General features: G+C 35.8%; 3 protein-coding genes and 2 long non-coding RNA genes across 11 annotated transcripts; 3 read left to right on the forward strand and 2 right to left on the reverse strand.

The window, feature by feature from the left end:
- Positions 1-3,496: 3,496 nt before the first annotated feature.
- Positions 3,497-24,999, forward strand: LOC108323605 (probable helicase MAGATAMA 3). 2 transcript variants are annotated; one of them, XM_052876684.1, is made up of 10 exons: positions 3,497-3,673; positions 6,337-6,444; positions 6,524-6,616; positions 8,550-8,603; positions 8,985-9,043; positions 9,139-9,223; positions 23,407-23,775; positions 24,076-24,198; positions 24,292-24,378; positions 24,628-24,999. In XM_052876684.1, the coding sequence occupies exons 2-10, from the start codon at positions 6,337-6,339 to the stop codon at positions 24,838-24,840; spliced, it is 1,191 nt and encodes a 396-aa protein (XP_052732644.1). In that variant the 5' UTR covers positions 3,497-3,673; the 3' UTR covers positions 24,841-24,999. The 2 variants fall into 2 exon arrangements, with proteins under 2 accessions (XP_052732644.1, XP_052732645.1); XM_052876685.1 differs by lacking the exon at positions 8,550-8,603.
- Positions 25,000-26,958: 1,959 nt separating this feature from the next.
- Positions 26,959-30,849, forward strand: LOC108321656 (uncharacterized). 3 transcript variants are annotated; one of them, XR_008248504.1, is made up of 4 exons: positions 26,959-27,182; positions 27,296-28,779; positions 28,885-28,978; positions 30,604-30,849. It is a non-coding gene; the product is annotated as an uncharacterized LOC108321656 (long non-coding RNA). The 3 variants fall into 3 exon arrangements; XR_001831506.2 differs by having other exon boundaries at positions 26,966-27,182; positions 27,296-27,370; XR_008248503.1 differs by having other exon boundaries at positions 27,296-28,978.
- A 13-nt stretch (positions 30,850-30,862) lies between these two features.
- Positions 30,863-35,385, reverse strand: LOC128196318 (uncharacterized). The gene is made up of 2 exons (XR_008248505.1): positions 31,261-35,385; positions 30,863-31,074 (listed from the first exon to the last, which is right to left on the reverse strand). It is a non-coding gene; the product is annotated as an uncharacterized LOC128196318 (long non-coding RNA).
- Positions 35,386-40,286: 4,901 nt separating this feature from the next.
- Positions 40,287-63,656, reverse strand: LOC108321635 (probable helicase MAGATAMA 3). 4 transcript variants are annotated; one of them, XM_052876305.1, is made up of 22 exons: positions 63,425-63,656; positions 62,432-62,531; positions 62,284-62,361; positions 62,044-62,188; positions 61,382-61,515; positions 61,079-61,291; positions 60,695-60,886; positions 59,727-59,762; positions 58,828-58,913; positions 58,557-58,604; positions 57,305-57,416; positions 57,128-57,233; positions 56,782-56,879; positions 53,622-53,729; positions 53,450-53,542; positions 51,463-51,516; positions 51,021-51,079; positions 50,841-50,925; positions 41,511-41,879; positions 41,088-41,210; positions 40,908-40,994; positions 40,287-40,658 (listed from the first exon to the last, which is right to left on the reverse strand). In XM_052876305.1, the coding sequence occupies exons 2-22, from the start codon at positions 62,459-62,461 to the stop codon at positions 40,446-40,448; spliced, it is 2,469 nt and encodes an 822-aa protein (XP_052732265.1). In that variant the 5' UTR covers positions 62,462-62,531; positions 63,425-63,656; the 3' UTR covers positions 40,287-40,445. The 4 variants fall into 4 exon arrangements, with proteins under 4 accessions (XP_052732265.1, XP_052732267.1, XP_052732266.1 ...); XM_052876307.1 differs by having other exon boundaries at positions 61,079-61,288; positions 63,425-63,655; XM_052876306.1 differs by having other exon boundaries at positions 58,557-58,601; positions 63,425-63,655.
- Positions 63,657-67,472: 3,816 nt separating this feature from the next.
- LOC128196207 (two-component response regulator ARR6-like) lies at positions 67,473-70,776 on the forward strand (the record flags this gene model as incomplete). The annotated part of the gene is given in 6 exon segments (XM_052876442.1): positions 67,473-67,593; positions 67,596-67,613; positions 67,800-67,876; positions 70,515-70,567; positions 70,569-70,590; positions 70,702-70,776. Coding segments are annotated over 6 exon segments (366 nt in total), but the record flags the coding sequence as incomplete, so codon positions are not given.
- Between the last annotated feature and the right edge of the window lie 1,313 nt (positions 70,777-72,089).

A 72,089-nucleotide genomic window follows, 5' to 3' on the forward strand; every position in this document is an offset into this window, starting at 1 on the left:
TATTTAATAATTATTTTAGTAGGTAATTTAATTAAGCTATATAGTTATTATTTGATATATATATATATATATATCAAATATGTTTAATTGCTTGGCAAACACAATTTAAAGTTATAAGTATTATGTGCGAAGAGATACACTCACCATTATCACTATAGGACCATTTCATGAAAGATGGTAATGAAGTTGTTGTTATAAGTTGTATTTGTTACGTAAGTTTGTTACATTACATTGTATTTATCTAAGTTATAAGTTATGAGTTCCAAGAATTCTTAATTAATTTTAGACATTACATTATTATGCTTTAAACGCAACAAATGAATAGAATGTTTAAAAAGGTGATATACTATAACAAATATGCTATAGAAAATTTGTTTGTTTGATCAATTGTAACTTATAACTGATTAAAAAAAATTAATTTTTTAAATAATTTATCGTTATATTTGTTGAAATCTTAAAATGAATTATATATATATATATATATTTCAATATGAGAAGTAATACTTTTTATATCTCTAAATCTAAATTGGTTTTCCAATTAATGTGAAAAGCTGTTCTTAAAAGTTCCTGTTTTCTACCAGTACATTCGCATCACATACTGTCAAAAAAACAAATAAAACATACTTAACTGATTTGATAAAAAAATATATACTTACTTTTACCATATACAGATTATTGTGTCTAAAATTCAATTACAAAGTATCAAAATCATGATTTTTTTATAAAGATATCCATTTTAAATTTGAAAAAAACAATAATTAAGTCTTCCTACTCCTATTAAATATAATTTTTCAATCTTTCTTCCTTCACTCTTTGCCCGCGTCATTCTCAAAATAAACCGTTGATAGTTTAAAATTATTTCAATTATTGGTCATGAAGAAAGTAGGTATTCACATTTTGTGCCAAAACTAACTGTTGCAGCATTAAAAAAGATAGTTAAATATATACGTAATAAATAGTTGTTTGTCCAAAAGAATGAAAAAAGGTGGTAGAAGCTTTTTCATCACTTTATGTGCATTAAGGACTTTGCTTCTTTTATAAACTCCTATGCATGAAAGTTCCTTGTCATGTTACTATTTTGTTCCTTTCTTGCCTCTTACTTTTCCTTCTCCACCATTGATTTTTTGCTTTTATTAGCCTTGCCTTGTGCAACTCTATGAAACTAAAAACATGTGCTAATACTATAAACATTAATTTATTTTTCAACTCTACTGTAGCACAATAATTGCCTATGCAAGTACTTACTTATTATATACAATAATATTCCTATCATGAATTATATTATAATATTATGTATGGTGGATATTAATTAATGTTTTAGGGTGTTGCTCCCTCCACCACCCCAAGTGCTTCTACATCTCTCCACTATTTTCTTTTATTCCAAAAATACTCTACACCTCCCCACTATTTTCTTTTATTCCAAAAATACCCTACACTTCCCTTCTATTCTCAACAATCTTTCTTTTTCTCTCTCTGCATTAATGGAGCATTCATATGACTTAGATTTAAACTTGTGATATATTGTAAAATATAAAATTCAGAGGAAACTTCAATATCAGTGCTTCTACCACTTCCATTTTATAAACTTAAAAGTTAGATGCAAATACAAAATAATAAACATAATAATATTAATAGTAAATAATATATTATTATTATTATATACTAACTTTATAATGACGAAAGAACTAAATAATTTCAAAATCTTTAACAAATAACTTTTCTTTTATATTTTAAGCATTTAATAATATTTTTATATTATTTATCTAATAAATTAAATACTTTATTCAAGTTATTTGAGTCAAACATGTTGGTAAAGTTAAAACATAATATGATGTTAAAAATTATAGATATTAAATGTAAAAAAAAACTCATATATATAAACATTTTTCTAGAAATTTAGAACAAAATTTTACCATTTATTAAGTAATATGAAGAAAAAAAATATATTGAACAGTGAAAATAAGATTGAATCAAACTTATTTAAGGGAAAATGTAAATAAAATTTTGCAATATATCATAAGTTTAAATCTGAGTCATGAGAATGCTCCATTAATGTGGAGAGAAAGAGAAAGATGGTTGAATATAGTGAGAAGGTGTAGGGTATTTTTGGAATAAAAGAAAATAGTAGGGAGATGTAGAGTATTTTTAGAATAAAAAAAATAGTGGAGAAGTGCAGGAGCACTTGGGGTGGTGGAGGGAGCAACACCCAATGTTTTATTATTAAAGATTTGTATTTCTATTAAGACATAATCACAACTCAAATCCCTCGTATTTATAATTAACTCTTTATTAAATTTTGTTTATATTGAATATTAAAAAAAATTAAATTATTAATTGAGTTTTTATAATTTAATTATTTTTCATAAACTATGTGATGACTGTTATTTATTTTCATTATTTTATTTATTTGTTTTTGTATATTAAGAAATGAGTTTATGTTGTTAATATAAAATGATATCCTAGTTAATGTAAAATAAAAATGTCTTTTATTTCTTTCATTAAAAATATGTTAGATAATGAGATCATCATATTATCATCTATAAGGAACAAAATATTGTTTCTATCACCACAATTCATATCTCTTCATCATGTTTTCCAATCATAAATATTGATAAGATTGTTTACAATGCCTTCTAATTGCTTTCACAACATCGTTTAGGATTATCAAGAAATTGCTTCCATCACCACCATTGAGGAAATTATTCTTGTTATTTAACATATTTTCAATGAGATCAATATAAATCATTCTTCATTTTAGACTAATCACAATATTATTTTATAATAACAAAAACCTTATAGGATAGACCTAAAACTTAATCAAACCTTTTATTAATTAATAAACTATTTGTAACTATTGTAACTATTGCTAAATCTTTAAGATAAAACAATTATTTTATTACAAATAAAACCTGACCTCAGGTTATACCATTGGTTCACATTTACCTTGTAAGAATATCAACCGAATTTTTGGCTTTCCTCGAGACACTCACAGTCCTCTCAACTTTAGAAAAAGATAAAGTTATTTAAATTCCATTATTCAATGATCCGATTAAAATTGAGAAATAATCTTTACTATTAGACATGCTTCTTACCATCAATTTCAATTTTAATATTTTAACAATTGTCCTAAGCGCCCAGGTTAGTCTTAAATAGTAGTGCTTCTTTAAAAAGTACAACTTAATAAAGTAACTTTAAAATTGCCTTCATCCTCAAACTTGTCATCATGTGGAAATAAAGCATACAAAATTTCATTTAATGGTAAAACAGAGACTAAGTTCGAAAAACAGGCCTAATAAAAAACTGCATTTTACTTGCATATAATAATACCAGGTAGAAAATCAGTGACTATACAGTGTCTTTTTCTGCATAAAATGAATACTATCATTTTTCCTTCTCATGACAGGAAAACGACATAAATTACACTTGTACACTCTACAACTCAACTAACCCTAATCCTCATCAAAGCCCGCATCATTCATGTCCACGTCGCGATCGTCGTTGTCCTCAGCTTGTGCTTGATCATCAAAGGTTGCAGCAGTGTTAGGCTGCACGTCATTATCCACTGTACCAGTGGGTCCAATCAACTGAGATGGTTCGACCACCTTTTTTTGCATGGAGGCTAGACTGTCATCACTGAATTGTTGATCAGGACTCATTGTCCTGAGGGGGAGAGGTTAAGTTCTCTGTATTCTTTCTGTTGATTGAAAGTGAATAAAAGAAACATTTCTTTGTCGGAGTGTGTGTTTGAAGAGTAAGGAGTGAGTTTTTCCTAGGTTCTTGGATAAAGAACCTAACAGGTAAGTTTTTATTGATGAAGAAAACATTTGTAGTTCAAAACTATAAAATGCAATGATTTTTTTCTTTTTCAATAAAAACTTACCACCACTTAATATTCAACCCTAAGGGGATGCTGACATTCTCCTGAAATGAATGAAGAGTCTTGATATAATGAGTGATATGAAGTTAGATGAAGAGGCTCCAAAATGTGTTCCTATCAAAACAATGATTCTATAAAGTTAATTATGCTGGTGAATGTGTTACTAGAACCTGTGAAGTAGGTTATACTTGGCTTCTTTTTAGATTACTTTAGCTTCTAATCATCCTTCCTATTAAACTATAGGAAAGATTGAGATTGAAGTGAAACTGTGTGTTTCTAATACAACCTAGATATTTTATTTATATTGAGAAAAAAGAATCATTACAATAAATAAAAGATTTTACATCCTCTAATAATAAAGATATGATATCTGAATAAATAAAAAGGTTTCCAATAATATGTATATATATAATCTATATATGTTTGATTATATAGGATTTGTGCCTTATTTCTATAATGATAACATTCCCCTCCAAGTTGGAGCATATAATCATATAGGCTTAGCTTTTTGCAAATATACTTGGCCTCTAAGAAACTTGGTAAATATGTTGACTAATTGTTCACTAGAATTGACAAACCTAATGGTGATGTCTTAAGACTCTAATTCTTCTCTTATGAGACGACAATTTGTCTCAATATGTTTGTTCTATTGTGAAAGATAGTATTAGAGGCAATGTGTCTTGCTACCAAGTCTACACATATAAGGTGCATTTCAGAACTTTATTCTAATATAAGCTCACAAGGGACTAATGTCATTGACATGTAATATGCTTCTGCAGATTTATCAAAAAAATTTTGTTTCTCACTTTTCCACATGTTAAATCATTTCAATAAGAACACAATACCCTGAATTGTCACTTGGTGACCCTGCCTAATTGGTGTCAGGATACCCAACAATTTGAGTATTTCATATATCTTCAAAATGAGGGCTTGCCACGAGGCTTCTTAATATACTTTAGGATCCGAATGATCACATCTTGATAGGACCTTTACAGTTTATGTTAGGAAAAAAGAGATAAAAAACAGGACATAGGGTGAGGGAGGTTGTTAGTTGGTTAGACGGTTGGTTGTTAGGTGAGAAGGGTTGGTTATATAGGGGGGAGGTGTGTCTTAGGGGGACAGTTTTGGGTTTATTGTTGTAGTGACAGGATTATTACATCCTGGGTGAAGAGATGATTGCTCCCTTGGTTGCTTACGAACATAAGTCTTTGTTACCAGAATAATAAAACAGTTTGGTTCTTTGGTTTGTACTGCGTGTTGTGGGTTTGTTGAAGTGTGTATCTGTGTGGGTTCAGGGTTGTTGCTGCCAAGAATCCTATCACATCTCAATTGTCTTGACAAGGAGAGTTTAAAATTTGACTTACTAAGATCATTGTAAAAGCAATACCTGGAGAAGTCACAGTAGGTAATTTAGCATACCAACTGACCATTTGTACTGAGGATCAGAATATGGCTCTCCTTAGTTGGGTACAGGTTTGATACCTAAATCCTTTGTTGTGTCCACAGGCGTAACATTTCTAGATTGTCGAAAGTAAATTTTCTGACATATGACCAAACCATGCGCATAGTGATTGCTTGAAACCACATAAGGACTTGTGTAGACACATACATATTAGATGACTTTTCCTAAGCAACAAATCCAAGAGTATGCCCCATGTAGACTTCAAAATCACCATGTGACATTTTTTATGTCAAGTTGTAACAGAGTCCAAAGTGAATAACTGCAATGGAAAAGAGAAGTCTAATAGAACCTCCTCCTCTTTTTCCATATTCTGGAACCTTGTTTGCATAATGCCATTTATGATTTGATGGCCTAGATCTCTGAAAAGCAGGTAGTTTGTCTTTGTGCACAAAAGGATCGATAATATGCTAAATTTAATATTGACAAACGTGCATTATTCTTAATGCTTTTGATCAATAGATATCCATGCAATGTATGGTTGCTCGACATTGAGAACTATGCCTAACGTTTATTGGCACTTGAAGATAATGAAGCTTCATCACTCTGCACTAGGACTGAAACTTTACATCATTTGTGGGGAAGGATCTCTGATCAATGAAATGATTTACCTTCATGTTCAGGCTTCATATATCTTATAATTGGGTCATCTAGTCATATGATGTTATTAACTGAAAACACGTTTGTATCTAGATTTCAAGCCCAAAACATGTTCATCTGTCGTGGCTTTATTTATGATGTGTACCAACCACTGACGATATGGTGATCATTTTATACACCTTTTTTGGAATGATGTTCTTAAAGAAAATAAATTTTGAGCATAATAGATATTTATTGTATTTGGTTCACACCCTGGCAATTGCGACAGTATTTTAACTATTGAAGTGGTAGTCTAAGCATTACTTACAGGATTGCTGTTTCTATTACAAAAAAATCTGTATTATTAACACACTTCAAATGTAATTGGGTTGAATTTAAAGGTTGAAACTTTTATATGCAGATGAAACAAAAACGTTCTAGTGCCAATAAATCATCCACCAATAAGCAGAGTACTGCAGGATGTAATGATGACAGTATCCGAGCTGCAATTTTAGACGAGGCCACTATTGTATGTATTCCCACACTTTATGTTGAATGCATAAGCAAAAGCAATCTGATTTTCATAGTATTTTCTGTCTTCTTGGCAGGTCTTCTCAACTCTCAGCTTTAGTGGTTCCCATGTTTTCAGTAAACTAAATCGTGGATTTGATGTTGTGATTATAGATGAAGCAGCACAGGCTGTAAGTGTCAAATCCTCTTAGTTGCTGAGTCACTTTTAATATTGCTTATAATATAAACTAACTTGACAAAGTTTGATCTTAAGTTGCTGGGGTACCTCAAAATATTCCAGCAACTAATTTTTATTTATTTTTAATTGTAGTATGAAGATGGAATAACCTTCATGAACCAATAATCCCTGAAACTTAAGCTATCATGTGAAGACATAAAAATGATTTTATGTTTTAAATCTTAGTATCTCTTACTTACCCACACCGGAGTCCTTTTGGCTTGAGCTGTGAATAACGCAAAGACCCAGCTGTTTTGTGCTAGAGTATAACTTTTCATTAGAAAATAATAGGGGAGGAAAGGATTGAACTCTAGACCTTATGGTCATAGAGACTGATAATATCCCATGAACCAACTATCAGGAAAGCTTAAGCTGAGGTAAAAAATAGAAATAATTTTAGATTATATAGATAGAAATACCTTTAGATTATAATGAGTTTTCAAATATTTTTTGGCTGGAGTACAAATTTTTTTTTCCTCTTGGAGTAAATAAGCTACTGAGGACTAAGTCTAAAGTATATCTGAAATCCCTAAAAGTCTTTGTCACTTGAGCGGGCCTCTTTTTCTTTAGCGAAGCTTTTCAGTGGGACAGTGTTCTGAAGAATTTTCCTTGTTCTTGGGGTTCTACTTGTATCATAACTCATCCTCCAGCAAGCTAAAACATGCTCATTTTGGTGTAACACTTGGCTTATTTATTTTTATAAAAGAGCAAAACTAAAATGTATTTCGAGTACAAGGGATCCACCGTATCACAAAAGTAAATTTCAAAAAAATGGTAGTTTGACGAAGTTATCTAATAATTATAAAAGGGGTGGAGATTAAAGGTAGAATTAATACAATTACAAACCACAGTAGTTAAGCTAGTGGAAGATTACGATGGGACTAGAATAGTTGAAGACCTCTAAGGCAGGGGATTAATCACTATATAGGGATGACACTGAGTGTCAAAGGAGAGAGCTGCTGTGGTTGGGAATAGGTTGTTGATATTTGAGAATTCAAAAGTTGAGGATAAAAGATAGGATTCCTAGATAAGGCAGTGGTAGCATTTTGAATTTGGTTTCTGTTGGGTAGTGAAGAAAGGGATTTCCTTGAAAAATGCAACATTAAAGGAACTGAAGAATCAATTTGTAGGCGAGCAATAGGAACTTGGGTGTTATGGGCGCCTAAGTCCCACATCAAGCTGCAATATGGGATGCATGGGGAAGTATTCAAGTGTTTGCTTTTGCCCCTTTGATGGCTGACTTTTGAGAGTTGAGTTACTCAAATTCTTAGGTACTTGTCAATTGGCATCAGACCTAGTTCTTGGTGTCTCAAAAAGGGTTACCTACACAAAATTCTGACTACTAGGAACCCTGACCGATACAGGAGTTGAATGAAGTGTCACTGAGTTAAGTGTCATACAGATAAAGTCATCAAGATGTCAACTCTCAGGAATGGCGCTTTATAGGAACTTGGGTAGTATATGGTGCCTATGTCTCACATTGAGCACTACGACTTGGTGGAGTATTTAACTGTTTGGTTCTTTTGAAAGTAGGTTTCCCAAGTACTTGGATACTTGTCATGGAGTAAATGTGGTCTCCCAAGTCAAGAACACCCAAGAAGAGAATTCGATGAGCAAGATAAATTTATCTTGGAGAAATATCATACATGAAACAAGTAGAACCAAATGCACAAGGAGGAACTTCGTAACAAGATTCTTTAGGAACCGTATTTATTTACTAAACTAGACTAATAACTTTAATCTTTTTTCCTAAGTTGCAATGAAAATGGTCAATCTTGGAAAGTTGAAAAGGTTTATTATTATGTAGTTTCAGGCTGTATAACTTATTTTTGTAATGAGCAGATCTAAAACGTTGTTGCTTATTTTATTTCAACTCTTTATGACAGGTGGAGCCTGCAACTCTTGTTCCTTTAGCCAATCAATGCAAAAAAGTTTTTCTGGTACTTTACATCGCTTATCCTTGCATTACAGGAACGTACATGATTTTACTTTTTACTTATCGTAATATATGTGTGAACAATATTCTATATCATGTATAAAATATAAATTGAGAAAAAAAATGCATTTTGACAGCATGTGCGAAGAAAGAAAATCCATTATTCATATTAACTCTTAATCAAAACAATGTGAAATGGTATACAGCAATGGGATTGATAATTCTTGTCTATTAATTATTAATGGTTAGACAAAGGCCTGGACAGTGGAAATATTTTATACAATTGTTGAACCCTTTTAAAAGCTTGTTGGGTTACAGACTTTTTAAGTAATTTTGACTAGTGTTGTCCTTATTGAGGCTACATTTTGTTGCAACATTTTTAAAGGTTGGTGATCCAGCTCAACTTCCAGCAACTGTAATTTCGGACATTGCTAAGAATCACGGGTAAACAATTAGTTTTGTGGTGATTATGATTTTAATACATTAAACCATTTTTTTCTAACACATGAGTTTTTGGCTTTATTGTTTCATGAATTAAGATATGGCACAAGCTTATTTGAAAGATTGATGGAGGCTGGTTACCCGGTTAAAATGTTGAAGACCCAATATCGAATGCATCCTGAGGTTGGTGCATACTGTTAACATGTTCTGTATTAGCTAAGAATATGACTAAAATACTGCTCGTAAGGTGTGGGCAATCTTTCCCCCTTTGAATTAGATTTTGGAGTTTACTTAGGCCATAATTCATTTCTAATACATGTTAAGCAGAATCTTGCAAAATTAATTTCTCTAACGTGGTCTTCGTGTGGCCAAATGAGTTCAATTGGTTCAGACCTAAGAATTGCCTCATATGCTGGGGAAATACCGGGGCCATGTTGGCTCTGTTGCTTAAGTGGTATTATAGTGGTGGGTTTTTTTATCAAAATTTAAGTGCAGTAGAATTATGGTTTTGAAGGAATGACATTTAATGATGCGTAATCAAAAAACTGAGCGAGGCAATATTTTAGATTGAAGAATATAAATGAGAAACAGTACAGGTTATTTTAAATTGAAGACTTACAATGGAATATCTTGAGAATATTCCAGGCTACACTTCTACTGTTCCTAAACTATTTTTCGTAGCATTTGATCTTGATATATTCCACGTTACTAATAGGCCCACAACGAAGGTATATATGGAAAATGAGGGGCTCGGGGGAATAGAAGAAGGGACAAATATGCCTCATAAATTAGGCCTGCTTGTGTATGAGTGTAAAAGGAATCAAGTGGCACCAGCTGAAAGAGAAAAGTAGGGCAGCTGGCAGAAAGTGGAGATGCAAGAATTGTGCTGGAGGGAGAAGCACATTTTTAATAGACGATTATCCTTTATTTTTTGCCTCATTTCAATATAAATACAGTTGAATATAGTGAAAACTCCCTTGTGTTCAATATACACATAGGGTCATCTATTTATAATAGAATAAATATGGGCTAAACTCAAAATACAAATAAGAAATAATAACAAACTAGCTAATAAAGATAAAAGATAAAGATAATATATTTAACACTCTCCCTCAAGCTCGAGCACATATGTACCAATCTTGGAACAAATAAACTCAATCCAAGGACCCCTTAATGACTTGGTCAACACATCTGCAAGTTTCCCTCAAGCTCGAGCACACAAATTGTATGTACCAAGCTTGGAACAAATAAACTCAATCCAAGACCCCTTAATGACTTGGTCAACACATCTGCAAGTTGATCGTTTGACACAACAAACTCAGTACTTATTTCTTTAGTCAACAACTTTTCACAAACGAAAGGACAATCAATTTCTATATGTTTAGTCCTCTCGTGCAACACTGGATTTGATGCAATTTGGAGAGCAGATTGATTCACCCATATAAGTTCGCAATGCATCTTCATAGTATGGATGTCATAGAAGTTAAGCTCTTAAAGGAATTATTTCACCCATATAAGTTCACATGTGAGTGACGCCATCGCCCTATACTCGGCTTCAGCTATTGATCGTGCCATTACATTCTCTTACTTTTCCATGAAATAATGTTTTCTCCCAGAAAAACACAATATCCTATAGTACACTGTCTATCAATAGGCGAACCTTCCCAATCTGCATCACAATACCCAAAGACTTGAATGCTTCCTTTATCTTCATATAACAATCCTTGCCCAAGAGCCTTTTTGATATACCTTAGAATGCGAATGAGAGCATTCCAATGGTCTAAACAAGGAATCTGCATGAACTGACTAACCATTCCAACTGCAAAGGATAGATCTAACCTTGTAATAGTGAGGTAAATCAGTTTTCCAACCAGCCTCCTACACCTCTCTGGATCGAAGAATAATTCACCTTTCGTCCTTAATTTCTGGTTTGGGTCCATGGGGCTGTCTACCAATTTGCAATCAATCATGTCTTTTTCTTGTAATATATCAAGAGCATACTTCCTTTGGGAAATTACAATTCCATCTTTTGATTGTGTTACTTCAATGCCTAAGAAGTATTTGAGACTTCCAAGATCCTTGGTTTGAAAATGTCTACACAAGTACTCATTCAGTTGAGATATTCCAACAACATCATTTCCTATAATGACAATATCATCAACATATACTATTAAGTAAACACATTTCCCAAGAGAAGAATGACAGTAAAAAACCGAATAGTCTATTTCACTACGTTTTAACCCAAATTTTTGAACAATGGAGGTAAACTTTCCAAAACCAAGCACTAGGTGATTGTTTGAGTCCATATAGAGATCGATGCAATTTGCATACCATACTAGACTCCCCTGATCAACAAATCCAGGAGGTTGCTTCATATAAACCTTTTCCTCAATATCACCATGTAGGACAACATTCTTGATATCTAATTGATGAAGTGGCCAATGACGAATGATTGCCATGGCAAAGAAGAGGCAAATAGTAGTCATCTTGACAACAGGAGAAAAAGTGTCACAATAATCAAGACCATAAACCTGAGTGTAACCCTTTGCAATAAGTAGGGCTTGAGCCGATCAATTTTACCATTAGGGCCGACTTTAACTGGATACACCCATCGGCAACCAACCACCTTTTTGTCCGGGGTAAGTGGCACCAGCTCCCAAGTATTATTGTGGTCAAGAGCTGCATTTCTACAATCATAGCTTGTCGCCATCCAGGATGATCAAGTGCTTCTTTCACATTCTTGGGTATAACAACAGAAGACACTGAGGATAAAAGAGAAAAATAGGAGGGCGACAATCAATGATAGCTAAGAAAATTATAAATAGGATGATGGTTTCGAGTAGAACGAGTATCTTTTCTGAGGGCAATAGGCCATGCTTAATCATTTTCACCAAGAGGTGTGGGAGAAGGTGACCAGGGAGAAGAATCTGAAGTAGGAGATTCACCATTGTCTTGGGGAGGTGGACTATTCATTGGGGCCCTGTGTGGGATGATCTCAGTATTGGAGAAACGGGTGTAGGAGGATTGGGATCAAGACTTGGAATGACAGAGACGGGTGAGCTATTTGACTCGGCCATTGGAATAGGAAGGACCTGCCGGAGGATAGAAACATCCTGAATAGATGGAGAGAAGTAAGGAGTCTGTTCAAAGAATGTATGAGAAATAGAGAAGATTGGGAGAAAATATCTCTTGTGTGTTTAGCATACACATAGGGTAGTTTATTTATATTGTAAGATATGGGCCAATGCCCTTAATACAGAATAGACTAAGCCCAAATAACAGAAACACACATCTTAACATCTAACACTCCCCCTCAAGCTGGAACATATAAATCATGTGTTCTAAGCTTGTTACAAAGATAATCAATTCTAGGTCCTCGTAAGGACTTAGTGAATATGTCTGCCAACTGGTTGCTTGAATTAACAAACTCAGTCTTGATATCTCCGGATATGATTTTTTCTCGAATGAAATGGCAATCAACTTCAATGTGTTTGGTTCTCTCATGGAAGACAGGGTTAGAGCTAATATGGAGAGCAGCTTGATTATCACATATAAGTATCATGTGAGTGACATCTCCAAATTTCAATTCACTTAACAATTGTTTAAGCCACACAAGCTCGCAAGTAGCTGATGCCATAGCTCTATTTTCTGCTTCTGCACTGGACCTTGCCACAACACTTTGCTTCTTACTTTTCCAAGATATCAGGTTGCTACCAATAGAGACACAATATCCAGAAGTAGACCTCCTATCAGAAGGGGAACCAGCCCAATCAGCATCTGAATAACAAACGATTTTTGTATCGTTGTTAGGGCCATATAGCAAACCTTTTCCAGGTGATCTTTTAATATCCTTCAGTATGCGAACAACTGCATCTCAATGGTCTTCACATGGGGAGTTTAGAAATTGACTCACCACACTAACTGCGAAGGAAATGTCAGGACGCGTAACAGTAAGATAGTTTAATTTACCAACTAGTCTTCTATACCGTTCAGGATCTGAGAAAGGCTCCCCCTGATTTGGTAGGAGTTTGATGTTAGGGTCCATAGGTGTCTCAACAGATTTACAGTTTATTAACCCTGTTTCCTCCAAGATGTCTAACGCATACTTCCTCTGAGATATGACAATACCATCACTGGATTGTGCTACTTCAATACCCAAAAAGTACCGAAGTTTGCCAAGATCTTTGGTTTGAAAATGATGACAAAGGTGTTGTTTCATCTGAGAGATGCCAAGATAGTCGCTTCTTGTGAGAACAATATCATCGACATACACTATTAAGTAGATACATCCAGCACTCGAGTGGCGATAGAACACTGAATGATCCGCTTCACTGCGAGACATACCAAATTGTTGAACAACACAACTGAATTTACCAAACCAGACCCGAGGAGACTGTTTTAGGCCATATAAGGATTTGCGAAGACGACATACCAATCCAGATGACTCCCCCTGAGCAACAAAGTCAGGCGGTTGCTCCATATAAATTTCTTCATGCAAATCACCATTGAGAAAAGCATTTTTGACATCAAGTTGGTAAAGAGGCCATTGTCGAAGAGCGGTCATGGCAATGAATAGGCGAATAGAGGTCATTTTTGCCACTGGAGAAAAAGTATCACCATAATCCAAACCAAAAATCTGTGTGTAGCCTTTGGCAACCAGTCGAGCTTTCAGACGATCAATTGTACCATCAGGACCAACCTTGATAGCATACACCCACCTGCAACCAACAACAGACTTTCCAGATGGTAATTGGACAAGCTCCCAAGTTCCACTTTCCTGTAAGGCACTTAATTCATCCATCATAGCTTGACGCCAACCAGGATGAGTTAAGGCATCACCCACAGATTTGGGAATTGACACAGAAGAAATGGATGAGAGACAAGTATAAAAAGATGGAGATAATCTGTGGTAATTAAGAACAGTATAATGGGGGGAAGGGTTACGGGTAGAGCGTATACCTTTACGGAGGGCAATAGGCAAGTCAGACTCAGTTACTGGAGCCGAAGGAGACACATGAGGCGGCACCGGAAGTGAGTCATGAGGGAGACAATTACGGCGACTATAAACCTGAAGTGGTGGAGGTGAAGGATGAGCCTGTGATGAATGAGAGTCTAAAGAAGAAGACAAAAGGGGTGGAGTATCACCAGGAGGATCACAGATAAGAGGAATATCAACAGTAACAGGGAGAGGTACAGAACTAGAAGATAGATGTGAAAAGTAAAAAGAAGACTCATCAAAAGTGACATCAGCAGAGATAAAATGACGATTGAGAGAAGGGGAAAAACACTTATAGCCCTTTTGTGACCGTGGAAATCCTAAGAAGACACATTTGTGAGACCTAGGAGATAACTTATCAAGACCAGGACTAAAATCATGAACAAAACATGTAGACCCAAAAACTCGAAGAGGTAATGGATGCAGAGGGTCATGAGGAAATAAGATAGAATGCGGGATTTTGTTATCTAGGACGGAAGATGGCATGCAGTTGATAAGATATAACATGCTGTGAGAACTGCATCACCCCAAAAACGTGAGGGTACTTGACCATGTATCAGAAGTGTACGAGTTGTTTCAATAAGGTGTCTATTCTTGCGCTCAGCCACCCCATTTTGTTGAGGGGTATAAGCACATGAGGTTTGGTGAAGAATGCCATGAGAAGCCATAAACTGTTTAAACTGTTGAGAAAGGTATTCACGGTCATTATTACTACGTAAATTTCGAATAGAAACCCCAAACTGTGTTTTTATTTCATTGAAAAAAGATTGGAAAATAGAAAACAACTCAGAACGATTCTTCATTAAAAACAACCAAGTACATCTGGAATAGTCATCAATAAAAGTAACAAAATACTGAAAACCTAAAATGGACTTAACACGACTAGGTCCCCAAATGTCAAAATGAACCAATGAAAAGGGAGACGACGCCCGTTGTGAGACACTACGAGGAAAGGAACTACGAGTATGCTTCCCTAACTGACAAGACTCACACGACAAACTTGATAATGTGGACAACCTCGGGACAAGTTGTTGTAGTTTGGCAAGATTAGGATGACCGAACTGAGCATGAAGAAGGGATGGTGACTCCATGACTACGCCAACATGTGGAGAAGGACGGAGATGATAAAGGCCATGAGACTCACATCCTGTGCCAATCATGTGTTTCGAACTCCGGTCCTGCAACCAAACAGAATCTTTAGTAAATGAAATAACACAATTAAGAGTACGAGTTAAACGACTAATGGACAATAAGTTGAAGGGAGACCCAGGGACATAAAGTACATGATCAATGGATATGGATGGAAAAATATTAACAATACCAATACCATGAGATGAGACTCTAGACCCATCAGCCATTGTTACCGAGGGTAAATTATCAGGACATGACAAGGAAGAAAACAAAGACTTGTTACCGGTGATGTCATCGGTGGCGCCTGAGTCAAGGACCCAAGGTCCGAGGGAGTGAGTTAGACCAACAAAAGGTGTACCTGTACGTGCAACAGATGCAGATGTAGTGGAACCAGAGTGCTGATGATCCTCATACCATCTGAGAAATTCGTTGAAGAGTGCAGGTTTGTCTATGGTATTAGATGAAGTAGGATGGTCTGCAGACGGTGATCGGGGAGGTGGATCAGAATTTGGCATTGCTACAGGTCGAGGAGGACGTCCATGGAGAGCATAACATTTATCAATCTTGTGGCCTAACTTGCCACAATGGTCACATTTTGGACGTCCTTTACTTGGCTTGCGAGACCGACTTCGATCATCACGTTGAGCAGCCATAACAGAGGAATCATTAGTATGAGGGGATGTTTCAGTGACGGGTTTGCCACGAGGTTATACGCAAAAGAGCAGAACACGTAGAAGTAAAGTTGGGTATGACAGGAGAACCCAAAATCTGATCACGGACATGAGAAACATCATCAGAGAGTCCGTATAATGCCAACAACATGAAGAACTTTGATCGTTGTTCCAATTCTTCAGCAGGAGTGGAAGCAGGAGGTAATATATCATTAAAGTCATGAAGAAGGGCATGAATTTTACCCAAATAATCTGCCATGGGACCAGGATTGCGCGGACCAATAACAGTTAATAGGTCCTGACAAACACCATAAAGACGCTGAGTGTCATTGGTGTATAACAACTTCGCTTGTGCCCATACTTCTGAACATGTTTCATAGGATCGAAACATTTGTTTCAGTGAGGAGTGAATGGTGGACTTTATAACAATGCATAACTGAGCATCAATTTTCATCCAGCGGGAAGTGTCATCTATGGGAGCAGTAGTCACATTTTGAGTAGAATGATCTAAATACCCCTGACTCTTCAACCAAAGTTTGATGTCGGACACCCATGTTGCATAATTTGTGCCATCTAACTTGTCAATGGACAAGTGTACATTCACATAATTGGTATATATTGAGGGATCAGAAGATGAGCCACCAACAGAGGTGTTTGTAGACGAGGAAGACGCCATAGAGAGGGAGAAACCCTAAAAATTCAAAGTGCTCCGATTGACGCAACGACCACAGATCCAGAAAGAGGGCGAGGAGGCGATCACGGCGGTGCTGATCGGCGGCGGAAAGCTCCGGCGACGCGGCGGCAGCGGCGACTCTTGCGGCGGCGGCCCGTGGAGGCGCGTGGGTGGTCCGATCGCCGCGATCTTCGTACGACGGTGGTCGCCCGGCCGAGACGATCCCGATGGTGTGGTCGCCGATCGATTCTGGAACTCCGGCGACGGCGACGGCGGCGGCGGCGATGGCAGCGGCGGCGGCGACTGCGACAACGGCGGTAGTGATAGGTGCCGGAGACCGTGGAGTTGACTGGAACTATTCCTGTGCTCTAGATACCATATGAGAAATAGAGAAGATTGGGAGAAAATATCCCTTGTGTGTTTAGCATACACATAGGGTAGTTTATTTATATTGTAAGATATGGGCCAATGCCCTTAATACAGAATAGACTAAGCCCAAATAACAGAAACACACATCTTAACATCTAACAGAATGTAATATTGACATACATGTAATACTTCTTAGTTTCAGGAGGGTAACACCGATATCCCGAACCACGCTCCTGTAAATGTTCATTGAACAATTTAACATTTTGGTCAACTGGCTTAGGGAAATTAAATTAAAAGGACAATTAGGGACAAAAGGACAGCATTGAGATTGAGGGAGGGAGACAAGGAAACATGTCTGACTCCTTTTGAGGAAGTTTTAGATCCATTTGCAAGGGTTATGAAATGAGGTTTTTCTAGAGGTATTACCAGAAATGTGATTTGAATTGCCTGAGATTGAATTTTTACCTTCTATGGATTGAGAAACGTAGGCTGTTGATGTACTTGGAGATTGAGATGACTGTGCCAAGCTATTAGACTTTAACCTTAGATATTCTTGATATTTGTCCTCGGTGAACTTATAAGTGGAAGTTTCAGTCTTCGAATTGGAAGTTTCAATCTTTGAAAAGGGAAATCATATAAGGAGTAGCAATTCTCTTGAGTGTGACTGTTAGGTATCCAAAAGAAAATCCCTAACGAGCTCTCTAACTCTCACTCACTTACACCAACACAGTACCAAATAGAATGAGAAAGAATGGAATTGCATTCACACCAACAAATCAAGAATACAATGTACTCAGGAGCTTAACCTCCTTCTCTCGGTTCTAAGACCGGTTAACTAGATACAAGTCACTCACTGCCCTCCTGGGACAAATACAGGGTCCTTATATATACCCTGTTCCCGCCCTCTTAACTGTTATTCAGTTAGATAACAGTTAGGTATTATTCCTCACCCTTTTCCTCTCATAAACCCTCCAAGGCCTAACATTACTCCCCCCTTGAAAATCAACCTTGTCCCCAAGGTTGAATTTTGGGAACTGTTCTTGCATCATCACACGATCTTCCCAAGTGGCGCTTTCCTCCCCACTGTTTTGCCATTCAATGAGTAATTGCTCTCTTTGGTCCCCTCCTTGCTGCCGGACCCGTCTATCTAACACTCTGCTAGGCAAACAGGTTGGGCCACTTTCTTGCAGATCTTTTGGCAGCTCCTTCTCTACCTGCTTCGTTCCAATAGCTAACTTCAACTGGGACGCATGGAAGACTGGATGAATCCTTGCGTTCTCCGGTAACTGCAACTTGAATGCTACTTCCCCTATCTGCTGAATCACCTTAAACGGTCCATAATACCTAGCTGCTAATTTCGGGTGCAACCTCACTGGCATCGTAACTTGTCGGTGCGGTCTGATTTTGAGAAATACCCAGTCATCCACCTTAATCGTAACTGGCTTCCTCCCTCGGTTAGCTTGTTTGACCATCGCATCCTGAGCCCTTGCCAAATGGAAACGGAGTTGCTGCAGTGCCTCATCACGCGTCTGCAATTCCTGGGCTACAGCTTCTACCATCGTTTCTCCCGGTACAAACCTGGTCAAAGTAGGGGGTGATCTTCCATAGACAACTTCAAAAGGGGTACTCTTTGCTGCTCCCTGATAGCTGGTATTATACCAGTATTCGGCCCAAGGGAGAATCATGTTCCAGCCTTTAGGCTGTTCAGAGCAAAAACATCTGAGATAACCTTCTAAAATTCTGTTGAGCACTTCCGTTTGTCCATCAGTCTCTGGATGGTAGGAGGTGCTCATCTGAAGCTGAGTACCCTGTAACTTGAATAATTCCCTCCAAAACAAACTGAGGAAGAGTGGGTCTCGGTCACTAACTATAGTTTTGGGTATCCCGTGCAACTTCACAATCTCCTTTACAAACGCTTCAGCCACTGTCTTTGCGGTATAAGGATGTTTGAGAGGAATGAAATGTGCGTACTTGCTCAGACGATCCACAACTACAAGTATCGCGTCGTACCCCTTGGATTTCGGCAACCTTACTATTAAATCCATGCTGATATCTTCCCACACAACCTGGGGTATTGGTAGGGGTTGCAACAATCCTTGGGGAGAGGCTGCTAAATATTTATGTTGCTGACATACCAGGCACTGAGTTACGAATTCTGTTACCGCCTTCTTCATTCCGATCCAGTACAAGGACTGTGCGATCCGGCGGTAGGTTCGGTATACTCCCGAATGACCTCCCGTCGGTGTAGTATGATGCTCAACCAGCAGCTTTGGAATCCAACTTGACTTGGCCGAGAGAACCAGTCTCCCCTTGTAATGCAGCCTCCCATTCTCCATCGTGAATGCTGGATGTTTGTCAGGATCTTGGTTTATGGCGGTTATGATTTTTCTAAGCTCTTCATCCTCATCAACTTCCTTTACCACTTCCTGGAAGTCTTTCCAGTATGGTCTTACTACAATATTCAGCTCCTTCTCCCTTCCTGGGATAACCTCCTCGGTTTCCTCCTCCGATTCATCTCTTTCCTTTCTAGATAAAGCGTCAGCCACCTTATTAGTTTGCCCCGTCTTGTAAACGATTTCGAAATCGTAGCCCAGTAGCTTGGCTATCCAGTGTTGTTGAGCTGGGGTGGTTATTCTCTGTTCCAGCAAAAACCGCAAGCTTTTCTGATCCGTGTGCACAACGAATTTCTGACCCATCAGATAGGGCCGCCAGTGCTGAACCGCCAACGCCACCGCCATGAGCTCCTTCTCGTAGATCGACTTCCCCAACGTCCCCTCCGACAATGCCTTACTAAAGTAAGCTATGGGTCTTTTTCTCTGTGTCAATACAGCCCCGATACCCACCCCCGAGGCGTCACACTCCACTTGAAACTGTCATGTGAAATCTGGTAGCGCAAGCACTGGGGCCGTCGTCACCGCCTCCTTTAATCGACCCATTGCTCCTCTAGCAGCTTCAGTCCAGACAAAGTTCCCCTTTTTTAGCATCTCCGTTAATGGTCGCGCTATCTTGCCGTAATCTCGGACGAATCTCCGGTAATACCCGGTGAGTCCCAAAAATCCCCTCAGCGCTTTTATCGTTCTCGGTTCTTCCCAGGCTAGAACCGCCTCCACTTTCTCCTTGTCCATTTCGACACCTCTCCCTGTTATTACATGGCCCAAATACCTTATTGATGTTCTTCCAAACTCACTCTTCTTTCGGTTGACAACCCATTGTTGTTCCTGTAGTCGCCCCATCACGAGATTCACCTGCTGCATATGCTCCATCCAAGTCGGACTGTACACGAGTATATCGTCAAAAAAGACGAGAACGAACTTCCGCAGGTAGGGTCGGAACAGCTCGTTCATGGCACTTTGGAAGGTGGCCGGAGCATTGGTGAGGCCGAAGGGCATCACCAGAAATTCGTAGTGGCCCAAGTGCGTTCTGAACGCCGTTTTTGGAACATCCTCTTCTTCCATCCTTATTTGATGGTACCCGGATTTGAGGTCCACTTTCGAAAAGTACGTCGCTCCCCCTAGTTCATCCAGAAGCTCTTCAATCACCGGGATGGGAAACTTGTTTGGAACAGTCACCCTGTTGAGAGCCCGGTAGTCGATGCAAAATCTCCAACTTTCGTCCTTCTTCTTAACGAGGATCACCAGACTAGAGAATGGACTTATACTGGGTTGGATAATCCCTGCATGTAACATCTCCGCCACCTGTCGCTCGATCTCCGATTTCATGACATGTGGGTAACGATAAGGATGCACATTTACAGGATCGGCCCCTTCTTTTAAAACAATTTGATGTTTCGCCATTTTATTAGGTGGCAGTCCTGGAAATTCCTGGAATACCCCCACGTACTGTTCCAAAAGTTTCTTCATATCCTCCTTTTGTTCTCTCGTCAACTCACTTTCTTCCTCAGTCTCCCAACTTGCCTCTTTGCCCTCCAGACTCCAAACCAACGCACACGACTCTACCTCGCTGAGTTTCAGCAGTTGTTCGGGTTCTATCACCCTCCTCTCCAACCTCGGGTCTCCGGTTATGGTGCGTTTCTGCTCCCCTTGCCAGAACGACATGGTGGATTTTCCCCAGTCTACCGTGATCTCACCCAACTTAGCCAACCACTCCACTCCGAGAATCATGTCTACGCCCCCCAGTTCGAACAAATAAAATCTCTCCGTGATCTCGACGTCCCCCATGCAGACCACCACTCTCGGACAACACCCCCGCGTCTTCTTCCGTTGACCATCCCCCAAACTGACGTGATATGGGGATGTGTCCTCCTGCTCGAGTTTCAGCTCCCTCACCAATTCTTGACTAACGAAGTTGTGGCTTGCGCCGCTGTCCACCAATATTAACACGTCTCTTCCTCCCACTTTTCCCTGCAACTTCAATGTCTTAGGCTGCGTCAACCCACCGGCCGAGAACGCCGATAACTCCATGCAGGGTGGCTCCAGCTCTACCTCTTCTCCCTCAACCTCCTCTTCTTCGTCTTCGGCCAATATCACCACCCGTAAACTCTTCTCCGGGCAATGGTGCCCTGGGCTAAATGGCCCCCCACATCGAAAACACCTTCCTTCTTCTCTGCGTTTCAGAAACTCCGGGTAAGGCAGGTTTCTTGAACTTCTTCCACGGCTATCACTTCCTCCGTGTATTCCGCCTCTCACCACACCCCCTCCCGTAGCACTGTCACGTCTGACGGACCCGACGCTCTCGGTCGGAGTCGTTCGTATCGACTGGCTCCTAGGCGGATCGGTTCTTATCACCCCCGTTCCTCCTCCTGTCGTTCGTCCCCATAATGGCGGATTCTTGGATGGCGTCCACCCTATCAGACCTAGCCCGCGTAGAGCTTCTTCGACGTCCCGCGCTAGTTTCATAGCCGTCATCAAGTTTCGTGGGTCGTGGGGCCTCACCTGGCATCGCAATTCCTCCTGTAAACTCGCCAGGAAATATCCCAACAACTGGTCGTCCGAAAACGCTTTCGTTTGTCCGGCCAGAGCTTCAAATTCCTTCACATATTCCTCCACCGTGGATGTTTGCTTGATCGCCGCCATTCTCTCAAAAATGCCGCCCCGGTATCGACTCTCGAATCTGATCAACAACGCTTCTTTGAACCCCTCCCATGTTCGGTCGCTCGCCTTTTCCTTCCAAAATTTAAACCAATAACCGGCGCTTCCCTCCATACTGATGTGAGCCAGTTCGATCTTCTCCGCCTCCGCCACCTTCTGTATCTCAAAGAATTTTTCGGCTCTATTAATCCAATTCAAAGGATCGGCTCCTTCAAACGCTGGTAACTCCACCCGTCGTCTCCAATTTGGTTGATTCTCTGATCGGTCCCCTTCTCTTTCTCCTTCTGCTCCATCGCGCCGGCCACCCCCATTATCATTGACTGACCCATTGCTTCCGTCAGAGCTCTCCCCGTTTGGCTTACTTTGCACACCCATCACCCGTAACAGTTCTTGGATGTCTTTACGCATCGCTATCGAGTCTTGCCGGTTTGCCGCTGACTCCGCCTTCAACCCTTCTACTGCCATCTCCAGGTGTTCCATTCGTCCTTCAACCACGTTCATTTTTCCTTCAATTCTGTTCTCCAGAGCATGTAACTTCCCTTCCATCGCGTTCTCTCCTCGAAATGGATCCGGCAGGTCGGACCACTTTGTTAGGTATCCAAAAGAAAATCCCTAACGAGCTCTCTAACTCTCACTCACTTACACCAACACAGTACCAAATAGAATGAGAAAGAATGGAATTGCATTCACACCAACAAATCAAGAATACAATGTACTCAGGAGCTTAACCTCCTTCTCTCGGTTCTAAGACCGGTTAACTAGATACAAGTCACTCACTGCCCTCCTGGGACAAATACAGGGTCCTTATATATACCCTGTTCCCGCCCTCTTAACTGTTATTCAGTTAGATAACAGTTAGGTATTATTCCTCACCCTTTTCCTCTCATAAACCCTCCAAGGCCTAACATTGACCCATCCTTTTGCAGGATGTGCATTGAGAACTTCTTCGACCTCCTCATCCTCAGCGGTGGACGGCCTGTGGCGGGTGGCAGCGGGCGGTGGTGGACAGCAACACCAGACTGATGCGAGACAGAAAACTCTCTTGTGTTTAATACACACATAGGGTCATCTATTTATAATAGAATAAATATGGGTTAAACCCAAAATACAAATAAGAAATAATAACAAACTAACTAATAAAAATAAAAAATAAAGATAATATATTTAACAAATACTACTCTGGTCCGATTCTAATTCTGTCATGTACCACACTTCTAAAATCCTGAAGTTTTTCCCCTAGGATTTGATTGCATTGCATCACATAACAGGGAATATAACCTGTTCCTGTTAATCAGTTTTATCGTGTTCCATCAAGGGATTGTGTTAATATCATTAGTATTTGGTCCTTGAGTTGTTTTTCTTTTTTATTACTTTTCTGTGGAGAAAACTCATCATTATATTCTGTTTTATTACTTTGTTCTTTTTGAAATTTCCTGTGAATTTTTCTGAATGAGTTTTATTATGTAATGATCGAACAGATAAGAAGCTTTCCCTCCGGGGAGTTTTATGGAGACTTATTGCAAGATGGGGATGAGGTGAAATCACGGACAATACGGGCATGGCATGATTACCGCTGCTTTGGCCCCTTCTGCTTCTTTGATATACACGAGGGAAAAGAGGCTCGACCATCTGGGAGTGGTTCATGGATAAATATTGAGGAAGTTGACTTTGTTCTATTCTTGTATCAAAAACTGATTTCACTCTATCCGGCACTCAAATCTGGTAACCAAGTTGCAATTATAACACCCTATAGTCAACAAGTCAAGCTCTTCCAAAAACGTTTTGAGGAGATTTTTGGAATGTCAGCTGAGAAAGTAGTGGATATATGTACTGTTGATGGTTGCCAGGTAAACTAGCTTAGTGTTTATTGTATGATATCCTTCATGTTCATTTTGAGTTTTATTGCTAATTATTTAACAGTAAATTATGCAAATACTTGAATAAGGTTTACATTGTTTACCATCTGGAATACAATAAACCTGTCATTTGCAAGATAGATTACGAATGCATAGATAGCTGGTTATGAACTGTTGCACTGCACCATAGACGAGCCTTCATTGTGTAATTTGGTTTGATTAAATTATAAATTTAAAGTTTTAAAAAATGTTAGGAATTGAAGAAATAAATCATAATTTACTTTCTTTCAGGGACGGGAAAAGGACATTGCGATATTTTCATGTGTCAGGGCAAGCAAAGATAAAGCCATAGGTTTTGTAGGAGACATCCGACGGATGAATGTTGGGATCACTAGAGCAAAGTCAGCAGTATTGGTACTATGTCTTTTTTTGTTAATGTGATGAGTTCATGGATTTCATTTGGTCCATACACCTGAATACCGATCCATTTTTGTGTTGTTGATATAGGTGGTTGGATCTGCCTCAACATTAAGGAGGAGTGAACAATGGAACAAGCTAGTGGAAAGTGCAGAGAAAAGGGACTGTTTATTCAAAGTAAGGTCATTTATAAGTAGCAACACATGAATTTGATCCGTTAAAATAAGAATTTTAATTGAGCCTAATTGATCATGTTCCTTTTAGTACACTCTCCATTAGTACATGTTCCTTTTATCTATAATGTCTCCATAAATATTCGTTTGTTGGTTCACCTGAATCTATGCTAATACATTCCTGGTTAGATTATGGATCCAAGAAATTTTTTCACCAAAAAAAAATGACGAACTAAACAATTTTCATCTGCAGGTTTCTCAACCATATTCATCATTCTTCAGTGATGACAGTCTAGCCTCCATGCAAAAAAAGGTGGTCGAACCATCTCAGTTGATTGGACCCACTGGTACAGTGGATAATGACGTGCAGCCTAACACTGCTGCAACCTTTGATGATCAAGCACAAGCCGAGGACAACGACGATCGCGACGTGGACATGAATGATGCGGGCTTTGATGAGGATTAGGGTTAGTTGAGTTGTAGAGTGTACAAGTGTAATTTATGTCGTTTTCCTGTCATGAGAAGGAAAAATGATAGTATTCATTTTATGCAGAAAAAGACACTGCATAGTCACTGATTTTCTACCTGGTATTATTATATGCAAGTAAAATGCAGTTTTTTATTAGGCCTGTTTTTCGAACTTAGTCTCTGTTTTACCATTAAATGAAATTTTGTATGCTTTATTTCCACATGATGACAAGTTTGAGGATGAAGGCAATTTTAAAGTTACTTTATTAAGTTGTACTTTTTAAAGAAGCACTACTATTTAAGACTAACCTGGGCGCTTAGGACAATTGTTAAAATATTAAAATTGAAATTGATGGTAAGAAGCATGTCTAATAGTAAAGATTATTTCTCAATTTTAATCGGATCATTGAATAATGGAATTTAAATAACTTTATCTTTTTCTAAAGTTGAGAGGACTGTGAGTGTCTCGAGGAAAGCCAAAAATTCGGTTGATATTCTTACAAGGTAAATGTGAACCAATGGTATAACCTGAGGTCAGGTTTTATTTGTAATAAAATAATTGTTTTATCTTAAAGATTTAGCAATAGTTACAATAGTTACAAATAGTTTATTAATTAATAAAAGGTTTGATTAAGTTTTAGGTCTATCCTATAAGGTTTTTGTTATTATAAAATAATATTGTGATTAGTCTAAAATGAAGAATGATTTATATTGATCTCATTGAAAATATGTTAAATAACAAGAATAATTTCCTCAATGGTGGTGATGGAAGCAATTTCTTGATAATCCTAAACGATGTTGTGAAAGCAATTAGAAGGCATTGTAAACAATCTTATCAATATTTATGATTGGAAAACATGATGAAGAGATATGAATTGTGGTGATAGAAACAATATTTTGTTCCTTATAGATGATAATATGATGATCTCATTATCTAACATATTTTTAATGAAAGAAATAAAAGACATTTTTATTTTACATTAACTAGGATATCATTTTATATTAACAACATAAACTCATTTCTTAATATACAAAAACAAATAAATAAAATAATGAAAATAAATAACAGTCATCACATAGTTTATGAAAAATAATTAAATTATAAAAACTCAATTAATAATTTAATTTTTTTTAATATTCAATATAAACAAAATTTAATAAAGAGTTAATTATAAATACGAGGGATTTGAGTTGTGATTATGTCTTAATAGAAATACAAATCTTTAATAATAAAACATTGGGTGTTGCTCCCTCCACCACCCCAAGTGCTCCTGCACCTCCCCACTATTTTTTTTATTCTAAAAATACTCTACATCTCTCTACTATTTTCTTTTATTCCAAAAATACCCTACACCTTCCCACTATATTCAACCATCTTTCTCTTTCTCTCCACATTAATGGAGCATTCTCATGACTCAGATTTAAACTTATGATATATTGCAAAATTTTATTTACATTTTCCCTTAAATAAGTTTGATTCAATCTTATTTTCACTGTTCAATATATTTTTTTTCTTCATATTACTTAATAAATGGTAAAATTTTGTTCTAAATTTCTAGAAAAATGTTTATATATATGAGTTTTTTATTACATTTAATATCTATAATTTTTAACATCATATTATGTTTTAACTTACCAACATGTTTGACTCAAATAACTTGAATAAAGTATTTAATTTATTAGATAAATAATATAAAAATATTATGTTTAATAATAATGAAACTCATTTATAATAAAACTATTTATACTCACTATTTTTAATCTATTATTAATTTTATAATATCATTTTCTATATCTTTATATTATTAAATAATTAAAAAAATGTCATAACAATAAATAAATTCTTTCTCATTAAAATATACTGAAAAAATCATATCGATCTTATATGAATTTTGTTCAGATAAAAATATACTTGTTCCTACGTAGTTTCAGTTTAAATAAAAAAAAATTAAAATTAATGAGAGTTGTATTTGATTAGTATAATTTTTTCATTCATCATATTCACCTATTATAACTTTATTTAAAAAACACGAGTTCTGTACAAATAAATTATAAATCATACAAACATAACTTACCTATATTTGTAAATTTTAAAATTTTATTATTTGAAGCAACTTTATGTAACAAATATCTTTCAAAGGATCACACTTGTGGGGGCACAAGGATAAGAAAGATATTTCAGGAAGGTGAACGAAGGAAATCCATTTAGGTTTTCTTTGACTAAAGTCATTCTTCTCCATCAGTAGTGCCTCTATTCTGATTTCTGCTTCTTCGGTGCTTCAATCAGTGCTTCCATCGTTGGTGTCGCTCCCAATCTCGTCTCTCGTTTGTGAGTTTGAGGTAGGGGTTTTGTTTTTTGATCTCTCCTAAGTGAGGGTTTTTCTATTTTGATTTCGCTTTTCCTTTTTGAAGTACATTGTGATGTAAACTCATTTCTGCAAGATTATTTTCAGTGGTTGTGGAGTTGAGGGTTGTGGTCTCTGGTTTACGTTTCGACTTGTGTCGCTTCAGTGGTGTATGACTTTGAGGTAGGTTTTTTTCAAATTTTTTGTGTGGTAGTTTTACCCTTTTGAGCACTACCAGTGATGATGTTGTTTTTTTTGTTTATAGTTGTTGTTTGGATGAAAAAGGTTGTATAAACTACTTGTTATTTTTGCTGTTACTGCAGTAGAAAATCTTGTTGTATTGGGCTGTTTTGATTGTTGTTACTGCACCAGAAACTTTACTGTTTTAACATTAAATTGGTGCAGAAAATTGTTTGTTGTTTTGATTAGAATGCTACAAAAAATTGTTTGCTGTTTTGATGCTGTTACTGCAGAAAAATTATTTGTTGTTTGGGTTAAAATTGTTGCAGGAATTCTCTGCTGTTACTACAAAAAATTGTTTTTTTTGTTTATAGTTGTTGTTTGGATGAAAAAGGTTGTATAAACTGCTTGTTATTTTTGCTGTTACTGCAGTAGAAAATCTTGTTGTATTGGGCTGTTTTGATTGTTGTTACTGCACCAGAAACTCTTATATTACAAAGTATTTATTCAAAAAGAGCTTATGATGTGAGAGCTATGTCATAAGTTAAGTTTCACTGTAAAGCTAATTCAATTCAGATAAAGCTAAATAGAATTTATAAGATGATCCTAACCTCACATTTTTCACTTTTTAACTATTTTTTATGATTAATGATAAGATAAATCCAAACAAGTTTCATAGAAGTTTTTTCAAATGGTCCCATAGTCATGTTTTAAAGATATATTTTTTGAGTAGTAAACTCGTTTACTTTTCTCCAGCTATGTGGTTCCATTCTTGATTTATTGATTGACATACTACTTCTCTGCCTCTATTCCCATTCCTTTTCTTGCTCTTTATATGTTTATATTGTAGATCCCATCCTCATTCTACAAATTTATTCTGAATAAATGTTTTTTATTTTTATATATATATATATATATGTATGTGTGTGTATGTGTATGTGTATGTGTATGTGTATGTGTATGTGTATGTGTATGTGTATGTGTATGTGTATGTGTATGTGTGTGTGTGTGTGTGTGTGTATGTGTATGTGTATGTGTGTGTGTGTGTGTGTGGAACACAGAAGACAGGTAAAAAATAATTTATTCACTTATGAGGGTGCTATGTAGGTCTTTATAAAGATTAAGGTAACTATTTTTAACTGCTTTTCCTAACTGAGTTTCTGACACAGCACATTCAGTTGTAACTACACGATATATGTTACTTGTATACTAGCCATGCTACACTCTTATATTACAAAGTATTTATTCAAAAAGAGCTTATGATGTGAGAGCTATGTCATAAGTTAAGTTTCAATTCGGATAAAGCTAAATAGAATTTATAAGATGATCCTAACCTCACATTTTTCATTTTTTAACTATTTTTTATGATTAATGATAAGATAAATCCAAACAAGTTTCAAGTTCTGAAACCGGTAAGTCTCTTAACTCTAGACGCTCGTTTCTGAGTTACATGCAAACCAAGATTCGGCTACATGCAAGGGTATAAGCTAAATTCTTCTGCGTTTTCTTTTGGTTAGATTTAGTTGGAGAACTTAAGAAAAACGTTGAGGGTAGAAAGCCATAGTTGGACGAGTCAAAATCACACTCTTAGGACGTTCACTACTGATCCAGGTAAGGGAAGCTTATTTAATTTAATTGATACTTGTATGCTGTATGAACGTCCGATCTTGACTGAGTGTATGAGATATATGCTGATTGAGTATACATGAACGATCACTATTGTACTGAATGAATAGGGTCTATGTTGGTTGAAATGTATGTTTATGGTTGATACGTATGAATATGAGATGAGTTATCACTTTGAAGTATGAATGATTAATGTTAATCATATAAAGTTTGTAAATTGATATGAAGTTATAAAGTATGAACTGATATGTTGAAACTTGATATTTGAAATAGACGAAAATCTGAAAGATGAAATCCTCACTATGATAAAATACGTTCGTCATCGTACGGTCTTATACCGTTTGGTTTTCTAGTAAAATGCTTAAAAAGGAATTCTTTCATTTGGAAAGAGTTCTGATTGAAAACGAACGTCCTCCTGTGGAATACTATGTTTGAGCGTTCGGCTCAGCCTAGTGGTACCCGTATATCTTAAATTAAGTGAAGTTATATATATTATACCCTTATACTTTAAAATTAGTAACACTCGGTCTTATACCAAGCGTTCGTCATAAGTAGCGCTTAGTCTTATACTAAGCGTTCGTCCTAATTGATGCTCGATCGTATACCTAGCGTTCGTCCTAATGAGCTCTCGGTCTTATACTAAGCGTTCGTCCTAATTGGTGCCCGTTCATCTACCTAGCGTTCGTCCTAAGTAGTGCTCGGCCTTATACCAAGCGCTCGTATTATTGTATACCCCACTTGATAAAATAGCGTTCGTTCAATTATAATAATATTTTCCTTTCCTCACGTTCGTTCATTTACTGGCAACGGATTTTCGTATGTGTATTACTCCAAAGATAGTTCTAAATATTTTTGGTTCTTCTCTTTACATTGGATCCATTCTAAGGTCTCCATAATGAAATTTCTTTATGTACCAGTGTAAACTCAACGAGTCAGTTCATTTAACTGACCGCATAGAAATTAACGTCCGTTACAGATTTCTTATTTCATTCAGTATATTTTCTTACTGTTCGTCCTCGTTCTTCAGAGAGATGAACGTTCGTTATTTTATGCCTTTAAAACTAAAGATGAAAATGATGATAAATTATAAGATCTTGAAGTGTGAACACTATATTGAGTGATTATACGATTATGGATTTTGGACGAGCGTTCCAGGGAGGAATGACTCATATTGAATATTGGATTTGGTAAAGTATGACTGTGGTTATGCTAATGTTGGCAGTCCATCCTGATGTTCCGTGAGTACTCATCCTCACGTAGAGGGGGTAGGTCATGTGTGGGAACTGCAGGAGATTCTATTCCTTAGGGGTACTTTGGATAAGACTAACCTCGAGTGGCAGCTGTTGAGTGTATCCCAGTTACTACACCACTCGGGTGCAAGGACGCCTGTAGCTACACAGATTCATACAGTCCGGACGGTCTGTCTAGTTATATATTTCTTATGATGTTATATGTTAAGTTACATGTTGTGTGTGAATTGAAATGTTAAATGTATATGTTGATGTATGAATTAAATTACATAAGCTTACCCTTTCGTTTTCCTTGTGTTGTCTATTGTCTATGTACGTTCGTCCTGTCGTTGCAATGATCATCCATATGAATGTGAGCAGAAGGCGAGGCCACTCTAGAGGATATTATTGAAAAAAAAAATCTGGTTGAAGTGGAAATTAAAACCGAGCCTTAAAACGCTCGTTCATATTAGAAGTTTAGATGTTAGCTTTTATTTTGACGTTCGGTTAAATGTTTTTGTAAAGTCGTTCCTTCTAAACCTTCATTGTTTCCGCATTTTAATTCTGTACTTTAAGCCGTTCGATTTTTGAACCTCGTTATTTTAATGTAAAGACTGCATTGTTTTATTGTTAAATGTAATTAATTCTGATTTATGGTTATTTATGTATTATGGGATGTTACACACTCTCACAACATTCATCAAACAACATAAGTACCACTCCTAAACACTACCAAAAAGAAGTCCTTTAAGAATTCAAAAAGCCAAATATGCACATCAAAACCAATGGAGCTCTTCTCTCCATCCAACCCCAGATACTGCAGAGCCCTGCTTCCACTTTCCACCACCGTCACTGCCAACACCCAGTTCAAATAACCATCAGAATACAAACGAATGCAAGAAAAAAAAACAACAAAAACTGATCCCAACACCGAAAAAGTCCAGTTAAAACACACTCTCTTCGAGATACTACTTATTTTTCACCGATCAGAGCAAAAAGCACACAAAGCCACCAAAATTCTCCGTCTTTAGTCCTTACCTTTGCAAGAAGAGATTTGAGCAACCTCTCAATAACCTTGCGGTCGACGTGGCTGTCATCAACGGCAAGGACGGACGTGGAGCTTCCCGGAACCCACTTCCGGCCTGAAAACAACGCTGGCGGCAGCAATCTTGGATTGAATTAAGAAGAAAAAAGGAGGAAGAGATGATTTAAGAAAAAGAATGGGCAGAAGAAAGGTATAGTATAAAATAAAGGTAAGAAGAAAGAGAGAGAGGGTAATGGTTTATATTGAATGGTGGAGAGGTAGGAGAAAAGAAAGGGTTGTGAAGAAAAATAATAATAATAATAATAATAATAATAATAATAATAATAATAATAATAATAATAATAATAATAAAAATGAGAAAATGAAAAGGAGGGAGATTCGGAGGATCCAAATCTGAGAGATCTTGTTTGTTGTTTTTTGAGAATGAAGCAGAGAGGATTATCCCATTGCAGTTGTCGCTTCTCTTGTCAGAATCATACTTTTATAATTAATAGTAACGTTTGTTGATGGTCAGACACGACCCGAACTTCTCTGTTTCTCAAACCTATCTTCCTTGACTTTCACACAGTTCACATATTCAACCAAATCAAATCTTCCTTCAATGAAGTTGTCTTGCATTGCATCATCACGCTTATCTGATCCACAACCTTTTTACTTCTCAACTTCACCATTTCCTGCAATTTTTTTATTCTTAATTTTTACACATCATTGCCACACATTTTTTAATCATTTTTAGATTATGTGTTTTTTATTCACAAATGATTTCTTAGCTTTCGGATAAATTCAAAATATCATTCCTTTCTTTTATATATGTTAAATTAAATTAATGGATTAATGGATCTGGATTTTCTTTTCCTACAAACCGCACCGTCTGCAGTTTCAAATCTATAATAATTAAAGTCAATAAATTCTCATTATCAAAATAATATGTTATGTAATAACATCCAGCATTCGGTTCAGATTATATAAGCCGCGTAATGTCGTAAAGAATAATTATAGGCAAAATTATACACAAATACATAAAAGTTCATTTTAAAAAGAATATATATAATATTTATATGTATATATATTATTTTCTATGTGAATTTACAATTGACTGTTAAACCAACAACATTGTTTATTTATAATTAAAACAAAAAATCACGTGAAAAATATAAGCAAGAGTAAATTATTAAGAATTAATTATCAATATACAAGAATATATATTATTAAACAAAAATAGTCAGTTTGAATTAAAATTTATCTAATAGTAAAATTATATTATCGAGAAGATATATATTCCAATGGATATAAAATAGCAAATATATATTTGTTGTGAGAGTTGAATAACACCTAACTTATTTTCAAAACTTTTGTCTTACACAAACATCAGATTCACAGATCAAATCTATGAACAAATCAAAGTATCTGAAACATTTGACAGAAAATACAAAACAAAGTTTCTGAAACACACTATGTATATGTATACTCAAGATAATTGCCAAAAAGAAACCTAAGCCTTGCACTCCATTCTTAATACGGAGGTTGCAAATATCCACCAAGTTTAAATTTTGTATAAAAATTCAACCTTTGAAAATAAATTGTAGGTATAATATTGCACCAAAACCTAGACACACATTCAAATCTAGAAATATCACTTAAGATGGGTAATTGACTCAATATCAGGATCATAATATCTTCAGGGAGATGTTGAAATATCGTTGCGCCATCCTCTAGCAATGGTTGCAATATAGCTTCGGCATCCTCCTTCTCTTGCAATATAGCTTCGGCATCCTCCTTCTCTTGCAATATAGCTTCGGCATCCTCCTTCTCTTGCAATATAGCTTCGGCATCATTCTTCCCCACAATTCCTTCAGCATCATTGTAAGACCCCGGAAAATAACGTACTCTGGAGTGCGCGTGGCAGCTGGAGAACGAGACACCTCAACAGCGTACGTGGCAGCAACAGGAAGAAGTATTCCAAAAGCGGACGCTAGGTGTCACGCTGCATGGAGTCTGGAGTGGGGAACGCAGTGCAGTTTGCGTGTCACTCGGAGAACGCGACAGTTCACTAACGAACGCCAGGTGTCACGACGAGAGGAGTCTGGAAAGCGTTAGTGGAATGCACGTGGCTGACGAGAAGCGGACGTTCGTTCGACATTGGAAACAAAGCCTGCATTCTCAGAAAAATTCATCTCTCGCTCTACACGCACACTCCTCTCATAATTCTGGAGAATTCTTTTCTCTCCTCCTTCTCTCTACGACTCCCCCACCTTTTCTCTAAGATCACCACCGTCTCATCTCCTCCGATCACGATTCCGACACCATAGAAGGACTCCTGGTGACAAGGGCTTCAAGAAGAACCGTTCGATTTCAGAAGCTGAAGCTGGTAAGTGTCTTCCTTAGTTATTCGTTCTTAGATTTCCTGAAAAGTTAAGTTTTAGCTGCATGCAAGTGTGTAGTCTAGGTATTTCGTTTTTCCTGTGGCTAGAATTGTTTTGGAAGAGTCAAGTGACATTGAGGGTAGAAAAACGTTAGTTGGACGAAACCAAAAATCTTGAGTTTAGGATAAGTTGCTTACCAATCCAGGTAAGGGAAGTTTATATATTTAATTTATACTTGCATGTTGTATGATTTGACTTGGATGTATGAAAAGTATGCCGATTTAGCTGTTATGAACGATCACTAATATTGAATATGTTTTCTGTTGTTTGAAATGCATGTTGATTTGGATACGTATGAAAGGTGTATGATTATAGTATAGTTTGATTTATTAATATAATGAAATCTGTATAGTATGAGAATTGATAATGGATATGAATTTTCAAAGTAGGAATCACATGAGAAAGGTTGAGTTAACTTAGTTGAAAATCTGGATATGATAATTTCCCTATGATAAATTACGCTCATCATCGTACGGTCTTATACCGTTCGGTTTTCCTGAAAATTACTTAGAGTAAAATTCTTTCATTTGGGAAGAATTCGATTTGAGAACGAGCGTCCTTATTTCGAATTACTATGTTTGAGCGTTTGGCTCAGCATAGAGATGTCGTACACCTTAAATTGAATAAAACTGAAATGAGTAACGTTCGGTCTTACACCGAACGTTCGTCCTAAATAGCGTTCGGTCTTATACCAAGCGTTCGTCCTTAATAGCGCTCGGTCTTATACCAAGCGTTCGTCATAATTGATGCTCGGTCATCTACCTAGCGTTCGTCATAAGTGGTGCTCGTTCGTATTATTGGATACCCACATTGATAAATAGCGTTCGTTCAAAGGACTATAATATTCATCTTCTCTCACGTTCATTCAATTATTGGCATCGGTCTTCTGTATGCGAATTACTACAAAGATAGTTCTAAATATTCTTGACTCTTCTTTTTACATTGGATCTGGTCTAAGGTCTTCATAACGAAATTTTCTTTAAGTACCACGGTACGTCCAAACGAGTCAGTTCATTTAACTGGCCGAATCCGATAGTAACGTTCGTTGTATACTTCCCTGTTTATTCCGTACCTTCATCTAGACGTTCGTCCTAATTCTTCAAGAGGACTGAACGTTCGTCATTTTATGCTCTTAAATCTAAAGATGTAAATGATGATGAATTATGATAACTTAAAGTGTGAACACTATATGGAGTGATATTATGATATTGGATTTTGGACGAGCGTTCCAGGGAGGAACGTCTCATATATGTTGAATATTGGATTGGTAAAGTATGACTGTGGGCATGCTAATGCTGGCTTGGTCCATCCTGATATTCCGTGATACTCATCTTCACGTAGAGGAGAGTAGTTCATGTGTGGGAATGGCAGGAGGTCCTTAGTCCATAAGTTAACATGGGCGACGTAAGAACGGACTAACCTCGGGTGGCAGCTGATGTGATTATTACAGTTACTACATCACCCGGGTGCAAGGACGCCTGTAGCTACACAGATTCATACAGTCCGGACGGTCTGTCTAGTATATCTATATATATAAATTTCTATGTTAAGTTACATGTTGTGTGTGAATTGAAATGTTAAATGTATATGTTGATGTATGAATTAAATTATGTAAGCTTACCCTTTCGTTTTTCCTTGTGTTGTCCATTTGCCTATGTACGTTCGTCCTGTCTTGCAATGATCATCCATGTGGATGTGAGCAGAAGGCGAGGCCACCTTAGAGAATGTGATCGAAGAAGATAACTTAGTGGAAGTTGAAGTGAAAGCGGAGCAGTAGGACGTCCGTCTTTCTTTTTAGTTTTAGACGTTTGCTTTTGAATTGAACGTTCGGTTATAAGTTTTGTAAAACCGTTCGTTCTAGACTTCCTCTGTATACGCTTTATGTGCGTTACTTTTATACTGAAGCCGTTCGGCTCTTGAACTTCAATTGTGAATATAAAGACGGGTTATTATACTGTTAATTGTAATTAATTATAATTTATGATAATTACTGTATTTTGAAATGTTACAATCATTCTTTTCTTGCCCAATTCCTTCACACTCCATAATTGTGTTTCAACTACAAAAATTACTAGTTATTCTATTATTTATATAGATAAATTAAAGAAATAAAACCTACAGTAATGAAAATATTGAGTCTAACTAAGCATACAAATCAAATCAGTAGCTACTCTAACATATAAATACTATGAATTAATGATACAAGAAAAATGAACATTTAAAGCTCATCACAGGTTTTGAAGTTCATTTCAGTTCATCCAAACCACAGTGAATCCAAAACTAATTAATGTTTTAATCAATATCAGATATGATAAACGCAATTAAAACCTACAATCTACTCTAAAACATACAAAATCCTAATTAAAATAAACTGACATAACAAAAATATGATTTACAATTTCAAACTAAAACAATTGACGGAAGCAAAGAATATAGAACTCAAAATCATAAAGCACACAAAACAGTAACACATCAATGTAAAGAAACTTTATTAAGAAAAAAACGAAAATTACAAAAGAATTTACCGAACGACACGCGCAATCGGAATCGGAGCTACACCGTGAGTGTTTACTCCAAAAGCAAGGAAACTAGAAACCTAACTATATCTAAAACTGTAAAAATGTAAAGTGTAAAAGTCCCATTTACATGGTAGCAAACCCCTTTATATATAGGGTCACAGAAATAGAGAAAAGGAAAAACTATGGAAACTTGCTCGAGAAGCTTCTCCACGTGGCATCGCCGGTCAGATCCGGTCAGGTCTTCTTCTCCGGGCAGGATCGCTCCTCTCTTCATCTCTTGTCGCCCTTTGCCCTAGCTCGAGGGTTCTCTTTCTGCCTCAACGCCAGCACATGGGTTCTTTCTTCAAATGAAAACGAGGAGACCCTAAGGCAGCTGCTGCTTGTGCGCCCCGTTTTAGTAAAGGGTAATCAGCCCAGCTTTTCTTTATTCAATGGCCGAATTGTTCATTGAGTGTTTCATTCTACACCTTCAAGATTTAATTCTGACCTCTAAAAATTACACTTTTAACCTTCTAACATATTATTATTGTTCTACACTTTTAACTTTATAAAAAATTTTATTTTTAATTTTAATAAATATATTTTTATTTTCTTCTTTTTCTTGTTAAAAAGACTCTATATTACCTAATAATAACTAAACTTAAAATTCAAATATTATTTAATATAATTTTATATTTTAATAATTATTAAAATATGATTTATGTTATAATAATAATTATATTAAAAATAAAGAATAAAATAATTGAAAATAAAAATAATAACAAAAAAATAAATTATATTAAATAAAATATTTAATATATTCAAATACATTAAATTATATTAAAATATTAAATTAAATTAAATAGTTATTAAAATTTAAATAATAAACAAAATTTTAAAACAGTTATTTATCAAATAACAAATAAAATTATATTAAATAAAATATTTAAATATACTAAATTATATTAAAATATTAAATTAAATTAAGTAATTATTAAAATTTATATATAAAATAAAATTTTAAAAATTATTCTTTATCGGATATGAATATTCGAATTATAACTTATCGGATATCGATATCCGATTAACAAATTTTTCAAAATTTCTAAATTTTAATAATTATTAAATTTAATTTAATATTTTAATATAATTTAATATATTAAATATGATTTTAATATAATTTTAATAATATATTAAATATGATTTTAAGTATTATTTTTATTTTATTTTTATTCTTATTTTAGTTATTATTTTTCAATTTTCTTAATAAAACTATTTTAAAAATATAAATTATATTTTATTAATTATTAAAATATATAAATATAATAAGTACATATTATAATTTTTATTTAAGTTTAATATTTATTAAATTTTAAATAAAAAGCAAAGTATTAACATATTTTATAGATTTTAATATATAAATAAGCTTTTTAAAATTTTCATTTTTATTTAAAATTTAATAATTATTTAATTTATTTTAATATTTAATTATAATTTAATATATTTGAATATATCAAATCAAATTTATTTTTATTATTATTTATTATTATTATTATTATTTTATTTTTATGTTTTTAATATAACTATTATTATAATATAAATTATATTTTAATAATTTTTAAAATACAAAATTATTTAAAATAATATTTAAATTTTAAAATAAATTAAATTAAATTATTATTAAGGTAGTGAAGATTGTTTTTAATAAAAAAGAAAAAAAAACGTACCTCAAAGTCATACACCACTAAAGCGACACAAGTCGAAACGTAAACCAGAGACCACAACCCTCAACTCCACAACCACTGAAAATAATCTTGCAGAAATGAGTTTACATCACAATGTACTTCAAAAAGGAAAAGCGAAATCAAAATAGAAAAACCCTCACTTAGGAGAGATCAAAAAACAAAACCCCTACCTCAAACTCACAAACGAGAGACGAGATTGGGAGCGACATCAACGATGGAAGCACTGATTGAAGCACCGAAGAAGCAGAAATCAGAATAGAGGCACTACTGATGGAGAAGAATGACTTTAGTCAAAGAAAACCTAAATGGATTTCCTTCGTTCACCTTCCTGAAATATCTTTCTTATCCTTGTGCCCCCACAAGTGTGATCCTTTGAAAGATATTTGTTACATAAAGTTGCTTCAAATAATAAAATTTTAAAATTTACAAATATAGGTAAGTTATGTTTGTATGATTTATAATTTATTTGTACAGAACTCGTGTTTTTTAAATAAAGTTATGATAGGTGAATATGATGAATGAAAAAATTATACTAATCAAATACAACTCTCATTAATTTTAATTTTTTTTTATTTAAACTGAAACTACGTAGGAACAAGTATATTTTTATCTGAACAAAATTCATATAAGATCGATATGATTTTTTCAGTATATTTTAATGAGAAAGAATTTATTTATTGTTATGACATTTTTTTAATTATTTAATAATATAAAGATATAGAAAATGATATTATAAAATTAATAATAGATTAAAAATAGTGAGTATAAATAGTTTTATTATAAATGAGTTTCATTATTATTAAACATAATATTTTTATATTATTTATCTAATAAATTAAATACTTTATTCAAGTTATTTGAGTCAAACATGTTGGTAAGTTAAAACATAATATGATGTTAAAAATTATAGATATTAAATGTAATAAAAAACTCATATATATAAACATTTTTCTAGAAATTTAGAACAAAATTTTACCATTTATTAAGTAATATGAAGAAAAAAAATATATTGAACAGTGAAAATAAGATTGAATCAAACTTATTTAAGGGAAAATGTAAATAAAATTTTGCAATATATCATAAGTTTAAATCTGAGTCATGAGAATGCTCCATTAATGTGGAGAGAAAGAGAAAGATGGTTGAATATAGTGGGAAGGTGTAGGGTATTTTTGGAATAAAAGAAAATAGTAGTGAGATGTAGAGTATTTTTAGAATAAAAAAAATAGTGGGGAGGTGCAGGAGCACTTGGGGTGGTGGAGGGAGCAACACCCAATGTTTTATTATTAAAGATTTGTATTTCTATTAAGACATAATCACAACTCAAATCCCTCGTATTTATAATTAACTCTTTATTAAATTTTGTTTATATTGAATATTAAAAAAAATTAAATTATTAATTGAGTTTTTATAATTTAATTATTTTTCATAAACTATGTGATGACTGTTATTTATTTTCATTATTTTATTTATTTGTTTTTGTATATTAAGAAATGAGTTTATGTTGTTAATATAAAATGATATCCTAGTTAATGTAAAATAAAAATGTCTTTTATTTCTTTCATTAAAAATATGTTAGATAATGAGATCATCATATTATCATCTATAAGGAACAAAATATTGTTTCTATCACCACAATTCATATCTCTTCATCATGTTTTCCAATCATAAATATTGATAAGATTGTTTACAATGCCTTCTAATTGCTTTCACAACATCGTTTAGGATTATCAAGAAATTGCTTCCATCACCACCATTGAGGAAATTATTCTTGTTATTTAACATATTTTCAATGAGATCAATATAAATCATTCTTCATTTTAGACTAATCACAATATTATTTTATAATAACAAAAACCTTATAGGATAGACCTAAAACTTAATCAAACCTTTTATTAATTAATAAACTATTTGTAACTATTGTAACTATTGCTAAATCTTTAAGATAAAACAATTATTTTATTACAAATAAAACCTGACCTCAGGTTATACCATTGGTTCACATTTACCTTGTAAGAATATCAACCGAATTTTTGGCTTTCCTCGAGACACTCACAGTCCTCTCAACTTTAGAAAAAGATAAAGTTATTTAAATTCCATTATTCAATGATCCGATTAAAATTGAGAAATAATCTTTACTATTAGACATGCTTCTTACCATCAATTTCAATTTTAATATTTTAACAATTGTCCTAAGCGCCCAGGTTAGTCTTAAATAGTAGTGCTTCTTTAAAAAGTACAACTTAATAAAGTAACTTTAAAATTGCCTTCATCCTCAAACTTGTCATCATGTGGAAATAAAGCATACAAAATTTCATTTAATGGTAAAACAGAGACTAAGTTCGAAAAACAGGCCTAATAAAAAACTGCATTTTACTTGCATATAATAATACCAGGTAGAAAATCAGTGACTATGCAGTGTCTTTTTCTGCATAAAATGAATACTATCATTTTTCCTTCTCATGACAGGAAAACGACATAAATTACACTTGTACACTCTACAACTCAACTAACCCTAATCCTCATCAAAGCCCGCATCATTCATGTCCACGTCGCGATCGTCGTTGTCCTCGGCTTGTGCTTGATCATCAAAGGTTGCAGCAGTGTTAGGCTGCACGTCATTATCCACTGTACCAGTGGGTCCAATCAACTGAGATGGTTCGACCACCTTTTTTTGCATGGAGGCTAGACTGTCATCACTGAAGAATGATGAATATGGTTGAGAAACCTGCAGATGAAAATTGTTTAGTTCGTCATTTTTTTTTGGTGAAAAAATTTCTTGGATCCATAATCTAACCAGGAATGTATTAGCATAGATTCAGGTGAACCAACAAACGAATATTTATGGAGACATTATAGATAAAAGGAACATGTACTAATGGAGAGTGTACTAAAAGGAACATGATCAATTAGGCTCAATTAAAATTCTTATTTTAACGGATCAAATTCATGTGTTGCTACTTATAAATGACCTTACTTTGAATAAACAGTCCCTTTTCTCTGCACTTTCCACTAGCTTGTTCCATTGTTCACTCCTCCTTAATGTTGAGGCAGATCCAACCACCTATATCAACAACACAAAAATGGATCGGTATTCAGGTGTATGGACCAAATGAAATCCATGAACTCATCACATTAACAAAAAAAGACATAGTACCAATACTGCTGACTTTGCTCTAGTGATCCCAACATTCATCCGTCGGATGTCTCCTACAAAACCTATGGCTTTATCTTTGCTTGCCCTGACACATGAAAATATCGCAATGTCCTTTTCCCGTCCCTGAAAGAAAGTAAATTATGATTTATTTCTTCAATTCCTAACATTTTTTAAAACTTTAAATTTATAATTTAATCAAACCAAATTACACAATGAAGGCTCGTCTATGGTGCAGTGCAACAGTTCATAACCAGCTATCTATGCATTCGTAATCTATCTTGCAAATGACAGGTTTATTGTATTCCAGATGGTAAACAATGTAAACCTTATTCAAGTATTTGCATAATTTACTGTTAAATAATTAGCAATAAAACTCAAAATGAACATGAAGGATATCATACAATAAACACTAAGCTAGTTTACCTGGCAACCATCAACAGTACATATATCCACTACTTTCTCAGCTGACATTCCAAAAATCTCCTCAAAACGTTTTTGGAAGAGCTTGACTTGTTGACTATAGGGTGTTATAATTGCAACTTGGTTACCAGATTTGAGTGCCGGATAGAGTGAAATCAGTTTTTGATACAAGAATAGAACAAAGTCAACTTCCTCAATATTTATCCATGAACCACTCCCAGATGGTCGAGCCTCTTTTCCCTCGTGTATATCAAAGAAGCAGAAGGGGCCAAAGCAGCGGTAATCATGCCATGCCCGTATTGTCCGTGATTTCACCTCATCCCCATCTTGCAATAAGTCTCCATAAAACTCCCCGGAGGGAAAGCTTCTTATCTGTTCGATCATTACATAATAAAACTCATTCAGAAAAATTCACAGGAAATTTCAAAAAGAACAAAGTAATAAAACAGAATATAATGATGAGTTTTCTCCACAGAAAAGTAATAAAAAAGAAAAACAACTCAAGGACCAAATACTAATGATATTAACACAATCCCTTGATGGAACACGATAAAACTGATTAACAGGAACAGGTTATATTCCCTGTTATGTGATGCAATGCAATCAAATCCTAGGGGAAAAACTTCAGGATTTTAGAAGTGTGGTACATGACAGAATTAGAATCGGACCAGAGTAGTATTTGTTAAATATATTATCTTTATTTTTTATTTTTATTAGTTAGTTTGTTATTATTTCTTATTTGTATTTTGGGTTTAACCCATATTTATTCTATTATAAATAGATGACCCTATGTGTGTATTAAACACAAGAGAGTTTTCTGTCTCGCATCAGTCTGGTGTTGCTGTCCACCACCGCCCGCTGCCACCCGCCATAGGCCGTCCACCGCTGAGGATGAGGAGGTCGAAGAAGTTCTCAATGCACATCCTGCAAAAGGATGGGTCACACTCAAGAGAATTGCTACTCCTTATATGATTTCCCTTTTCAAAGATTGAAACTTCCAATTCGAAGACTGAAACTTCCACTTATAAGTTCACCGAGGACAAATATCAAGAATATCTAAGGTTAAAGTCTAATAGCTTGGCACAGTCATCTCAATCTCCAAGTACATCAACAGCCTGCGTTTCTCAATCCATAGAAGGTAAAAATTCAATCTCAGGCAATTCATATCACATTTCTGGTAATACCTCTAGAAAAACCTCATTTCATAACCCTTGCAAATGGATCTAAAACTTCCTCAAAAGGAGTCAGACATGTTTCCTTGTCTCCCTCCCTCAATCTCAATGCTGTCCTTTTGTCCCTAATTGTCCTTTTAATTTAATTTCCCTAAGCCAGTTGACCAAAATGTTAAATTGTTCAATGAACATTTACAGGAGCATGGTTCGGGATATCGGTGTTACCCTCCTGAAACTAAGAAGTATTACATGTATGTCAATATTACATTCTGTTAGATGTTAAGATGTGTGTTTCTGTTATTTGGGCTTAGTCTATTCTGTATTAAGGGCATTGGCCCATATCTTACAATATAAATAAACTACCCTATGTGTATGCTAAACACACAAGGGATATTTTCTCCCAATCTTCTCTATTTCTCATATGGTATCTAGAGCACAGGAATAGTTCCAGTCAACTCCACGGTCTCCGGCACCTATCACTGCCGCCGTCCGTCGAGGAGAATATGCGGCGGCGACCACCGGGGATGGGTCGTGCTCTTCGAGGCACACCGAACCCCTAACTTCGCCGGAGAAAAGGCTGCGACGGCGGCGGCGGACGGTGGCGGCGACGACGGACGGAGCGGCGACGACGGACGGAGCGGCGACGAAAGGCGGAAGCAACGGCAGTGGGTGGCTGCAAACCCTAACCTGCTCTGGATACCATGTTAAATTTAGAGAGAGAAAATATAGAGATAGAAGTATTATTCCATTGTGTTGTGTTTCTATTACACCAAATGTCCTATATAAGGAGCAAGTAGACCAGCACACAACAGCCCAAGACTTACAGTACAATTATACAATACAATACAATATATTTCAACACCTCTCTATGGCGTCTTCCTCGTCTACAAACACCACTATTGGTGGCTCATCTTCTGATCCCTCAATATATACCAATTATGTGAATGTACACTTGTCCATTGACAAGTTAGATGGCACAAATTATGCAACATGGGCGTCCGACATCAAACTTTGGTTGAAGAGTCAGGGGTATTTAGATCATCTTACTCAAAATGTGACTACTGCTCCCATAGATGACACTTCCCGCTGGATGAAAATTGATGCTCAGTTATGCATTGTTATAAAGTCCACCATTCACTCCTCACTGAAACAAATGTTTCGATCCTATGAAACATGTTCAGAAGTATGGGCACAAGCGAAGTTGTTATACACCAATGACACTCATCGTCTTTATGGTGTTTGGCAGGACCTATTAACTGTTATTGGTCCGCGCAATCCTGGTCCCATGGCAGATTATTTGGGTAAAATTCATGCCCTTCTTCATGACTTTAATGATATATTACCTCCTGCTTCCACTCCTGCTGAAGAATTGGAACAACGATCAAAGTTCTTCATGTTGTTGGCATTATACGGACTCTCTGATGATGTTTCTCATGTCCGTGATCAGATTTTGGGTTCTCCTGTCATACCCAACTTTACTTCTACGTGTTCTGCTCTTTTGCGTATAACCTCGTGGCAAACCCGTCACTGAAACATCCCCTCATACTAATGATTCCTCTGTTATGGCTGCTCAACGTGATGATCGAAGTCGGTCTCGCAAGCCAAGTAAAGGACGTCCAAAATGTGACCATTGTGGCAAGTTAGGCCACAAGATTGATAAATGTTATGCTCTCCATGGACGTCCTCCTCGACCTGTAGCAATGCCAAATTCTGATCCACCTCCCCGATCACCGTCTGCAGACCATCCTACTTCATCTAATACCATAGACAAACCTGCACTCTTCAACGAATTTCTCAGATGGTATGAGGATCATCAGCACTCTGGTTCCACTACATCTGCATCTGTTGCACGTACAGGTACACCTTTTGTTGGTCTAACTCACTCCCTCGGACCTTGGGTCCTTGACTCAGGCGCCACCGATGACATCACCGGTAACAAGTCTTTGTTTTCTTCCTTGTCATGTCCTGATAATTTACCCTCGGTAACAATGGCTGATGGGTCTAGAGTCTCATCTCATGGTATTGGTATTGTTAATATTTTTCCATCCATATCCATTGATCATGTACTTTATGTCCCTGGGTCTCCCTTCAACTTATTGTCCATTAGTCGTTTAACTCGTACTCTTAATTGTGTTATTTCATTTACTAAAGATTCTGTTTGGTTGCAGGACCGGAGTTCGAAACACATGATTGGCACAGGATGTGAGTCTCATGGCCTTTATCATCTCCGTCCTTCTCCACATGTTGGCGTAGTCATGGAGTCACCATCCCTTCTTCATGCTCAGTTCGGTCATCCTAATCTTGCCAAACTACAACAACTTGTCCCGAGGTTGTCCACATTATCAAGTTTGTCGTGTGAGTCTTGTCAGTTAGGGAAGCATACTCGTAGTTCCTTTCCTCGTAGTGTCTCACAACGGGCGTCGTCTCCCTTTTCATTGGTTCATTTTGACATTTGGGGACCTAGTCGTGTTAAGTCCATTTTAGGTTTTCAGTATTTTGTTACTTTTATTGATGACTATTCCAGATGTACTTGGTTGTTTTTAATGAAGAATCGTTCTGAGTTGTTTTCTATTTTCCAATCTTTTTTCAATGAAATAAAAACACAGTTTGGGGTTTCTATTCGAAATTTACGTAGTAATAATGACCGTGAATACCTTTCTCAACAGTTTAAACAGTTTATGGCTTCTCATGGCATTCTTCACCAAACCTCATGTGCTTATACCCCTCAACAAAATGGGGTGGCTGAGCGCAAGAATAGACACCTTATTGAAACAACTCGTACACTTCTGATACATGGTCAAGTACCCTCACGTTTTTGGGGTGATGCAGTTCTCACAGCATGTTATATCTTATCAACCGCATGCCATCTTCCGTCCTAGATAACAAAATCCCGCATTCTATCTTATTTCCTCATGACCCTCCGCATCCATTACCTCTTCGAGTTTTTGGGTCTACATGTTTTGTTCATGATTTTAGTTCTGGTCTTGATAAGTTATCTCCTAGGTCTCACAAATGTGTCTTCTTAGGATTTCCACGGTCACAAAAGGGCTATAAGTGTTTTTCCCCTTCTCTTAATCGTCATTTTATCTCTGCTGATGTCACTTTTGATGAGTCTTCTTTTTACTTTTCACATCTATCTTCTAGTTCTGTACCTCTCCCTGTTACTGTTGATATTCCTCTTATCTGTGATCCTCCTGGTGATACTCCACCCCTCTTGTCTTCTCCTTCTTTAGACTCTCATTCACCACAGGCTCATCCTTCACCTCCACCACTTTAGGTTTATAGTCGCCGTAATTGTCTCCCTCATGACTCACTTCCGGTGCTGCCTCATGTGTCTCCTTCGGCTCCAGCAACTGAGTCTGACTTGCCTATTGCCCTCCGTAAAGGTATACGCTCTACCCGTAACCCTTCCCCCCATTATACTGTTCTTAATTACCACAGATTATCTCCATCTTTTTATACTTGTCTCTCATCCATTTCTTCTGTGTCAATTCCCAAATCTGTGGGTGATGCCTTAACTCATCCTGGTTGGCGTCAAGCTATGATGGATGAATTAAGTGCCTTACAGGAAAGTGGAACTTGGGAGCTTGTCCAATTACCATCTGGAAAGTCTGTTGTTGGTTGCAGGTAGGTGTATGCTATCAAGGTTGGTCCTGATGGTACAATTGATCGTCTGAAAGCTCGACTGGTTGCCAAAGGCTACACACAGATTTTTGGTTTGGATTATGGTGATACTTTTTCTCTAGTGGCAAAAATGACCTCTATTCGCCTATTCATTGCCATGGCCGCTCTTCGACAATGGCCTCTTTACCAACTTGATGTCAAAAATGCTTTCCTCAATGGTGATTTGCATGAAGAAATTTATATGGAGCAACCGCCTGACTTTGTTGCTCAGGGGAGTCATCTGGATTGGTATGTCGTCTTCGCAAATCCTTATATGGCCTAAAACAGTCTCCTCGGGCCTGGTTTGGTAAATTCAGTTGTGTTGTTCAACAATTTGGTATGTCTCGCAGTGAAGCGGATCATTCAGTGTTCTATCGCCACTCGAGTGCTGGATGTATCTACTTAATAGTGTATGTCGATGATATTGTTCTCACAGGAAGCGACTATCTTGGCATCTCTCAGATGAAACAACACCTTTGTCATCATTTTCAAACCAAAGATCTTGGCAAACTTCGGTACTTTTTGGGTATTGAAGTAGCACAATCCAGTGATGGTATTGTCATATCTCAGAGGAAGTATGCCTTAGACATCTTGGAGGAAACAGGGTTAATAAACTGTAAATCTGTTGAGACACCTATGGACCCTAACATCAAACTCCTACCAAATCAGGGGGAGCCTTTCTCAGATCCTGAACGGTACAGAAGACTAGTTGGTAAATTAAACTATCTTACTGTTACGCGTCCTGACATTTCCTTCGCAGTTAGTGTGGTGAGTCAATTTCTAAACTCCCCATGTGAAGACCATTGGGATGCAGTTGTTCGCATACTGAAGGATATTAAAAGATCACCTGGAAAAGGTTTGCTATATGGCCCTAACAACGATACAAAAATCGTTTGTTATTCAGATGCTGATTGGGCTGGTTCCCCTTCTGATAGGAGGTCTACTTCTGGATATTGTGTCTCTATTGGTAGCAACCTGATATCTTGGAAAAGTAAGAAGCAAAGTGTTGTGGCAAGGTCCAGTGCAGAAGCAGAATATAGAGCTATGGCATCAGCTACTTGCGAGCTTGTGTGGCTTAAACAATTGTTGAGTGAATTGAAATTTGGAGATGTCACTCACATGATACTTATATGTGATAATCAAGCTGCTCTCCATATTAGCTCTAACCCTGTCTTCCATGAGAGAACCAAACACATTGAAGTTGATTGCCATTTCATTCGAGAAAAAATCATATCCGGAGATATCAAGACTGAGTTTGTTAATTCAAGCAACCAGTTGGCAGACATATTCACTAAGTCCTTACGAGGACCTAGAATTGATTATCTTTGTAACAAGCTTGGAACACATGATTTATATGTTCCAGCTTGAGGGGGAGTGTTAGATGTTAAGATGTGTGTTTCTGTTATTTGGGCTTAGTCTATTCTGTATTAAGGGCATTGGCCCATATCTTACAATATAAATAAACTACCCTATGTGTATGCTAAACACACAAGAGATATTTTCTCCCAATCTTCTCTATTTCTCATACATTCTTTGAACAGACTCCTTACTTCTCTCCATCTGTTCAGGATGTTTCTATCCTCCAGCAGGTCCTTCCTATTCCAATGGCCGAGTCAAATAGCTCACCCGTCTCTGTCATTCCAAGTCTTGATCCCAATCCTCCTACACCCGTTTCTCCAATACTGAGATCATCCCACACAGGGCCCCAATGAATAGTCCACCTCCCCAAGACAATGGTGAATCTCCTACTTCAGATTCTTCTCCCTGGTCACCTTCTCCCACACCTCTTGGTGAAAATGATTAAGCATGGCCTATTGCCCTCAGAAAAGATACTCGTTCTACTCGAAACCCTCATCCTATTTATAATTTTCTTAGCTATCATTGATTGTCGCCCTCCTATTTTTCTCTTTTATCCTCAGTGTCTTCTGTTGTTATACCCAAGAATGTGAAAGAAGCACTTGATCATCCTAGATGGCGACAAGCTATGATTGTAGAAATGCAGCTCTTGACCACAATAATACTTGGGAGTTGGTGCCACTTACCCCGGACAAAAAGGTGGTTGGTTGCCGATGGGTGTATCCAGTTAAAGTCGGCCCTAATGGTAAAATTGATCGGCTCAAGCCCGACTTATTGCAAAGGGTTACACTCAGGTTTATGGTCTTGATTATTGTGACACTTTTTCTCCTGTTGTCAAGATGACTACTATTTGCCTCTTCTTTGCCATGGCAATCATTCGTCATTGGCCACTTCATCAATTAGATATCAAGAATGTTGTCCTACATGGTGATCTTGAGGAAAAGGTTTATATGAAGCAACCTCCTGGATTTGTTGATCAGGGGAGTCTAGTATGGTATGCAAATTGCATCGATCTCTATATGGACTCAAACAATCACCTAGTGCTTGGTTTTGGAAAGTTTACCTCCATTGTTCAAAAATTTGGGCTAAAACGTAGTGAAATAGACTATTCGGTTTTTTACTGTCATTCTTCTCTTGGGAAATGTGTTTACTTAATAGTATATGTTGATGATATTGTCATTATAGGAAATGATGCTGTTGGAATATCTCAACTGAATGAGTACTTGTGTAGACATTTTCAAACCAAGGATCTTGGAAGTCTCAAATACTTCTTAGGCATTGAAGTAACACAATCAAAAGATGGAATTGTAATTTCCCAAAGGAAGTATGCTCTTGATATATTACAAGAAAAAGACATGATTGATTGCAAATTGGTAGACAGCCCCATGGACCCAAACCAGAAATTAAGGACGAAAGGTGAATTATTCTTCGATCCAGAGAGGTGTAGGAGGCTGGTTGGAAAACTGATTTACCTCACTATTACAAGGTTAGATCTATCCTTTGCAGTTGGAATGGTTAGTCAGTTCATGCAGGTTCCTTGTTTAGACCATTGGAATGCTCTCATTCGCATTCTAAGGTATATCAAAAAGGCTCTTGGGCAAGGATTGTTATATGAAGATAAAGGAAGCATTCAAGTCTTTGGGTATTGTGATGCAGATTGGGAAGGTTCGCCTATTGATAGACAGTGTACTATAGGATATTGTGTTTTTCTGGGAGAAAACATTATTTCATGGAAAAGTAAGAGAATGTAATGGCACGATCAATAGCTGAAGCCGAGTATAGGGCGATGGCGTCACTCACATGTGAACTTATATGGGTGAAATAATTCCTTTAAGAGCTTAACTTCTATGACATCCATACTATGAAGATGCATTGTGAACTTATATGGGTGAATCAATCTGCTCTCCAAATTGCATCAAATCCAGTGTTGCACGAGAGGACTAAACATATAGAAATTGATTGTCCTTTCGTTTGTGAAAAGTTGTTGACTAAAGAAATAAGTACTGAGTTTGTTGTGTCAAACGATCAACTTGCAGATGTGTTGACCAAGTCATTAAGGGGTCTTGGATTGAGTTTATTTGTTCCAAGCTTGGTACATACAATTTGTGTGCTCGAGCTTGAGGGAAACTTGCAGATGTGTTGACCAAGTCATTAAGGGGTCCTTGGATTGAGTTTATTTGTTCCAAGATTGGTACATATGTGCTCGAGCTTGAGGGAGAGTGTTAAATATATTATCTTTATCTTTTATCTTTATTAGCTAGTTTGTTATTATTTCTTATTTGTATTTTGAGTTTAGCCCATATTTATTCTATTATAAATAGATGACCCTATGTGTATATTGAACACAAGGGAGTTTTCACTATATTCAACTGTATTTATATTGAAATGAGGCAAAAAATAAAGGATAATCGTCTATTAAAAATGTGCTTCTCCCTCCAGCACAATTCTTGCATCTCCACTTTCTGCCAGCTGCCCTACTTTTCTCTTTCAGCTGGTGCCACTTGATTCCTTTTACACTCATACACAAGCAGGCCTAATTTATGAGGCATATTTGTCCCTTCTTCTATTCCCCCGAGCCCCTCATTTTCCATATATACCTTCGTTGTGGGCCTATTAGTAACGTGGAATATATCAAGATCAAATGCTACGAAAAATAGTTTAGGAACAGTAGAAGTGTAGCCTGGAATATTCTCAAGATATTCCATTGTAAGTCTTCAATTTAAAATAACCTGTACTGTTTCTCATTTATATTCTTCAATCTAAAATATTGCCTCGCTCAGTTTTTTGATTACGCATCATTAAATGTCATTCCTTCAAAACCATAATTCTACTGCACTTAAATTTTGATAAAAAAACCCACCACTATAATACCACTTAAGCAACAGAGCCAACATGGCCCCGGTATTTCCCCAGCATATGAGGCAATTCTTAGGTCTGAACCAATTGAACTCATTTGGCCACACGAAGACCACGTTAGAGAAATTAATTTTGCAAGATTCTGCTTAACATGTATTAGAAATGAATTATGGCCTAAGTAAACTCCAAAATCTAATTCAAAGGGGGAAAGATTGCCCACACCTTACGAGCAGTATTTTAGTCATATTCTTAGCTAATACAGAACATGTTAACAGTATGCACCAACCTCAGGATGCATTCGATATTGGGTCTTCAACATTTTAACCGGGTAACCAGCCTCCATCAATCTTTCAAATAAGCTTGTGCCATATCTTAATTCATGAAACAATAAAGCCAAAAACTCATGTGTTAGAAAAAAATGGTTTAATGTATTAAAATCATAATCACCACAAAACTAATTGTTTACCCGTGATTCTTAGCAATGTCCGAAATTACAGTTGCTGGAAGTTGAGCTGGATCACCAACCTTTAAAAATGTTGCAACAAAATGTAGCCTCAATAAGGACAACACTAGTCAAAATTACTTAAAAAGTCTGTAACCCAACAAGCTTTTAAAAGGGTTCAACAATTGTATAAAATATTTCCACTGTCCAGGCCTTTGTCTAACCATTAATAATTAATAGACAAGAATTATCAATCCCATTGCTGTATACCATTTCACATTGTTTTGATTAAGAGTTAATATGAATAATGGATTTTCTTTCTTCGCACATGCTGTCAAAATGCATTTTTTTCCTCAATTTATATTTTATACATGATATAGAATATTGTTCACACATATATTACGATAAGTAAAAAGTAAAATCATGTACGTTCCTGTAATGCAAGGATATAAGCGATGTAAAGTACCAGAAAAACTTTTTTGCATTGATTGGCTAAAGGAACAAGAGTTGCAGGCTCCACCTGTCATAAAGAGTTGAAATAAAATAAGCAACAACGTTTTAGATCTGCTCATTACAAAAATAAGTTATACAGCCTGAAACTACATAATAATAAACCTTTTCAACTTTCCAAGATTGACCATTTTCATTGCAACTTAGGAAAAAAGATTAAAGTTATTAGTCTAGTTTAGTAAATAAATACGGTTCCTAAAGAATCTTGTTACGAAGTTCCTCCTTGTGCATTTGGTTCTACTTGTTTCATGTATGATATTTCTCCAAGATAAATTTATCTTGCTCATCGAATTCTCTTCTTGGGTGTTCTTGACTTGGGAGACCACATTTACTCCATGACAAGTATCCAAGTACTTGGGAAACCTACTTTCAAAAGAACCAAACAGTTAAATACTCCACCAAGTCGTAGTGCTCAATGTGAGACATAGGCACCATATACTACCCAAGTTCCTATAAAGCGCCATTCCTGAGAGTTGACATCTTGATGACTTTATCTGTATGACACTTAACTCAGTGACACTTCATTCAACTCCTGTATCGGTCAGGGTTCCTAGTAGTCAGAATTTTGTGTAGGTAACCCTTTTTGAGACACCAAGAACTAGGTCTGATGCCAATTGACAAGTACCTAAGAATTTGAGTAACTCAACTCTCAAAAGTCAGCCATCAAAGGGGCAAAAGCAAACACTTGAATACTTCCCCATGCATCCCATATTGCAGCTTGATGTGGGACTTAGGCGCCCATAACACCCAAGTTCCTATTGCTCGCCTACAAATTGATTCTTCAGTTCCTTTAATGTTGCATTTTTCAAGGAAATCCCTTTCTTCACTACCCAACAGAAACCAAATTCAAAATGCTACCACTGCCTTATCTAGGAATCCTATCTTTTATCCTCAACTTTTGAATTCTCAAATATCAACAACCTATTCCCAACCACAGCAGCTCTCTCCTTTGACACTCAGTGTCATCCCTATATAGTGATTAATCCCCTGCCTTAGAGGTCTTCAACTATTCTAGTCCCATCGTAATCTTCCACTAGCTTAACTACTGTGGTTTGTAATTGTATTAATTCTACCTTTAATCTCCACCCCTTTTATAATTATTAGATAACTTCGTCAAACTACCATTTTTTTGAAATTTACTTTTGTGATACGGTGGATCCCTTGTACTCGAAATACATTTTAGTTTTGCTCTTTTATAAAAATAAATAAGCCAAGTGTTACACCAAAATGAGCATGTTTTAGCTTGCTGGAGGATGAGTTATGATACAAGTAGAACCCCAAGAACAAGGAAAATTCTTCAGAACACTGTCCCACTGAAAAGCTTCGCTAAAGAAAAAGAGGCCCGCTCAAGTGACAAAGACTTTTAGGGATTTCAGATATACTTTAGACTTAGTCCTCAGTAGCTTATTTACTCCAAGAGGAAAAAAAAATTTGTACTCCAGCCAAAAAATATTTGAAAACTCATTATAATCTAAAGGTATTTCTATCTATATAATCTAAAATTATTTCTATTTTTTACCTCAGCTTAAGCTTTCCTGATAGTTGGTTCATGGGATATTATCAGTCTCTATGACCATAAGGTCTAGAGTTCAATCCTTTCCTCCCCTATTATTTTCTAATGAAAAGTTATACTCTAGCACAAAACAGCTGGGTCTTTGCGTTATTCACAGCTCAAGCCAAAAGGACTCCGGTGTGGGTAAGTAAGAGATACTAAGATTTAAAACATAAAATCATTTTTATGTCTTCACATGATAGCTTAAGTTTCAGGGATTATTGGTTCATGAAGGTTATTCCATCTTCATACTACAATTAAAAATAAATAAAAATTAGTTGCTGGAATATTTTGAGGTACCCCAGCAACTTAAGATCAAACTTTGTCAAGTTAGTTTATATTATAAGCAATATTAAAAGTGACTCAGCAACTAAGAGGATTTGACACTTACAGCCTGTGCTGCTTCATCTATAATCACAACATCAAATCCACGATTTAGTTTACTGAAAACATGGGAACCACTAAAGCTGAGAGTTGAGAAGACCTGCCAAGAAGACAGAAAATACTATGAAAATCAGATTGCTTTTGCTTATGCATTCAACATAAAGTGTGGGAATACATACAATAGTGGCCTCGTCTAAAATTGCAGCTCGGATACTGTCATCATTACATCCTGCAGTACTCTGCTTATTGGTGGATGATTTATTGGCACTAGAACGTTTTTGTTTCATCTGCATATAAAAGTTTCAACCTTTAAATTCAACCCAATTACATTTGAAGTGTGTTAATAATACAGATTTTTTTGTAATAGAAACAGCAATCCTGTAAGTAATGCTTAGACTACCACTTCAATAGTTAAAATACTGTCGCAATTGCCAGGGTGTGAACCAAATACAATAAATATCTATTATGCTCAAAATTTATTTTCTTTAAGAACATCATTCCAAAAAAGGTGTATAAAATGATCACCATATCGTCAGTGGTTGGTACACATCATAAATAAAGCCACGACAGATGAACATGTTTTGGGCTTGAAATCTAGATACAAACGTGTTTTCAGTTAATAACATCATATGACTAGATGACCCAATTATAAGATATATGAAGCCTGAACATGAAGGTAAATCATTTCATTGATCAGAGATCCTTCCCCACAAATGATGTAAAGTTTCAGTCCTAGTGCAGAGTGATGAAGCTTCATTATCTTCAAGTGCCAATAAACGTTAGGCATAGTTCTCAATGTCGAGCAACCATACATTGCATGGATATCTATTGATCAAAAGCATTAAGAATAATGCACGTTTGTCAATATTAAATTTAGCATATTATCGATCCTTTTGTGCACAAAGACAAACTACCTGCTTTTCAGAGATCTAGGCCATCAAATCATAAATGGCATTATGCAAACAAGGTTCCAGAATATGGAAAAAGAGGAGGAGGTTCTATTAGACTTCTCTTTTCCATTGCAGTTATTCACTTTGGACTCTGTTACAACTTGACATAAAAAATGTCACATGGTGATTTTGAAGTCTACATGGGGCATACTCTTGGATTTGTTGCTTAGGAAAAGTCATCTAATATGTATGTGTCTACACAAGTCCTTATGTGGTTTCAAGCAATCACTATGCGCATGGTTTGGTCATATGTCAGAAAATTTACTTTCGACAATCTAGAAATGTTACGCCTGTGGACACAACAAAGGATTTAGGTATCAAACCTGTACCCAACTAAGGAGAGCCATATTCTGATCCTCAGTACAAATGGTCAGTTGGTATGCTAAATTACCTACTGTGACTTCTCCAGGTATTGCTTTTACAATGATCTTAGTAAGTCAAATTTTAAACTCTCCTTGTCAAGACAATTGAGATGTGATAGGATTCTTGGCAGCAACAACCCTGAACCCACACAGATACACACTTCAACAAACCCACAACACGCAGTACAAACCAAAGAACCAAACTGTTTTATTATTCTGGTAACAAAGACTTATGTTCGTAAGCAACCAAGGGAGCAATCATCTCTTCACCCAGGATGTAATAATCCTGTCACTACAACAATAAACCCAAAACTGTCCCTCTAAGACACACCTCCCCCCTATATAACCAACCCTTCTCACCTAACAACCAACCGTCTAACCAACTAACAACCTCCCTCACCCTATGTCCTGTTTTTTATCTCTTTTTTCCTAACATAAACTGTAAAGGTCCTATCAAGATGTGATCATTCGGATCCTAAAGTATATTAAGAAGCCTCGTGGCAAGCCCTCATTTTGAAGATATATGAAATACTCAAATTGTTGGGTATCCTGACACCAATTAGGCAGGGTCACCAAGTGACAATTCAGGGTATTGTGTTCTTATTGAAATGATTTAACATGTGGAAAAGTGAGAAACAAAATTTTTTTGATAAATCTGCAGAAGCATATTACATGTCAATGACATTAGTCCCTTGTGAGCTTATATTAGAATAAAGTTCTGAAATGCACCTTATATGTGTAGACTTGGTAGCAAGACACATTGCCTCTAATACTATCTTTCACAATAGAACAAACATATTGAGACAAATTGTCGTCTCATAAGAGAAGAATTAGAGTCTTAAGACATCACCATTAGGTTTGTCAATTCTAGTGAACAATTAGTCAACATATTTACCAAGTTTCTTAGAGGCCAAGTATATTTGCAAAAAGCTAAGCATATATGATTATATGCTCCAACTTGGAGGGGAATGTTATCATTATAGAAATAAGGCACAAATCCTATATAATCAAACATATATAGATTATATATATACATATTATTGGAAACCTTTTTATTTATTCAGATATCATATCTTTATTATTAGAGGATGTAAAATCTTTTATTTATTGTAATGATTCTTTTTTCTCAATATAAATAAAATATCTAGGTTGTATTAGAAACACACAGTTTCACTTCAATCTCAATCTTTCCTATAGTTTAATAGGAAGGATGATTAGAAGCTAAAGTAATCTAAAAAGAAGCCAAGTATAACCTACTTCACAGGTTCTAGTAACACATTCACCAGCATAATTAACTTTATAGAATCATTGTTTTGATAGGAACACATTTTGGAGCCTCTTCATCTAACTTCATATCACTCATTATATCAAGACTCTTCATTCATTTCAGGAGAATGTCAGCATCCCCTTAGGGTTGAATATTAAGTGGTGGTAAGTTTTTATTGAAAAAGAAAAAAATCATTGCATTTTATAGTTTTGAACTACAAATGTTTTCTTCATCAATAAAAACTTACCTGTTAGGTTCTTTATCCAAGAACCTAGGAAAAACTCACTCCTTACTCTTCAAACACACACTCCGACAAAGAAATGCTTCTTTTATTCACTTTCAATCAACAGAAAGAATACAGAGAGCTTAACCTCTCCCCCTCAGGACAATGAGTCCTGATCAACAATTCAATAAGGCCAAAAAAGATCCCTCCCCCAACTAATCACAACTATTTATACAAGTTCAAAAGCTTTTCCCCGCTCCCCCTAACTGCCCAAACAGTTAGACCTTCTAACTATGTTTCTTTCTTCTCTCATAGACTAATAACGGTCTAACATTACCACTTTTAGATGCACAAATCAGTCAGTCCCAAGCAATGATGTTAATAAAACCGTTAAATTAATAACTAAGTTCCCCTCCAGACCTGCTGAGGCATAATCATGGCATTATAACAAAAGTTTACAATAGTGATATGAAAGATTATATAATGATGGTGGCAGCATAGCTAATTGAAACACATTTGGTCTAATATTCCACGTACAAGTTCATCCAGGGAAACAGCCTTGACAGAATGATGTGCTTTGAGACCAATCCGAACAATTTTAGGGCAATAAACACGGTCATTTTCATCATGTACACCTAAGAACATCCATGAATAAAAATAAATATGCAATCATGATAATATAGAATACAGAATTCTTAAAATAAAAGACTGGCCACACAACCAAGATAGCAATGACACCTCGCTAGTCAATGTGTCCTAGTTGAAATCTTAACCCCCCCACCCCATTAAAAACACAACCAAGAGGGTCAAAATCATGGCGAGGGAATGAATGCAAAAAGAAAAATTCTTTTTCCCAAACAAATGCATTGAAGAAACTTAATACCTCCATTGAGAACCCTCAACACAATCTCATCAAGGGCAGAGTTTGATGGGGCGCAAACTAACACTCTTCCATGGTACTTACGACTTGAAATTACAGCTTCAGGTTTCTGATAAAACCCATCATTAGAGATGTTATTTTGCAAGATCAACAATTTTAACCAATGAAAGGAGTACTTACTAGTTCATTTCCAGTAGTTGGGTAAAAGCCATCATCACCGTCTTTTGGCATCAGACTATCCCTAGGATTAATACCAGTAAGCCATGGAGAAGCTAGTCGCCAATGTCTTAGTCTGTCATGGGAAAAGGGAAAAGAAAATAAAATCTTCTAGCATGATGGAATATGAAAAGTGCATTCTGCTAACAATTGAATAAATAAGATGGAGAAATATCAGTGTATTCAACATAAACTGTTGTGCTTTTGATTGATGTATATATAAAGGTTACAAAAAGAGGCAACACAAGCTTGGTATGTATATATAAAAGAAATAATAAAATAACATTACATTTCAACACTAACAATGCTAGTATAAAACCCATTTGCGGTTTATTTTAATTGACCTTGGGACAGAAGTGGTCACCATCCCAAGGTAATTTTGCAAGATATGTACTTTGAAACCAAATATTACGAGGCTCTTGTTGAACATCATCTAACCCAACTAAATTATTCTTGAATTCTACAAAAAAGGGTAAAAGAGCGAGCCAACATGCAAGAGATACTATAGAGGTTAAAATCAACTTTATCAGTTTGGAAGGGTACTCTGCTATGGACCTGCATTCATAAAATCAGCTAAATAAACTGACTTATGTGACTAATACTCCAATCATCTAGAATTGTACTTTAATTAAAATAACTTCTTGAAAACATCCTCAAGAATATTCTAATCAAAATACTTTATTTGGACCTTGGAGAATTCTAAAGTACAGTTAAGCCAATAGGTTCTTTCTCTCTTATCATACTCCAACAACACAAATATCAAATAAGTAATCATCCAGATCACTTACTTCTATAAGCCAAAGTCAAAAAACTGTCATAAGCTTTAAACAATTTTCCCAGCTTCTTACGATGTTGGTATAAAATTAAACCATCTAAAGTGAAAGAGAAACCAAGGAAAAGTGCATTAACTTGAATTACAGCTATTTTCTTTATGATATAATACAAAAATCAAATTTTACCCTTATTGTTGCACTTCTACTTGATTCACAACATTTGTTTATGAACTACTTGAAGGTAGGCATGGCAAGAGAGCAAACATGCATAACACAAAGCAAGAAGAGACTAATAATGAACATAACAGATAAGGATTTCAAAAGATGGCAGATATAGGGAATTAAAAGAAATATTATGTCAGAATCACTGGAAATAACCAACATCGGTGGCAAGAAGTTTTCTTAACCAAGTAAAGCCTAAATATTTTCAAAGCAAATCTTACTTCTCCTCAATAGGTAATTGTGGTCTTTGCCTTAGCTCATAGGTCCTGCTTTCAAAAGAAAATATCAATAAGCATATGTATGAATAAAGAGCAAGAAAGATTAAGCATAAATATGACCATAAGTTGCTTGGTAGAAGCAAAATTTGCTTCAAAATCTCACTTCTACCAGGCACACTCCTAACACAATGCTTTGCTGAAGACAACAATTGAAACAAAAAACTGAATTTTTAGAAATAGAAGACTGCAGACATATACTAAATATTATGCTTACTTAGAATGCACTCTTGTAGGAGTTGCATGCAAAATGGTACTTAGAATCCCAAGTATGGTCTGAGTCTTCCCAGTCCCTGGGGGCCCCTGAAAGGAGTTGGTTAGGCTCGATTACAATTTTTTTTATTATAAAAAAGTACTACATTACATTGATAAAAACCCAAATGTCTCAGGTATTTTGCAAGAGGATAGTTGAACAAATAAGATTGATAGAAAAACTGTTAGGTTTCTGGATTAAAAGGAACCTAAAACGTTTAGTTCTACACCCAAAGACACCAGTGTTATCAACACCCAGCACTGGAAACGTATCTATTATTCCAACGTAAGCAGAGTACAAGAAAACAACCAAGGGAAAATGCTTCCCTTCACACAGGTTGCAACTAGTCCTGTCCAGCCTCTCAAACTAATAAAAAACGTCCCTTCTAAAAGACACAACCACACCTATATATATAGTCTTCCCATTAAGGAGACTATAGCAGCCCAAACCACCTGGACAGCCCAGACCACCTGGACAGCCCAGACCACCTGTAGCAAACTATGTTTTATTTTTAACAACTTTCCTCCTAACATAAACATTCATAATCCTATCATTACATGCTACGGCCTGAACAACCTTGTCCTCAAGGTTCAAATCTGGAAAGTGAACCCATATGGTCGCCACATCCTCCCATGTTGCTGCCTCTGGTCCCCCTTCTTGCTATTCAATGAGAACTTACTATTTCAAATTGGCAGTTCTTTGAAATAAATTTCTCCAATTCCCGAATATAACAAACAAGTCTTTTCAGAAAAATAATTCAGCATAACTGATAAACATAACACCAAGCATAGCCTAACAGAAAAGGGAAATATGAAAAACCATTAAAAGAATATTAGAAGAGAAAAAACCAAATAGAGACCTACCTGTATCAGGACAAAGGCTTTTGATGATAGACCAGCCTGGAACAGAAATAAAATGTTAAAATGGAATGAATAAAGGTTACAAGAGGTTTACATCTTATTAAGGAATGAAAACTTCTAATCAATCTTCACTTTCTTTTTTCTCCTCTTTGTTGTTTGACTTGTAACTTATTATGATGGCATATGTTGCAGTGTAGATTTTTCTAACAATTGTGCATGCTTGAATATGCTTTAAACTAAAGGGATAAAATGGTTTTCTTTCCTAGCTAAACTATTATGCTTCACCTTACAAAAGCTAGCTTTGAGAAAGGAGAATTTTTCAGCCAGTATAAATGTAACATAGCTTTTAAGTTTTTTAAAAGATCTTTCAAAAGGGTTCATCAACAAAAGCACATTATCTTCCAAAAGAGTGATAAGAATTTTATTGGACCAAAGAAAATAATAAAGGAGAAAGAATTTATAAAGATGGGGAGATAAATGCGTGATTTAAGTTTATTGTTTCAGTTCATTTGAAATTAGATATTAGGTAGTTTGTTTTGAATGCCTTTTGCTCCCACATTTCTTTTTCTGACTCCTATATCAAAACCAAAAGAAATTAAGATGAGATTGAAATTGGAAAAACCCAAGCCTTTAACAAGTATAGAAGAAAAGAAACGTGGAAAACAAGGAGCATTTTCAAATTGAAAAAACTTGGTGACAAAAAAGTAAAATATAACTCTGAATGATATGCTATGCATCATAATACGTTTGAGTATTATATCCTTTAACTAAATGTGAAATCCAAACTTGCAAATATGCCCCCCTCTTGTCATAATCAAGCATTTATTCTTTCCAAACTATATATCAGTAACAAAAAAAGAGAAAAAGCAAATTGGATTGCTTAAAAGAAGAAAGACAAAAAAAAAACCTGAGTTGATGAACAAGTTCTAGTTTTATTTACTTTATTGAACTTCTAAAATAAAAAAACTTACTGTAATGGCCTCACGCTGGTACTGATTAAAACTATTTTCAACATATTCCCTCAACGGTGTTGGGATTTTCCATCCATCGACTTTTGTGCCAAAATCTTCTCCAACTGCACTTAATATTAAATCCTTGTGCGGGAGACAGCCTAAAGTTCGAATAGCTAAATATTCCCGAGCAATAGTAGATAAGCTGCATTGCTGCATGATTTTCACATTGGATCAACGGCAAAGCTAATTTAAAAGAAAATGCCTTTTGTTAAGAAAAAAAATTCTGAAAACCTTTATATTTCTATTATAAATTAATAATACAATTAATCAAGGAAGGCAGCCTCCACATAAGAAACACACACAATATTGATATCACTAGAAGTACATGATAGAATAGGTTACCTTCCTAAAATATAACTGTCTTTCTGTCTCGCATATATAAGATCGCATGTTAAACAGCCTAGGGCAAGATTTTACATCATCTGTATTATATTTTAAGAACTCCCCAGCAAGATAGAGTCTAACTTGAACAAGTGGGGTAGCAAAATATTTCCAGACATGTTCCACCAAAGCAAATGCATAAAAAGTAGGTAATATTTTTCCATCTGCAAACTGCTGAGACAAATACAGATAGGAATCAATTCAAATTCGAATAGGCAAAAAATTCAAAGCCCAAAACACATAACTTCTCATCACTGGTAGTACCTTATCTCTGGAAAGTAGCAAAAGATCATTCTGTGATATTGATTCTCCCTCATTAATTTCACATGGAAATTCTATAAAATGAAAATCATCTGCTTCATTCCAACTTTTTACCACCCCCAATTTCCAATCAGTCACTGGTCAGGCAAACAAAAAAAAAAATCTTAAGCAAAAAGACCCTTCAAACTTTTATTTTGGTCCCTAGGGTATCTCAGTAGAGTGCTAGAGACTAATTCAAAGATTTATGAAGTCTCTCGTAGCCGGCAGCTAAAAAGACTAATCCAAAACTCTATTTAAAGGGCAAGTCTCTCTTAATAGATATTCTCTATTAACACAGACTCAGAATCGGACCTTTGATTATGTGCTTACTAAGTAGATTTATTTGTCAACCATACCTCGCTACATTGACCCTTCTAACTTTAAAACATGAAAAGCAAACCAATTATTATTTAAATTGAAGTAAGAAAGGAAGAACCGCATCTTAGACAGGGCTTTAACAGTCCTCTGACAAGTGCTACAAAGTCAGTCACTCCCACCCAATTAATAAGAATAGTATAGAACGGGCTAAAGACCTTAGACAAAGGCTGTTAACAACTGTGCTACATAGCTACTGCAAGAATAATAATCTTTTCAAAAAATAAAAAAATAGTTGAAATTAAAGATACCCTCTTCTTCCTCTTTCTCCTTAGTGATCTGGGATTTGGCTTCTTCAAAGATGAGCGGTTCGTAGGTTGCAATATAGTCATCGACATCTGTATACCGGTTCTTCACCTTCATGAGTGACAACTCCGCAGTCCCTTTTTTCTGCTCCTGAAAATACCAACTTCCAAAAGACATTACGAAAGCAAATTAAAAAGAAAAAAACACAGAAACAAAGAAAAATAGTAAGGAATAAAGTGTATTGCCTTAGATTCCTTGAGAGCAACGTAGTCCCAACTAAGAATAATCTTGTAGAAGCGGCAGATTACGGATTCTTCCTGAGTCTATGCAAAATAGTCCCAACCTCAGTAAGAATTAAAAAGGTACACAATAAACTATGCAAAATATCAATACCTGCAGCTCCTTCTTCATTGCCATATCCATGTAGATTTTCTCTAATTGGCTGAGTCTATCTTTTCTTGCTTCCAACTCTTTATAAGACCGATCTGTTTTCCTGTATAACCAAAGTAACTTATTATCAAGCTGATATGGTAGTAGAAGTAAAACAAAGAGAAAAAGGGGAAGTAACTGTAGTAGTACTGCAGACAAGTAGCAATATCTTAAGAAATTGGAAATTGAGCTTAATCCAACATCACAAATCCAGTTTGATAAAATGGAAATTACACCCACATATATATATATATATATATATATATATATATATATATATATATATATATATATATATATATATATATATATATATATATATGATAATTTTGTCATATCTCGATCTTTAATACATTTAAAAGAACTCGTGACCTGATTTACAACCTATTTGACTCAACACAAACAATTTAATATAGCCAAAATAAGAGAGAACTAATAGCAATCAATCTAACCATAATTATTATTCATCTCTCTATTTTGGGTTAAATTATGTCAATCATTCCTACCGAAAGACCAATTCTCAATAAATAACATATATATATATATATATATATATATATATATATATATATATATATATATATATATATAAATAACATTTACACACTTACAAATAGAAATTGCTTACCAAATTTTGTTATCATAGCCATAATGTCATATTGAATATACTTTACCATATCAGAAGCAAGTAAAAATGTGTGATCAGGGGTTTAATACAGGATAAAAACATCACCCTTTAAATTTTGCATACCAAAGTTTTTTATCATAGCCACAATGTTATGTTGAACATACTTTATCATCTCAGAAACAAGAAGGAAGTTGCAAATCAGGGGCTTTATTCAAGATGAAACATCATCCTTTAAATTTTGCATAACTAAATAAGAACTTTCACAACAACTAAGAAGTGATTTAAACGGTGATTGAATGAATAGTCATTGGTAGAAAGAAGAAACTCACGGTTGAGAACGCTCTTTGTGAGCACGACTGGGAATTCTCTTCGTCGACTAACTCCTTTGCAACGCTGGCTTCTGCGTTTGCTTTTCTTTTCGGGTAAGAGAACTTCTCCTGCACCACCACATTCCCAACTTACCAATGAGTGGCTTTATCTGCAGCACCTGCACATTTGGGCCGCCTACAATGGGCTTAAGTGAAGTGTGCGTTTTCAGTGAGCTGGCAGAAGACGCCTGCTTTGGGGGTTCTCGTTCAGAGTTTCATTTGAAGAAGAAAATACATAGGGCTGATGCAAGGACTTATTTCTGTTGGGCCACTACTGCAGATTAAAAATGTTACATCCTACACTTTCAACTTTCATCCTGCACTTCCAAAAATTTCACTTTTAACCTTTTGACATTTCATCATCATCTGTATCTCCAACTTTTTCAAAACTTTATTTCTAACTTTAATAAATCTTTTTCCATTTTTTTTTCATTAAAAACAATCTTCACTACCTTAATAATAATTTAATTTAATTTATTTTAAAATTTAAATATTATTTTAAATAATTTTGTATTTTAAAAATTATTAAAATATAATTTATATTATAATAATAGTTATATTAAAAACATAAAAATAAAATAATAATAATAATAATAAATAATAATAAAAATAAATTTGATTTAATATATTCAAATATATTAAATTATAATAAAATATTAAAATAAATTAAATAATTATTAAATTTTAAATAAAAATGAAAATTTTAAAAAGCTTATTTATATATTAAAATCTATAAAATATGTTAATACTTTGCTTTTTATTTAAAATTTAATAAATATTAAACTTAAATAAAAATTATAATATGTACTTATTATATTTATATATTTTAATAATTAATAAAATATAATTTATATTTTTAAAATAGTTTTATTAAGAAAATTGAAAAATAATAACTAAAATAAGAATAAAAATAATACTTAAAATCATATTTAATATATTAAATTATATTAAAATATTAAATTAAATTTAATAATTATTAAAATTTAGAAATTTTGAAAAATTTCTTAATCGGATATCGATATCCGATAAGTTATAAATCGGATATTCATATCCGATAAAGAATTATTTTTAAAATTTTATTTTATATATAAATTTTAATAATTATTTAATTTAATTTAATATTTTAATATAATTTAGTATATTTAAATATTTTATTTAATATAATTTTATTTTTTATTTGATAAATAACTGTTTTAAAATTTTGTTTATTATTTAAATTTTAATAACTATTTAATTTAATTTAATATTTTAATATAATTTAATGTATTTGAATATATTAAATATTTTATTTAATATAATTTATTTTTTTGTTATTATTTTTATTTTCAATTATTTTATTCTTTATTTTTAATATAATTATTATTATAACATAAATCATATTTTAATAATTATTAAAATATAAAATTATATTAAATAGTATTTGAATTTTAAGTTTAGTTATTATTAAGGTAATATAGAGTCTTTTTAACAAGAAAAAGAAGAAAATAAAAATATATTTATTAAAATTAAAAATAAAATTTTCTATAAAGTTAAAAGTGTAGAACAATAATGATATATCAGAAGGTTAAAACTGTAATTTTTAGAGGTGTAGAATGAGATCTTGGAGGTGTAGAATGAAACACTCAATAAACAATTGGGCCACTGAATAAAGAAAAGGAAAATGATACTCGAACAACCAAATTTGACAACATTTCGACACAGCACACGTGTCAGCGTTTGAGAGGGTCACGTTTTAAATGAAAAAAGCTGCTGCAATCTGAGGAAATCTGATCAAACCTACTTCAAATGTGACGTGGCGAGGACGGGCACGGGCAGTTTAGGGTGTGCGTTTCAAATTTGAATTTTATTTTATCACTTCGTAGAGAGAGAAGCGGCGCGAACAACCAAAACGTTTGGAGAAAAGGGTGCACGAGCGACAGAGAGAGAAGCGGCGCGAAGACGAGAGAGTTGGAGAAAAGGGTGCACGAGCGAGAGAGAGAACGAGTCCTAGCCGGATACCGTTCTGCCAGCCAAGCGTTCGACCGTGCGTCCTCGCAGATTGAACGTTCGGATGTTTATTCTCAAACTGAACGTTTGGTCTCATAGTGTTACCGTTCGACATAGGCGGTGCTGTGTTTTAAAATGGTCTGAGGACGCTCCTCCTCATCTACCGCTCGTCCGGCGTTCGGTTTTGAACGATCGGCCAAACAGTAAGTTTTGATTACGATCGTTCCGCTCGTCCGGTTCGTTCCTCCTCATCTACCGCTCGTCCTTCTCTTCAGCCGTCCGTCCTTTGCCTTATTCGACCGTTCGTCCATTCAACCGCTAGGACGTTCGGCTATTCTCAGTTCAAACGCTTGACCGTTCGTCCCCGCAGCTTTACCGTTCGGTCATAGTGTTTTGATGAACGTTCGGTCTCCATGATATTTGTCTTCAGCGTTCGTACTATTTGTGCTTATTTTCTCCAGCGTTCGGTTTTGAACGTTCGGCCTATTGTGGTGTTCAGCAAATAGCGTTCGGTCATTTTCTTATGTTAGTTGAACGTTCGGTCTTGATGAGTTTATTCTCCATTAAACGTTCGGTCTTGTTACGTTTTTTCGTGTCCATAGTGAACGACCGTTCTAGATGTTTTCTAGTACTCGTCATAGGCGTTTGGTGTTTTCGAGGCGTTCGTCCAACAGTGGGGCGTGCGTCTTTTATTTCGTTACACTTTATTTGTTTTAATAAAAAATATATAATAATAAAAATAATAAAAATATATAAAAATAGAAATAAAAAAAAAAATAAATAAAAAAACAAAAAAAATCTGGAATCAGGAATATGTCTCCGAATTCCTGGAAAGTTGTCGAAAAAAAAAAAGGAAAAGAAGAGAAGACAAAACAGATCAGGGAATGTGTTTCAGTGTCGGGAACTCCTAGAAAGCAGTGAGGAGTTGGTTTTTCTTCAAAAGGGTTTTAAACTGCCCGTGCCCGTCCTCGCCACGTCACATTTGAAGCAGGTTTGATCAGATTTCCTCAGATTGCAGCAGCTTTTTTCATTTAAAACGTGGCCCTCTCAAACGCTGACACGTGTGCTGTGTCGAAATGTTGTCAAATTTGGTTGTTCGAGTATCATTTTCCATAAAAGTATGATTGTGACAAGAGAAGCGACAACTGCAATGGGATAATCCTCCCTGCTTCATTTCCAAAAAACAACAAACAAGATCTCTCAGATTTGGATCCTCCGAAACTCCTTTTCATTTTCTCATTTTTATTATTATTATTAGGTTTAATCCTTTTCGACATCCCTATTTATGTACGAATGTCTCAATTGGGTCCTCGTTTTTTAAAGTGTATCAAAATGGTCCCTAATTTTGAAAATTGATATCAATTGAGTCCTTTCCGTTAAGTTGGCTGGACGACGTTAAAAAAATTGATGAGTGGATGCTGAGATGACGAACGAACGCTCGTCCACCAGCGAACGAACGCTCGTCCACCAGCGAACGAACGCTCGTCCACCAGAGAACGAACGCTCGTCGACCTCTTACTGCTGGACGACCGTTCGTTCCACACTGGACGACCGTTCGTTCGGTGGTCGACGAGCGTTCGTTCGCTGATGGACGAGCGTTCGTTCGCTGATGGACGAGCGTTCGTTCGCTGATGGACGAGCGTTCGTTCGCTGGTGGACGAGCGTTCGTTCGTCATCTCAGTATCCACTCATCAATTTTTTTAACGCCGTTCAGCCAACTTAACGGAAAGGACTCAATTGATATCAATTTTCAAAATTAGGGACCATTTTGATACACTTTAGAAAACGAGGACCCAATTGAGACATTCGTACATAAATAGGGATGTCGAAAAGGATTAAACCTTATTATTATTATTATTATTATTATTATTTTTCTTCACAACCCTTTCTTTTCTCCTACCTCTCCACCATTCAATATAAACCATTACCCTCTCTCTCTTTCTTCTTACCTTTATTTTATACTATACCTTTCTTCTGCCCATTCTTTTTCTTAAATCATCTCTTCCTCCTTTTTTCTTCTTAATTCAATCCAAGATTGCTGCCGCCAGCGTTGTTTTCAGGCCGGAAGTGGGTTCCGGGAAGCTCCACGTCCGTCCTTGCCGTTGATGACAGCCACGTCGACCGCAAGGTTATTGAGAGGTTGCTCAAATCTCTTCTTGCAAAGGTAAGGACTAAAGACGGAGAATTTTGGTGGCTTTGTGTGCTTTTTGCTCTGATCGGTGAAAAATAAGTAGTATCTCGAAGAGAGTGTGTTTTAACTGGACTTTTTCGGTGTTGGGATCAGTTTTTGTTGTTTTTTTTTCTTGCATTCGTTTGTATTCTGATGGTTATTTGAACTGGGTGTTGGCAGTGACGGTGGTGAAAAGTGGAAGCAGGGCTCTGCAGTATCTGGGGTTGGATGGAGAGAAGAGCTCCATTGGTTTTGATGTGCATATTTGGCTTTTTGAATTCTTAAAGGACTTCTTTTTGGTAGTGTTTAGGAGTGGTACTTATGTTGTTTGATGAATGTTGTGAGAGTGTGTAACATCCCATAATACATAAATAACCATAAATCAGAATTAATTACATTTAACAATAAAACAATGCAGTCTTTACACTAAAATAACGAGGTTCAAAAATCGAACGGCTTAAAGTACAGAATTAAAATACACAATGCGGAAACAATGAAGGTTTAGAAGGAACGGCTTTATAAAAACATTTAACCGAACGTCAAAATAAAAGCTAACATTTAAACTTCTAATATGAACGAGCGTTTTAAGGCTCGGCTTTAACTTCCACTTCAACCAGATTTTTTTTTTCAATAATATCTTCCAGAGTGGCCTCGCCTTCTGCTCACATTCATATGGATGATCATTGCAACGACAGGACGAACGTACATAGACAATAGACAACACAAGGAAAACGAAAGGGTAAGCTTATGTAATTTAATTCATACATCAACATATACATTTAACATTTCAATTCACACACAACATGTAACTTAACATATAACATCATAAGAAATATATAACTAGACAGACCGTCCGGACTGTATGAATTTGTGTAGCTACAGGCGTCCTTGCACCCGAGTGGTGTAGTAACTGGAATACACTCAACAGCTGCCACTCGAGGTTAGTCTTATCCAAAGTACCCCTAAGGAATAGAACCTCCTGCAGTTCCCACACATGACCTACCCCCTCTACGTGAGGATGAGTACTCACGGAACATCAGGATGGACTGCCAACATTAGCATAACCACAGTCATACTTTACCAAATCCAATATTCAATATATGAGCCGTTCCTCCCTGGAACGCTCGTCCAAAATCCATAATCGTATAATCACTCAATATAGTGTTCACACTTCAAGATCTTATAATTTATCATCATTTTCATCTTTAGTTTTAAAGGCATAAAATAACGAACGTTCATCTCTCTCAAGAACGAGGACGAACAGTAAGAAAATAGACTGAATGAAATAAGAAATCTGTAACGGACGTTAATTTCTATGCAGTCAGTTAAATGAACTGACTCGTTGAGTTTACACTAGTACATAAAGAAATTTCATTATGGAGACCTTAGAATGGATCCAATGTAAAGAGAAGAACCAAAAATATTTAGAACTATCTTTGGAGTAATACACATACGAAAATCCGTTGCCAGTAAATGAACGAACGTGAGGAAAGGAAAATATTATTATAATTGAACGAACGCTATTTTATCAAGTGAGGTATACAATAATACGAGCGCTTGGTATAAGGCCGAGCACTACTTAAGACGAACGCTAGGTAGATGAACGGGCACCAATTAGGACGAACGCTTAATATAAGACCGAGAGCTCATTAGGACGAACGCTAGGTATACGACCGAGCATCAATTAGGACGAACGCTTAGTATAAGACTAAGCGCTACTTATGACGAACGCTTGGTATGAGACCGAGCGTTACTAATTTTAAAGTATAAGGGTATAATATATATAACTTCACTTAATTTAAGATATACGGGTACCACTAGGCTGAGCCGAACGCTGAAACATAGTATTCCATAGGAGGACGCTCGTTTTCAATCAGAACTCTTTCCAAATGAAAGAATTCCTTTTTAAGCATTTTACTAGAAAACCGAACGGTATAAGACCGTACGATGACGAACGTATTTTATCATAGTGAGGATTTCATCTTTCAGATTTTCGTCTATTTCAAATATCAAGTTTCAACATATCAGTTCATACTTTATAACTTCATATCAATTTACAAACTTTATATGATTCACATTAATCATTCATACTTCAAAGTGATAACTCATCTCATATTCATACGTATCAACCATAAACATACATTTCAACCAACATAGACCCTATTCATTCAGTACAACAGTGATCGTTCATGTATACTCAATCAGCATATATCTCATACACTTAGTCAAGATCGGACGTTCATACAACATACAAGTATCAATTAAATTAAATAAGCTTCCCTTACCTGGATCAGTAGTGAACGTCCTAAGAGTGTGATTTTGACTCGTCCAACTATGGCTTTCTACCCTCAACGTTTTTCTTAAGTTCTCCAACTAAATCTAACCAAAAGAAAACGCAGAAGAATTTAGCTTATACCCTTGCATGCAGCCGAATCTTGGTTTGCATGTAACTCAGAAACGAGCATCTAGAGTTAAGAGACTTACCGGTTTCAGAACTTGGATCTATTCGGTTCAGATTGAAGCTTATAACTCAGAGAACGCTCCTACGGTTTCTGAAAGTTGATCGGAGAAGAGGGTGGTGAGTTACAGTAGAGAGAAGATGAAATGGTTCTAGAGAGAATGAGGAGAATTCGAAAGATCAGGATTTTTGGAGAAGATGAGTGCATGCAGAGAGGGACGAGGATTTCAGAAAAGTCATTTTTGTTTAAAAACCAACGTCCGTTATCTTGCTGACACTTGTCTTCCACTACTGATTTCAGAACCTTTCATTCTCGACACCTGGCGTTGTGGCAGAGGGGTTTTGGGTGCGTTTTAATGGCACTGAGCAGGGTTCTTAGATGCATTAATTTGATTTGACAGATGGCTTACGGTTTAATTTTCCGAGGTCTTACACAGTGTGTCAAGTTTAATTTGATAATGATAGACTACTACATGCCGGGTATGACAGGATGAACTGCTCAAGAAGATAAAGGTGAGGAATGAGAATGGTCTTCGTTGATTGTTTGGTTTAATTTTAATTTCTTGTTGGTTGTGGTTATTCCTATTTTCTCCTCGGTTTTTAACTCTATGTTAATATCTCCAGGAATCATCTGTGTTTAGAGAGGTTCCAGTGGTGGTTATGTCTTCTAAAAATATCTTGACTCGAATTGATAGGTGAGCTCTTCAATTTAAACTGGATTATCTTCATTTCTAGTATGGTTTAGGAGCTAGAAGCCATTGTTTTTCTGGATTAGTTCTTCAACAATGTTAAGGTTTTTATGTTTTGGATGTTGTTTGTATTGGAACATACGTAGAAGGACACAACACAAAGGGTTTGCAAAGAGAAAAAAAATAAAGCAAAATGAGAGAGATTGTTTTACAGAGACGTCTGCATGAAATATATAGGCATGCAGACTAAACAGAAACTAATAACAACAGAAAGAGGTTTGAATTACAACAGCTAACACTCTCCCTTAATTCAAATTCTCGAAGGACACCATTCCAATTTTTGATCGCATATTCACGAACTTATCAATGGCTAAAGACTTGGTACATAGATCTGCCAATTGTTCCAAAGTCTTGCAGTATGTCAACTTGATCCTTTCCTTGTTAACAACATCACGTAAGAAGTGAAATTTCACTTCAATGTGTTTGCTCCTCCCGTGACTGACAGGATTCCTGGCAAGGTTTATGGCCGAAGTATTGTCCATTCTCAGCTCCACAGGTTCCTCCAAAACAATTCTCAGTTCAGACAATAATTCTTCAAGCCAAACTCCTTGGCATGCTGCATAGCAACCTGCGACATACTCGGCTTCGCAGTTGGACAGAGCAACGACCGTTTGCTTCTTGGATGACCATGAGATGGGTGCTCCATTAATGAAGTATATGAACCCGGAAGTACTTCTCCTCTCAACAGTGTCACCACCATAGTCAGAATCACAAAAACCTGTGATCTTCAAACAGCTTTCCTGGTTTCCAAAGGGAAACAATATTCCATAGCCAGTGGTGCCTTTGACATATCTGAGAATACGCTTGGTAGAGTCCATATGACTTTTCCTTGGTTGGCACATGAACCTGCTTATGAAGCCTACACTAAACATTAAATCAGGTCTACTATTACACAAAAATCTTAACGACCCAACAACCTGTCTGTATTTTGTGGCATCTGCATACTCTTCAGCATCGTTATTCCCAAGTTTTATATTTGCCTCTAAAGGACTTTGAGCTGCATTGCACTGGTGCATTTGAAATCTCTCAAGTATTTCATTTGCATACTTCTGTTGGTGCATAACAATACCTCTTTCAGACCGTGTGAACTCCATTCCGAGGAAATAATAGAGTTCTCCCAGATCTGTCATATCGAAGTCTCTTTTCATGTTCATCTTGAATTCATCTACATCCTCCAGTCTTGATCCTGTTACAAGTAAGTCATCTACATATAAACAAACAATTAACATATTACCTTTTGATGTTTCTTTCACGTAGACACTG

Source organism: Vigna angularis, chromosome 4 (assembly GCF_016808095.1).
Source record: "Vigna angularis cultivar LongXiaoDou No.4 chromosome 4, ASM1680809v1, whole genome shotgun sequence".
Lineage (NCBI taxonomy): Eukaryota > Viridiplantae > Streptophyta > Magnoliopsida > Fabales > Fabaceae > Vigna > Vigna angularis.

Coding starts and splice junctions, on each gene's coding strand:
- LOC108323605 (XM_052876684.1), top strand. CDS start 6,337: ATGAAACAAAAACGTTCTAGTGCCAATAAATCATCCACCAATAAGCAG. Junction 6,617..8,549: donor TAGATGAAGCAGCACAGGCT/GTAAGTGTCAAA, acceptor TCTTTATGACAG/GTGGAGCCTGCAACTCTTGT. Junction 24,379..24,627: donor AAAGGGACTGTTTATTCAAA/GTAAGGTCATTT, acceptor TTTCATCTGCAG/GTTTCTCAACCATATTCATC.
- LOC108321635 (XM_052876305.1), bottom strand. CDS start 62,461: ATGGATATGGCAATGAAGAAGGAGCTGCAG. Junction 60,887..61,078: donor GACAGTTATATTTTAGGAAG/GTAACCTATTCT, acceptor AAAATCATGCAG/CAATGCAGCTTATCTACTAT. Junction 51,080..51,462: donor AATGCAAAAAAGTTTTTCTG/GTACTTTACATC, acceptor ACATTTTTAAAG/GTTGGTGATCCAGCTCAACT.